General features: G+C 34.6%; 4 protein-coding genes, 1 non-coding gene and 1 pseudogene across 6 annotated transcripts in view; all 6 read left to right on the top strand.

Annotated features, from left to right (window-relative positions):
- Positions 1-19,193: 19,193 nt before the first annotated feature.
- On the top strand, positions 19,194-23,409 carry LOC146914565 (receptor-like protein EIX2). Its single transcript, XM_085717401.1, has 2 exons — positions 19,194-22,594; positions 22,969-23,409. The coding sequence occupies exon 1, from the start codon at positions 19,244-19,246 to the stop codon at positions 22,577-22,579; it is 3,336 nt and encodes a 1,111-aa protein (XP_085573527.1). The 5' UTR covers positions 19,194-19,243; the 3' UTR covers positions 22,580-22,594; positions 22,969-23,409.
- A 1,484-nt stretch (positions 23,410-24,893) lies between these two features.
- On the top strand, positions 24,894-33,493 carry LOC146914564 (putative aarF domain-containing protein kinase At1g71810, chloroplastic). Its single transcript, XM_085717400.1, has 15 exons — positions 24,894-27,246; positions 27,825-27,915; positions 28,280-28,321; positions 28,434-28,542; positions 29,209-29,323; positions 29,411-29,460; positions 29,614-29,692; positions 30,457-30,507; positions 30,581-30,722; positions 30,883-30,927; positions 31,384-31,488; positions 31,582-31,623; positions 31,822-31,992; positions 32,834-32,953; positions 33,103-33,493. The coding sequence occupies exons 1-15, from the start codon at positions 27,197-27,199 to the stop codon at positions 33,205-33,207; spliced, it is 1,317 nt and encodes a 438-aa protein (XP_085573526.1). The 5' UTR covers positions 24,894-27,196; the 3' UTR covers positions 33,208-33,493.
- Positions 33,494-33,859: 366 nt separating this feature from the next.
- On the top strand, positions 33,860-35,924 carry LOC146914563 (receptor-like protein EIX2; annotated as a pseudogene). Its single transcript, XR_015016581.1, has 2 exons — positions 33,860-35,420; positions 35,794-35,924. The product of XR_015016581.1 is annotated as a receptor-like protein EIX2 (transcript).
- A 5,911-nt stretch (positions 35,925-41,835) lies between these two features.
- Positions 41,836-41,937, top strand: LOC146914562 (U6 spliceosomal RNA). The gene has a single exon (XR_015016988.1). It is a non-coding gene; the product is annotated as a U6 spliceosomal RNA (small nuclear RNA).
- Positions 41,938-65,550: 23,613 nt separating this feature from the next.
- LOC146914561 (receptor-like protein EIX2) lies at positions 65,551-69,766 on the top strand. The gene is made up of 2 exons (XM_085717396.1): positions 65,551-68,951; positions 69,326-69,766. The coding sequence occupies exon 1, from the start codon at positions 65,601-65,603 to the stop codon at positions 68,934-68,936; it is 3,336 nt and encodes a 1,111-aa protein (XP_085573522.1). The 5' UTR covers positions 65,551-65,600; the 3' UTR covers positions 68,937-68,951; positions 69,326-69,766.
- Positions 69,767-71,311: 1,545 nt separating this feature from the next.
- The window catches only part of LOC146914560 (putative aarF domain-containing protein kinase At1g71810, chloroplastic), an 8,539-nt gene continuing 7,761 nt past the window's right edge, over positions 71,312-72,089 (top strand). The window contains exon 1 of the mRNA XM_085717399.1: positions 71,312-72,089. This exon is cut by the window's right edge and continues 1,514 nt beyond it. The gene's annotated coding sequence lies outside the window, so the exon portion shown is untranslated.

The following is a 72,089-nucleotide window of genomic DNA, read 5'->3' as shown; positions in this document are numbered from 1 at the left end:
TTCCTATTCCATTGGAGTCTCTTTCACATTTGAAGTACTTGGATCTTTCCAACAACAATCTAGATGGTGTGATTCCTCATCTACTTGGAGATCTTTCCAACTTGCAATTTCTTGATCTCAGGAACAATTTTTTGGAAGGAAGCATTACATCTCAACTTGGAAATCTCTCCAACTTGCAATTTCTTGATCTCAGTTACAATAATTTGGAAGGAAGTATTCCACCTCAACTTGGAAAGCTTACCAACCTAAAAGAGCTTCATCTCGGAGGATATAGTGATAATGCTCTAACAATTGACAATGGAGATCACAGTGGAGGTCAGTGGTTGTCTAATCTAACTTCTTTAACCCATTTTCACATGTTGTCAATATCTAATCTTAATAAATTCAATAGTTGGTTGCAAATGGTTGGTAAGTTACCAAAACTGAGAGACCTAAGTCTAAGTAGTTGTAACCTTTCTGATCATTTTATCCATTCACTGAGTCATTCCAAGTTCAACTTTTCCACTTCTCTTTCCATCCTTGATCTCTCTTTTAACAACTTTGCATCATATTTGATATTCCAGTGGGTGTCAAATATAAGTTTCAATCTTGTTGAGGTTGACCTTAACGGTAATCAAATGAAAGATCTCCCATCAAATAGTTTTTTCGGTGGTCTTCCAAAATTGAGAGAACTAAGACTATCTGATAAGTTCCATTCTTGTTGAGCTTGTCCTTTCTAACAGCCACTTGGAGGCTCCCCCATCACATGGCTATGGCACAGTGATGAACTCGCTTCAGGTACTTGACCTATCAAATAATAAATTGAAGGGTGTTGCATTTAAATCCTTCATGAATTTATGTGCCTTACGTTCTTTAGAGTTGTATGATAACAATTTCAATGAAGAACTTCAATCAATTGTCTAGTAGTTGTGTTAGAAACTCACTTCAAGTGTTAGACCTCAGTTATAATGGAATCACTGGAACACTACTCGACCTTTCTATATTCACATCATTGAAAACATTGGATCTTTCTGGTAATAAGTTGAGTGGAAAGATTCCTGAAGGTAGTAGTTTGCCATTTCAGTTGGAGAGTTTATCCATTGCATCAAACTCTTTAGAAGAGGGAATTCCAAAATCAATTTGGATGAGTTCATGTAAGTTGAAATCATTGGTGAGCTTCAAGTAATCATCCATCACTTCTCTAGATCTGCTAGATACTCACTCCAAGATTTAGTTCTAAGCATGAATCAAATCAATGGCACACTACCTGATCTCTCAATATTCTCATCTTTGGAAATATTCGATATTTCTGAAAATAAGGTAAATGGAAAGTTAGTTGAAGATATTCGATTTCCAACTAAACTAAGGACTCTGAGCATGGATTCGAACTCTTTAAGCGGTGTGATCTCTGACTTTCATTTTTCTGGTATGTCAATGTTAAAGGAATTAGACTTGTCATACAATTCAATAACATTGAGATTTACCGAAAATTGGGTCCCTCCTTTTCAACTGCACAATATAGGATTGAGATCATGCAAACTAATTGTTGTTAACTAATGTGATATGCAATATTGTGCCCATACTCTCCTAAATAACAGAAATAGCGGTTGGTCTTCCTATGCCAATTCCATGACAACATACACAAAAAAAAAAAAAATCATCCATAACATATCTGGCATTCTTAGTATGTCTGTGAAAAACTCTTTTAATTCCTTGTTTGAATAAACTGATTCCAATTTTATCTTTCGGCAAATCTGGATTGGTGAGTCGAACGTCCTCCATGTTAATTCCTTGTTTGAATACACTGACTCCTATTTTATCAATGAAAAGTTTGCTTCTGAGGCTAAATAGTGTACACTACACACAATTCCATTCATTTTCGAAAATAACATCTGTGTAATCTAATGGTATTTGTTTTATATCGAAAATTATTATATGATCTGCTACTCTGTTGTGCACGCGGCCACCGTTTTCAAAATTTAGCTCTAATACATCTGTTTTTCGACTCCCATTGATGATAAATCTGGGCTGAATAATTTCTTCATATGAACCGGCTCAAACAACAAGACAGAGAGATATTGCAGGGATCTTATGACGGAACCAGAAAGTAATTGATGCATCATGACCATAGACTTGGTTAAAATGATTCAATTGAATTGTCTTCATTTGAATTGAATTGAATTGAATTGTCAGAAATTTGTTCAAATGATTCAATTGAATTGTCTTCATTTTTATATGTTTTTGTTTGGATAAATTAATAAATAATTCCAAAAATTGAAAAATAGGGGTCAATTTGCAAAAAAAATTAGGAGCCAATTTACATTTTTGGAAATACTTGAGGGGTCACTTTGTAATTTGTCGAAATTTTTTGGGTCAATTTCCTATTTTTTGAAAACATATCCGGGACAATTTTTTATTTTTGAAAAATGTGAGGACCAAAATGTAAAATTTTTAAAAATTGAAAGAAATAAGAATTTTGAAATATCAAGCCTTTAGGTGTCATTTAAAATTTTCTAAATTTAACTTATACAAACTAGCGGAAAGACAGGCACTATCGTGCCCGTCTGTCCGCTCTTTCTACTGCGCTAACGCATGTGATTATTTTATTATGTTTGTTTGTATAATTTTGAATAAAATTTTTAAATTTTTAAATATTATAGAAATTATTGATATATTGATTTACAAACAAAATATTGTCAAGGCATATAACAAAATTATTTTTGAACTCAACATATTTTAGTTTGTCTGCATATAAAATTAAGGTAAAATAATGATCATTTATTGTTATTTTAATAGTAATTAGTAACATCATAACATAAATGTGTGTCTTATGTAAAAGAAACAACATAAATAAATGTATAAATGACATGTTATGTAAAAGAAACATTGCTATGATTGCAATAAAAGAATATCTTTAAAAACTACATTTTTCGTAAAGTCTACATCTTCTCCTTCTATTTTCCCTTCTTAAATGAGAACTATAATTGAATTTTGAGAATCTTCTCTTGATAAAGCTACATATAATTGATAATGGCTAAAAACATGTCGTCAAAGATAGATTCCGACATTGGGAATGATCTGCCCTTATGACTTATTTAAGGTAATAGTAAAACTTAGTCTAACGGAAAACTGTTTTCTATTAAGCACAAAGGGAAGTCATGAACTCACATTTGTTTTCATTTAATTTTGGGCAAGAATGCTCTTTTTCCAACATTGCTTCCTGTTAGGATTTCCACATCCAACATATTCTTAAATGAACCACGACATAACAATCGTGTTTCATTACACAGGTCATATCTAGGGTCTATGTTTCACAACAACATCAAAGGTGCACCTTTTTTTACCTTTAAAATATGTGGTGGGATACTTCCTTGAGCAGTTGAGTTTAGGAATTCCTGTTGATATAAGTTATAAGTATCCTCTTCAACCTCGTTAAATGACAACAAATTATGTTATTCTCTTGGAAACTAATTGATAATTATGTCATTATATTTTTGAACATCATCATTTGTAGGTGTAATTATGGCTCTTTTGACCATATATGAATTATGATATTACTCCTCGCCTATGAATCACATAAACTCCTCATATTAGATGTGTTTGAACACGTGTTGTATCCACATCCACAAATATAATACCCTAAATTATGTGATTTTCCCAAATTATCAATGTTATTGGTGTGTCAGTATCCGTGTTGTATCTAGTGTTAGTGTTCGTATCCATACTTATTCGCGGTCATCTTTTTTTATGGCCTCTCAGATGGTGGTTTGAATGTAACCAAAAACAAAAGATGGTGGTTTGAAGCTTTCTAGTGTTTCTGTTTATAGTTGTTGGTAACATGAGTGTGATTATCGTTTAACAATTTTGAATTGTTTAAATGATTTTAACACTTTGATTTCACTCTATTTTGTTGGATATTGGATGGGGGCCATGGGAGCAGTTTATCAATTGTTTACATGCAGAACGTTTGGAATCACAAAGAAAAAAGCAATGCCTTTATTCCTTTAAACGACAGTGGAAGGAGCTTAACGACAGGGGGTGTTATTGCTTATTTTCCCTTTATTTAATAATTAAAAAAAACCACGGTTGTAACGCCCGTCTTAATTATTTACTTAATTTAATGAGGATTTATATATTTATTTATATATATATATTTATATGATTTAAGAATTTAAATAGTTTGCATGATTTATAGATAAATTATGTGATTTTCTAGAATGACGTGAAGTGTATTGATGTTGTGAAGTTGTTATGTTGGTGTGACTTATTTTATTATTAAATAAAATAAGATATGAGAAATAAAATAAAAATATTAAAGATTGGGCTGCGTGGTGAGATGAGCAATTAGTAGTGAGAAGAGTAAAAAGGAGAGATAAATAGACAGACATAAGTTAGGAAAAGTGGTACGTACGTTTTTGGAGAAAAAGGGAGAAAAGTCAGAAAGAGAGAAGAACCAAAGGAGGGCTGCGATTCTGCTATTATCAGGTAAGGGTGAGACTAATTTTCAATATTATTAAGAGTATAATTCTATAGGATGAATTTAGCATGATTAGGTTAAGTTTTGGTGAGAATTGAGAATTAGTTTAGGATCAATTTTGATGAATGAATCAAGAACAGATGTTAGATTGATGCAAAATTAGTGTACAGACCTTAGATATGACTTAAGATGATAATTAGATGCGATTTGGATGAAGGAATCATGAATATAGGTGAAAAGTTGTGATTTTTAGGTTTCTGGCCGTACTGACATTCATCGCTCGCATCTGCGAGCAAGAACACTCGCAACGGCGAGCTAGAACCCAGAGCTCGCATCTGCGAGCAATGCAACTCGCAACTGCGAGTGACCTGTAAGCTCGCAACTGCGAGCAGAATAACTCGCCACTGCGAGTAAGGACTTAGGAACCCAGAATGCACGCTTTGCTCGCCATTGCGAGCAGAGTTACTCGCCACTGCGAGTTAGGCTGTTAGTTGCCCAAAATTGTCCCGATGCGATCCCTTCGCACGTGTAGTCTTGAGTTGACCTTAGAATTAAGTAAGAGAGATGTTTAGGATGTTTTTATAGACCCTGCAGTTTTTTCAGGTGACTGAGATTAGAAGTGTGGTTGCATGAATGTTATAATGATGCTTTATGGTATTTATGTTGATGTAATTCATACCTTAGATGATGTTAACGCATTCAAATGTTATTAAATGTTGTATCTTGCTGCTGTTCCCTGCTTTTGACTGTTAGTGTCTTGAAGTTGCATGAGTCGGTCTATGTTGTAGAATTCAAGGAGTGGTCCATGATTATGAGTCGTAGGAGTTGTTTATGTTGTTGTCTAAGTTGTTGGAAGTTGAGTTCATTGCATACTCATTAAAGTTGGGGGCTTTAGGCCCGGCAGCCTTTGTGCTCATTAAAGTTGGGGGCTTTAGGCCCGGCAGCCTTTGTGCTCATTAAAGTTGGGGGCTTTAGGCCCGGCAGCCTTTGTGCTCACACGTTGAAGAGCCATTATGCTCATTTTGTTGTTGATTGGTACCACATGCATTTGCATATCAAGAAGTTCATGATGTTTAAGTTGTCAAGTTGTTGTTGAGTTGATAGAGTTGCATGGTCAAAGAAGAGTTGTGTTGTTAAGTTGTTGTTGAGTTGATAGAGTTGCATGGTCAAAGATGAGTTGTGTCGTCAAGTTAAGTGTTAAGTTGATTATGATTTGTGATGAAAATTAGTAATGGTATTGATGATTGTATTTGTTATGAAATGAAAAATATGCTAATTGATGATATGTTATTAATGTTTAAGTTGTTAAATGCATTTTATTGGATTATATGTTTAATGTATTGATTATAAAATCTCACCCCTTCTGCGTATATGTTGCCTCGACCGTGGGTAATGTGCAGGTAATAAAGATTAGAGGCGTTCGTGAGTAGACTCCTCACTTGGTGTCTAGGTGCTCTGATACATAACGGGATGGGGGCTTGCTTTTACTTCTATTCCTTACGTGTCTTTTTTATGAACTAATTTATGAGAATTTCCAATAAGGCCTGCGTGCCAAGACTTTTAAATGTTGAACTATTTTCCGCTGCAACAGTTTAAGATTTTCATGATGTTGAATTTGAAGGATAATTATTATTATCTGTTTTGAGATGTTAAAGTAGTATGTGACATTCCGTTATGCATTTAATACTCTGATTTTAAATGAAATTTTTATGTTGGGAAAACGGGGTGTTACAATTGGTATCAGAGCAGGTCGGTCCGTCCGGCCAAGTAGTGAGTCGAGTTGTGTCTTTAGGAGTTGGAATACCACTATTATGATATTCTAAATGTTGTGTGTTGTGCAGAGAAGAGATCTGGAGGCTGCGAATCTTATTTGCTATAAGAGGACTAGAATGGCTGGAAGAAATGATGCTGCGATTGCTGCTGCTTTGGAAGCTGTAGCCCAAGCTGTGGGACAACATCCAAATGCTGGTGCTGGTGCGAATGCTGATGTGAGAATGTTGGAGACCTTTCTGAGAAATCATCCTCCTACCTTCAAAGGAAGGTACGACCCTGATGGAGCACAGACGTGGCTCAAGGAGGTTGAGAGAATTTTCAGAGTTATGCAATGTACTGATGATCAGAAGATCCGTTTTGGAACGCATATGCTGGCTGAGGAAGCTGATGACTGGTGGGTGAGCCTCCAACCTACCCTAGAGCAGGATGATGCAGTTATTACTTGGGCTGTGTTTAAGAGAGAGTTCCTAAACAGATATTTTCCTGAGGATGTTCGCGGAAGAAAAGAGATCGAGTTCCTTGAGCTGAAGCAAGGAAACATGTCGGTGACAGAGTATGCAGCAAAGTTTGTGGAGCTGGCTCAGTTCTATCCACACTACACTAGGGACAATGCTGAGTTCTCTAAGTGTATCAAGTTCGAGAATGGTTTGCGTGCTGATATTAAGCGAGCCATTGGTTACCAACAGATCCGTGATTTTTCTACTTTGGTGAGCAGATGCAGAATCTATGAAGATGACAGCAAAGCTCATTATAAGATTATGAGTGAGAAGAGGGGTAAGGGCCAACAAAGTCGCCCAAAGCCTTACAGTGCTCCTGCTGACAAAGGAAAAGGAAGAGCTAATGATGAGAGGAGGTCGAATAAGAAGGATGCTGGTGCTGAGGTTGTTTGTTACACTTGTGGCGAGAAAGGCCATAAGAGTAATGCTTGTACTAAGGATATTAAACGGTGCTTTCGTTGTGGCAGTAAAGGACATACACTTGCAGAGTGTAAGCATGCGGACATTGTGTGTTTTAACTGCAAAGAAGAGGGTCATATTGGGTCTCAGTGTACGAATCCGAAGAAGACTCAGACTAGAGGGAAAGTGTTTGCTTTGACTGGTACTCAGACTAAAAATGAGGATCGTTTGATCAGAGGTACTTGTTATATTAACAATATTCCTTTAGTTGCTATTATTGATACTGGTGCTACACATTGTTTTGTTGCTTTTGATTGTGCTTCTAAGTTGGGTCTTGCTGTGTCTGATATGAGTGGAGAAATGGTCGTCGAAACTCCAGCTAAGGGTTCGGTGACTACTTCTCTTGTTTGTTTACGATGTCCTTTGTCTATGTTTGATCGTGATTTTGAGATTGATTTAGTTTGTCTGCCTCTGAGTGGAATTGATGTAATTCTTGGTATGAACTGGTTAGAGTACAACCATGTTCTCATTAATTGTTTTAGTAAGTCGGTGCGTTTCTCTTCTACTGAAGAGGAAAGTGGAGCAGAATTTTTGTCTACTAAGCAGCTGAAGCAATTAGAACGCGATGGGATCTTGATGTTTTCCTTGATGGCATCCTTATCTTTGGAGAATCAAGCAGTGATTGATAAGTTGCAGGTGGTGTGTGATTTTCCTGAAGTTTTCCCTGATGAAATCCCTGATGTACCACCGGAGAGAGAAGTTGAATTTTCTATTGACCTTGTTCCGGGAACGAAGCCTGTGTCTATGACACCTTATCGTATGTCAGCTTCTGAGTTGGCTGAGTTGAAGAAACAGTTGGAGGAATTGCTAGATAAGAAGTTCATTAGACCGAGTGTTTCACCTTGGGGAGCGCCTGTATTGTTGGTTAAGAAGAAAGATGGAAGTATGAGGTTGTGCATTGATTATCGACAACTGAATAAAGTAACTATAAAGAATAGATATCCACTTCCTAGAATTGATGATTTGATGGACTAGCTGGTGGGTGCACGTGTGTTCAGCAAGATTGATTTAAGGTCGGGTTATCATCAGATTAAATTAAAAGATGAAGACATGCAGAAGACTGCCTTTAGGACGCGATATGGTCATTATGAATATAAGGTGATGCCTTTTGGTGTGAGTAATGCGCCTGGCGTGTTTATGGAGTATATGAATCGCATTTTCCATGCATTTTTGGATCGCTTTGTGGTTGTGTTCATCGATGATATTTTGATTTACTCTAAGACAGAAGAAGAACATGCAGAACATTTGAAAATCGTTTTGCAAGTGCTGAAAGAGAAGAAGTTGTATGCTAAATTGTCTAAGTGTGAATTCTGGTTGAACGAGGTAAGTTTTCTGGGCCATGTTATTTCTGGTAGTGTTATTGCAGTCGACCCATCTAAAGTTGAAGCAGTATCACAATGGGAGACTCCTAAGTCAGTTACAGAGATTAGAAGCTTTTTGGGTTTGGCAGGATACTATCGAAGATTTATAGAAGGTTTTTCTAAGTTGGCACTTCCGTTAACTCAGTTGACGTGTAAAAGTAAAACCTTTGTGTGGGATGTTCATTGTGAGAACAGTTTTAATGAATTGAAGAAGCGTTTGACGACGGCTCCAGTTTTGATTTTGCCAAAACCTGATGAACCTTTTGCGGTGTATTGTGATGCGTCCAAATTGGGTTTAGGCGGTGTGCTTATGCAAGATGGTAAAGTTGTTGCTTATGCATCAAGACAGTTGAGAACTCATGAACGAAACTATCCTACTCATGACCTTGAATTAGCTGCAGTCGTATTTGTCATTAAGATTTGGAGACACTACTTGTATGGTTCGAGATTCGAGGTGTTTAGTGATCACAAGAGCTTGAAGTATTTGTTTGATCAGAAAGAATTGAATATGCGACAGCGACGGTGGCTCGAATTGTTGAAGGATTATGACTTTAGTTTGAATTACCATCCGGGTAAAGCTAATGTTGTTGCGGATGCCTTAAGTAGGAAGAGTTTACATATGTCTGCTATGATGGTGAAGGAATTTGAATTACTTGAACAGTTTAGAGATATGAGCTTAGTTTGTGAAATGTCGTCTCGGAGCGTTAAGTTAGGAATGCTGAAAATTGATAACGATTTCTTGAAAAGTATTAGAGATGCACAGAAAGTTGATGTTAAGTTTGTGGACTTGTTGGTTGCTAGTAATCAAACTGAAGATGGTGACTTTAAAGTCGATGATCAAGGTGTGTTGAGGTTCCGAGGTAGGATTTGTATTCCAGACAATGATGAGATAAAAAGGATGATTCTGGAAAAGAGTCATAGAAGTAGCTTGAGCATTCATCCGGGAGCTACAAAGATGTATCATGATTTAAAGAAGCTGTTTTGGTGGTCAGGATTGAAACGTGATGTGGCACAATTTGTGTACTCTTGTTTGATTTGTCAGAAGTCGAAGGTAGAGCATCAGAAACCTGCTGGCTTGATGACACCGTTAGATGTACCATAATGGAAATGGGATAGTATATCCATGGATTTTGTGACGAGTTTGCCAAATACTCCTAAAGGGAATGACGCAATTTGGGTGATTGTTGACAGATTGACGAAGTCAGCACATTTCCTTCCGATTAATATTAGTTTTCCTGTGGCTCAGTTGGCAGATATTTATATTCGAGACATTGTGAAGCTGCATGGTGTTCCTTCGAGCATTGTGTCAGATAGAGACCCACGATTTACTTCTAGATTTTGGAAGAGTTTGCAAGAGGCTTTAGGCTCTAAGTTGAGATTGAGTTCGGCTTATCATCCTCAGACAGATGGTCAGTCGGAAAGAACAATTCAGTCACTCGAAGACTTGTTGAGAGTTTGTGTACTTGAGCAAGGTGGAACTTGGGATAGTCATCTTCCGTTGATAGAGTTCACTTATAATAACAGCTATCATTCAAGTATTGGGATGGCACCTTTCGAGGCTTTGTATGGTCGGAGGTGTAGGACTCCGTTGTGTTGGTTTGAGACCGGTGAAAGTGTGGTTCTAGGACCAGAAATTGTTCAACAGACTACTGAGAAGGTGAAAATGATTCAAGAGAAGATGAAAGCGTCGCAGAGTCGACAGAAGAGTTACCATGATAAGCGTAAGAAAGACCTTGAGTTTCAAGAGGGAGACCATGTGTTCTTGAGAGTTACCCCAACGACCGGTGTTGGTCGTGCATTGAAGTCAAAGAAGTTGACTCCAAAGTTTATTGGTCCTTATCAGATATCTGAGAGAATTGGCACGGTGGCTTATAGAGTTGGCTTACCACCGCATTTATCGAATTTGCACGATGTGTTTCATGTGTCGCAGCTGTGGAAGTATGTTCCAGACCCGTCCCATGTGATTCAGAGTGATGACGTGCAAGTTAAAGACAACCTTACGGTGGAGACTTTACCTTTGAGGATTGATGATCGCAAAATGAAGACGTTGAGAGGCAAAGAAATACCTCTAGTGAGAGTTGTTTGGAGCGGCACTACTGGTGAAAGCTTGACGTGGGAGCTGGAGAGTAAGATGATGGAGTCTTACCCAGAGTTGTTTGCTTGAGGTAAATTTTCGAGGACGAAAATTCTATAAGTTGGGGAGAGTTATAACGCCCGTCTTAATTATTTACTTAATTTAATGAGGATTTATATATTTATTTATATATATATTTATATGATTTAAGAATTTAAATAGTTTGCATGATTTATAGATAAATTATGTGATTTTCTAGAATGACGTGAAGTGTATTGATGTTGTGAAGTTGTTATGTTGGTGTGACTTATTTTATTATTAAATAAAATAAGATATGAGAAATAAAATAAAAATATTAAAGATTGGGCTGCGTGGTGAGATGAGCAATTAGTAGTGAGAAGAGTAAAAAGGAGAGATAAATAGACAGACATAAGTTAGGAAAAGTAGTACGTACGTTTTTGGAGAAAAAGGGAGAAAAGTCAGAAAGAGAGAAGAACCAAAGGAGGGCTGCGATTCTGCTATTATCAGGTAAGGGTGAGACTAATTTTCAATATTATTAAGAGTATAATTCTATAGGATGAATTTAGCATGATTAGGTTAAGTTTTGGTGAGAATTGAGAATTAGGTTTAGGATCAATTTTGATGAATGAATCAAGAACAGATGTTAGATTGATGCAAAATTAGTGTACAGACCTTAGATATGACTTAAGATGATAATTAGATGCGATTTGGAAGAAGGAATCATGAATATAGGTGAAAAGTTGTGATTTTTAGGTTTCTGGCCGTACTGACATTCATCGCTCGCATCTGCGAGCAAGAACACTCGCAACGGCGAGCTAGAACCCAGAGCTCGCATCTGCGAGCAATGCAACTCGCAACTACGAGTGACCTGTAAGCTCGCAACTGCGAGCAGAATAACTCGCCACTGCGAGTAAGGACTTAGGAACCCAGAATGCACGCTTTGCTCGCCATTGCGAGCAGAGTTACTCGCCACTGCGAGTTAGGCTGTTAGTTGCCCAAAATTGTCCCGATGCGATCCCTTCGCACGTGTAGTCTTGAGTTGACCTTAGAATTAAGTAAGAGAGATGTTTAGGATGTTTTTATAGACCCTGCAGTTTGTTCAGGTGACTGAGATTAGAAGTGTGGTTGCATGAATGTTATAATGATGCTTTATGGTATTTATGTTGATGTAATTCATACCTTAGATGATGTTAACGCATTCAAATGTTATTAAATGTTGTATCTTGCTGCTGTTCCCTGCTTTTGACTGTTAGTGTCTTGAAGTTGCATGAGTCGGTCTATGTTGTAGAATTCAAGGAGTGGTCCATGATTATGAGTCGTAGGAGTTGTTTATGTTGTTGTCTAAGTTGTTGGAAGTTGAGTTCATTGCATACTCATTAAAGTTGGGGGCTTTAGGCCCGGCAACCTTTGTGCTCATTAAAGTTGGGGGCTTTAGGCCCGGCAGCCTTTGTGCTCACACGTTGAAGAGCCATTATGCTCATTTTGTTGTTGATTGGTACCACATGCATTTGCATATCAAGAAGTTCATGATGTTTAAGTTGTCAAGTTGTTGTTGAGTTGATAGAGTTGCATGGTCAAAGAAGAGTTGTGTTGTTAAGTTGTTGTTGAGTTGATAGAGTTGCATGGTCAAAGATGAGTTGTGTCGTCAAGTTAAGTGTTAAGTTGATTATGATTTGTGATGAAAATTAGTAATGGTATTGATGATTGTATTTGTTATGAAATGAAAAATATGCTAATTGATGATATGTTATTAATGTTTAAGTTGTTAAATGCATTTTATTGGATTATATGTTTAATGTATTGATTATAAAATCTCACCCCTTCTGCGTATATGTTGCCTCGACCGTGGGTAATGTGCAGGTAATAAAGATTAGAGGCGTTCGTGAGTAGACTCCTCAATTGGTGTCTAGGTGCTCTGATACGTAACGGGATGGGGGCTTGCTTTTACTTCTATTCCTTACGTGTCTCTTTTATGAACTAATTTATGAGAATTTCCAATAAGGCCTGCGTGCCAAGACTTTTAAATGTTGAACTATTTTCCGCTGCAACAGTTTAAGATTTTCATGATGTTGAATTTGAAGGATAATTATTATTATCTGTTTTGAGATGTTAAAGTAGTGTGTGACATTCCGTTGTGAATTAAATACTCTGATTTTAAATGAAATTTTTATGTTGGGAAAACGGGGTGTTACAACGGTTCTCTTTATATATAAAAAAAACCACTCTATCGTAGTTTGTATAAGCAATTATAAATCAGCAAATTCAAATAATTCTTAAAATTAATCGTAAACAATTTGAATCATAATCGCTTATAAACCAACAAAGTCAAATATATAACCCATAAAATTAATCGACTTTGATTAGTTGTAACATGAAAGAAAAGAAAAAAACTAAACAGGTTAATTCTGAATTCTGATGCAGAGGGTTGAGAGAGGTTGAAAAAAACTAAACAATGCGGGAACGAACGATTAACTGTGATAACCCTACTTATTAATATTTAATATAGTGCTAACAAATCTTTTTCTAAAATATTTTGAGTCCTACTATTTTTTTAGAGGATTTAAAGTTCAATCTTTAACATTGATTTTTGCTCACGTTTGTTAATAATCTTTTTTTTAGAGGGTTTAAAGTCCAATCTTTAACATTATATTTTGCTCACGTTTGTTACTAATCTTTTTATCGGAAGATTTAAAGTCCAATCTTTAACATTATTTTTTGCTCACGTTTGTTACTAATCTTTTTTTTAGAGTATTTAAAGTCCAATCTTTAACCATATTTATAGTTAACAACAATCAAGTTTTACACACCTATACCTCTCTTCTCTCCTTCTCAAACCCTATCCGTCACCCCTTTTTTCTTCTTCTTTTTGTCAGAGGGGTGATTTAGAGTCAATTTTGATCCAAAAATCACCCCTACGAGTTGTTTTTTCCTTTTATCCTAATTAAATAAGTGATTTCACATATTTTCTGTTTTCTTTCATTTGTTTTTGTGATTTCGTCGTCTCTGAACGACTCTGTTTGTTTTGATTTCCCGTCTCTGGCGGTGTGTTTTTGATTTCCCGTCTTAGTGCGGTGTTTATTTGATTCAGGTTGAAAGATTAGCTTTGAGCAAGTGCAGATCCGATCAATGACAATGACTTTGGCGTCGTCAACGTTGCAGATCCGGAGACATGAGTATTCCGGAGACTTTGAATATAGTCATATTAGTCATATTTGTAGGCATAGATACTTTGCCGTTTTATGCAATTAACATGGATACTGTGAGTTTGTCCACAGATTCATCCTTTTTGTTTTTAGCGAATTTGGATTTGTATTGTATCAATGTACTCTATGAATTTGAATGAATGAATATCGTTTACTTTTGTAAAAAAAAACATTATTATTTTTTGCTCATGTTTGTTACTAATCTTTATTTTAGAGGATTTAAAGTCCAATCTTTAACATTATATTTTTGTCACGTTTGTTACTAATCATTCTTTTAGAGGATTTAAAGCCCAATCTTTAACAATATTTTTTTCTCATGTTTGTTACTAATCTTTTTTTAGAGGATTTAAAGTCTAATCTTTAACATTATTTTTTACTCGCGTTTGTTACTAATATTTTTTTAGAGGATTTAAAGTCTAATCTTTAACATTATTTTTTCTTCACGTTTGTGACTAATCTTTTTTTAGAGGATATAAAGTCCAATCTTTACCATTATTTTTTGCTTACATTTGTTACAATTGATCAAAGGCTAAGGAAGAGTAACTTATATTAATCAATTAATAAAATAAAATGGAAATATTGTTTTTTGTGGAAGTAATAAAATAATACGGAAATATTGTTTTTTGTTGATGGGATATGAAAATACTTGGCAATCTTTGTCGGTTGTATTGAGGGAAACAACACAGATGTACAACATAAAATCGGCTGATAAAAAAGTAAGATGAGTTTTTGTTTTGTGCTAGTTTTTTGGGAGTTTGATCTGTGGTTAACGGAGGTAAAAGAGGGTTAACATGGACGATTAGTGACATGTATTAGTAATCCATGTGTTATTTTATAATTGGCTAACAGTAAGAACAATTCATAAGGAATTGTGCGTAAGTTTTCTCCTTAAATTAAATTTATTCTTATCTATTTGTTACATGTGTTATTTGTATTTAAAATTAAAATTAAAAATTAAGGGTATTTTTGGAAAGAAAATTCCAACCCAAAAGTGTGCTGAAAGGGGTAGTATAGTGCATTGTGGTTGGCTGCTCTTTATTCTTGATGAATTCTTGATGTTATTTTTCTAGAGATATAGCATTGCTCTTTTCTTTATATATAGTATAGATACTTTATAAATTTCCATCGTTTTTTTAATTCTCTAAATTTTCATTAAAACAATGAAATTAAATTTACTTAAAAGCATTTAAATTCCCTCTAAACATTACTACTTTAGTCCAAAACATTCTCTTATCTAGGGTGGACCTAATGCAGGTGCATCAAGACCCACTGCACGTAGCCTCACATGAAGGGGACCTCTGAGGAAAAAAAATATTGACGCCTAAATTCTAATTAATACTGCCCCAAGACCAATCAATCTTATGCAGTAGGAAAAAGATAATTGTTGTTTCAAGTTTTGGGATTGCTAAAAAACTCACCTGATGGCAATTAACTGCCGATACTTTAGGTGTAACTTTGGATTGTTCTCTTACCAAGTGTGTGGCTGCTCTTAATGAACTAGAAGACATTTTGGATGACGCCTATCGAAAAGCTTTGGAAAAGCTTATGAATCCGGATTGGAGGGAAGTGTTTATTTCCATGTCTAATGAGAGGAAGCGTGGATGGGTACGTAGGCCTAACAATATAACTTGTATAGGTGGTGATAGTGATGAGACGTACTTAGTATTTTGTTTAGGTTATTTATGATTGTTTACTTCTTTCTATTTGCTGAGCAATCGCTTGTGTGTTTATTTACATGATGTTGCTAAATAATTGATATTCATAAAACCTTTTATTTTCCTTTTATCGAGTATCTTGTTTTTAGTTTTATTATTTTACTTTGTATGACAAGTTATAACCAGAACTGATATTGAACAAAGTGATGATTCTATTTCTGATGCAAGGGATGATGAATTTGTGGAACTAGTTTTATTATGTCTTTAGTAATATGATCTGATGCAATTGATGATGAATTTGTGGAACTAGTTTTAATATGTATTTACTAATATGATTTATGACTATCAAGACAAATACTTTGACAAATCAATGGTTTTGACATCTTCATTGTCTGCTCGTGAGTTCATTGATGAAGTTTTAAATTAAATGGGTCTTGAATTAGTTGTTTTGATTTATTTCGAATGAAGAAAGAGTGCTATCTTAATTTTTATAATGAATTGGTGGGGAAAAACTACATAAGTGACTCAAGGGATGTGCTTGTTAAAGAGAAAGTTGCCACATTTTTATTCATAATTGGTCATAATGTTCGTCATAGATTTGCTTCAAACCGCTTTCAACATTCCACAAAAACAATCTCATGCAATTTCAAGGAAGTATCAAGGGCAGTGTGTCGATTAGGAAAAGAACTGATAAAGCAACGGTCTATGGATAAAATTGTATCGCTTATGCTATAATATTTTGTTGTGTTCCACAATTTTTAATATTATATCGCTTGAACAAATTTTAACTTTGTATCTAAATAGTTTGTCAAAAAAAAACTTTGTATCTAAATATTATTTAGTTAGTAACTAAATTTTACATTTAACTATAAATACTTGAAATTTAATTTGATTGGTAACTAAGGATAAAACTGTAAGGAAAAAGCAATTATATAAAGGGTAATATAATGTTATGGACAGATCAAAGACCTAAGTCCAATTACTTAGGCCCAATAACAAATCAAGCCCAAATGCTGCATTTGGCAAATTACTCGCAACACACCCCTTCTCCCTGAGGGGGGTGCTCGGAGCAACTGAGACAAGTTCAAACAAACAACGTCTATTTTCCCATGTTCCCGCGAATATCTCACCAGCAGTTACACTTCCCCCGATTTCTTAACCGTCGGACACACGTGTGTCATTACAACGACTCTGCATTCACCCACCTCTATAAATAGGAGGCTCCTCGCAGCCTCCAAGGTAGAATCTTTTTCACTCTCGAACCCCCATTTTGAACCTCTAATGACTTGAGCGTCGGTACTTCCAACGCTCAACTGACGTACTTCTACCACCGTCAACCACACATTAAAGAAGCACCGACAACCACCTTCTGATCAGGTACGATCATATAATTTATATAGATAATAAAACAAGTTTTTATAAAAATTCCTTAAAAAAAAAGTTTTTAAAAAATTTGACTACCAAATAGGTTTTCTGATTTTCTGTTTTGTAAAATTGTTTTTGAAAATTATAATACCAAATGAATTTTCTTATGTTTTCATTTCTAAAACAGTTTTGAAAAAGTCACATTACCAAACAAGTTTTTTTCTTTTTCTCTTCTTTGAAACACTTTTTCTAAAATTGATTTTTTAATGCATATTTTGAAAACTAAAAACTTAAACTGTTCCAAACAGGCTCTTAAGCTTTCGGTTTTACTTTCAGGATGGTTAGTTTATGGGAAGACTGATATGCACTACTCCCTCCGTCTCAATATACTTGTTTATTTACGATTGTGTGCGGTTAATAAAACAATGATTAGTTGAATGAATTTCAATAGCAAAATTAATATCATTTACTAAAACACTCATATTGATTGTAGTTAAGTAGAGTGAAATTCAATAAGTAACGGTGGTATATTTGTGAAATAAACAATAAATGTTACATTTAACATCTAAGTGGTAATTATTTTGAGACAACAAAATGCTAAAATGAAAATTAAAATGAGACGGAGGGAGTAACAACAGAGCAATTTCTGTGATACACGAGAATGATAAAAAAAAAAGGACATGATCATTTAACAAAATCATTAATTTAGGTTAATAATTTGTTCTTAACGATTATTTATTACGTGACGTGTTGATTGCCCTGAAGACCGGATGATTTCCAAGTCGTTGTTTTGGTGTGATCCTAATTTTTCTAAGTGTCCTTGTTTTCATCATGACATAATTTTGAAAAGGACAATGCTATATTTGGTGAATGTTTCACAAATACAAAATTGCTTTAGTCAAAAACAATAAATGTTGCATTGAATTCGAAGTGGTAATTATTTTGAGAAACAATTGCTAAAAACAAAATTAAAATGAAATGGAGGAAGTAACAACCGACCAATTTCCGTGATACACGAGAATGATAAAAAAAATAAGGACAAAGATAAATTTTCAAAATCATTAATTTCTGAGTAATCATTTGTTCTTAACGATTATTTATTACTTGACATGCTGATTGGCCTGGAGACCAAGAATTTCCAAGTCGTTGTTTTTTTGTTTTTGGTCTTAGATGAAGTGGCTGTCCACTGAAATTAAACTCACACATAATTGTGAGGTCCAAGTCGTTGTTTTATTGTGAAGTGGTAATTATTTTGAGAAAAAAATGCTAAAATGAAAATTAAAATAAAAAGGAGAAAGTAACAAACGACCAATTTCCTCTCTCAAAAAAAAAAAAAACAAAAAACAACCGACCAATTTCCATGATACTCCATGAGAATGATAAAAAAAATAAGGACAATGATCATTTTTCAAAATCATTAATTTCCGAGTAATCATTTGTTCTTAACAAATTATTTATTACTTGACTTGTTAATTGCCAACTCGTTGTTTTGTTGTTCTAACTGTCCTTGTTTTTCATCATTACATAATTTTGTTTTGTTGTTCTAACTGTCCTTGTTTTTCATCATTACATAATTTTGAAAAGAACAATACTATGGGTGCGTTTGTTTCGGATTTAAAAAAAATAGATTTTGAGTTAAAAGAATCTAGAGATTTTTTGTTAGAGATTTTTAAAAAAATCTAAAGCTATTTCTGTTTGTCTACTATCATAAAAATCATTTTGGAACACCTACACTTGAGTTCCTTGCATTAAGAAAAAAATAGATTTTGGAAAAGCTACTTGAAATAGATTTTCATTTTGAGGCTAAAAATGATTTTTTTAGCAAAATGGATTTTTTAAAAATCTCAAACAAACACAACAAAAACTAAAAAAGTGATTTTTTACTCAAAAAAATAGATTTTTTTAAAAAAAAATCCAAAACAAACAGGCCCTATATCTCGCGAAAAAATCCTATGAATATTTCACGAATACAAAATTGTTTTCGTAACAAAAAGAAGAAAAAGTGCGTTATCTAAAAATTGGTGAAGCTCGGTGAATACAAGTTTCGTTGAAACAGCATTATCTAAAAATCAATATAAAAATAAATTGCTACTATTTTGTAAAAAGAATAATTGTTTAAAACTTTTTTATCAAAAAATAATATATATAACAAATAACTAAAAAAGATTGATTATTTTAGAATACTGAATCAATGAAATTTCCATGTCACATTTAGTTTTTTAACGAAAGACTCTAAAGTCTTCTTCGTTATCATTACTCTTTTCGTTTTTTCATAAGGGTACTTGGCTACAATATATTATAAATTCAGCTATTGGCAAAGCAATTAAGTACACACAACAATCAATCAAATTACATACATATCTTCATACATAACTTGTCATGACCACAATGTCAATTATGAATCTATTTTGTTTAAAATCGATTCAAACAATATTTCTCATGTGTTTGGTGTTGCAAGCAGACCAGCTTGTTTGCTCAAAAGAGGTCGTTAGGTGCATTCAAAGTGAGAGGCAGGCACTCCTTCAATTTAAGGCTGCCCTTGGTGATCCATTTGACATGTTGTCATCTTGGACAACAGAAGATTGCTGCCAATGGTATGGAATTGGTTGCAGCAACGTCACTGGCCATGTACTTATGCTCGACCTTCATGGTAAATATGATGGTTACTATAATGATGATGATGCCAATACATTTTATATCAGTGGTGATATCCACAAGTCACTGATAGAGTTGCAGCAATTAAAGTATTTGAAGCTCAGTGGAAATAATTTTGAAGGCAATTATATCCCAGGTTTCTTGGGATCTCTAAGAAACCTAAGATACCTTGATCTTTCCAATTGCAATTTTGAAGGACAAATTCCTATTCCATTGGAATCTCTTTCTCATTTGAAATACTTGAATCTTTCCAATAATTTTCTAGATGGTGTGATTCCTCATCGACTTGGAGATCTCTCCAACTTGCAATTTCTTGATCTCAGCAACAATGCTTTGGAAGGAAGCATTCCATTTCAACTTGGAAAGCTTACGAATCTACAAAAGCTTTATCTTGGGGCAGGATATGGTGATAGTGCTCTGACTATTGACAACAGGGATCACAAAGGAGGTCAGTGGTTGTCTAATCTAACTTCTTTAACCCATCTTCACATGTTGTCAATATCTAATCTTAATAAATCTAATAGTTGGTTGCAAATGGTTGGTAAGTTACCAAAACTGAGAGAACTAAGTTTAGCACATTGTGGCCTTTCTGATCATTTTATCCATTCCTTGAGTCAATCCAAGTTCAACTTTTCCACTTCTCTTTCTATCCTTGATCTCTCTGAGAACAACTTTGCGTCATCTTTGATATTTGAGTGGGTGTCGAACATAAGTTCCAATCTTGTTGAGCTTGACCTTTCTTACAACCACTTGGAGGCTCCTCCATCAAGTGACTATGGCATATTGATGAAGTCTCTTGAGAGTCTTCACCTATCAGGTAATAGATTGAAGGGTGGGCAGATTAAATCCTTCATGAATATATGCACCTTACGTTCTTTAAACCTGCATTTCAACAATATCACTGAAGACCTTCAAACAATTCTTCATAATTTGTCTAGTGGCTGTGTTAGAAACTCACTTCAAGTGTTAGACCTCAGTGTTAATGGAATCACTGGAACACTACCCGACCTTTCTATATTCACATCATTGAAAACATTGGACCTTTCTGATAATAAGCTGAGTGGAAAGATTCCTGAAGGTAGTAGCTTGCCATTTCAGTTGGAACAGTTATCCATTGCATCAAACTCTTTAGAAGGGGGGATTCCGAAATCATTTTGGATAAATGCATGTAAGTTGAAATCATTGCACCTGTCCAATAACAGTTTCAGTGGTGAGCTTCAAGTATTAATTAATCACCTATCTAGATGTGCTAGATACTCACTCCAAGAATTATACCTAAGCATGAATCAAATCAATGGCACACTACCTGATCTCTCAATATTCTCATCTTTGGAAATATTTGATATTTCTGAAAATAGACTAAACGGGAAGATATTTGAAGATATTCGATTTCCAACTACACTAAGGAAACTTAAAATGAATTTGAACTCTTTAAGTGGTGTGATCTCTGACTTCCATTTTTCTGGTATGTCAATGTTAAAGGAATTGGACTTGTCTGACAATTCACTAGCATTGAGATTTACCCAAAATTGGGTGCCACCTTTTCAACTGTACAATATAGAATTGAGATCATGCAAACTTGGTCCTACATTTCCTAAATGGATTCAGACACAAAAATACATGCAGGATCTTGATATTTCAAATGCTGGAATTTCAGATAATGTTCCTGAGTGGTTTTGGGCTAAACTATCATCACAAGAGTGCAACAAAATCAACGTTTCAAACAATAATCTCAAAGGATCAATTCCAAATCTTCAAGTCAAAAATCGTTGTTCTTATTTATATTTTTCATCAAATAAATTGGAAGGGCCCGTTCCACCATTTCTCCAAGGTTCCATGGTTATTGATCTGTCCAAAAATAAATTCTCTGATTCTATTCCATTTTTATGTGAAAATGGTATAAATGCAGTGTTAGGTCAATTTGACCTTTCTAATAATCATTTATCTGGACGAGTTCCAGATTGTTGGAGTAATTTCAAGTCCTTAGTTTATCTAGATTTGAGCCACAACAATTTTTCAGGGAAGATTCCTACTTCAATGGGATCACTTGCAAGACTGCAAGCATTACTGTTGAGGAACAATAGCTTAACAGAGGAGATCCCTTTCGCCTTAATGAACTGCACACAGTTAGTAATGCTTGATTTGAGAGAAAATAGATTAAATGGACTCATCCCTTATTGGATTGGAAGTGAATTAAAAGATCTGCAAATTTTAAGCTTACAAAGGAATCATTTCTTTGGAAGTTTACCATTTGAACTTTGCCATCTACAAAATATTCAACTTTTTGATCTCTCACTGAACAATCTCTCTGGGCAGATTCCAAAATGCTTTAAAAATTTCACTTCAATGACTCAAAAAGATTCACCAGATGGTTTTATCAGTCATTTTTATTTTATTCACCAAAGATCTGCGATTGTTCAAGAAGGCTATGAATTGAGTGCATTCTTGACATGGAAAGGTGTAGAACAACTGTTCAACAACAATGAATTGTTTCTTCTAAAAAGCATAGATCTCTCAAGCAATCACTTTTCAGGAGAGATTCCACCTGAAATAGCAAATTTGATTCAACTGGTCTCATTGAATATATCAAGAAACAACTTGACAGGGAAAATTCCTTCAAATATTGGAAAGCTAACATCACTTGACTTTCTTGATTTGTCACGAAATAACTTGCTTGGTTCAATTCCTTCGAGTCTTTCCCAAATAGATCGGCTTGGTGTGTTAGATTTGTCACATAATCAATTATCTGGAGAAATTCCAACGAGTACACAACTACAAAGTTTCAATGCCTCATTTTACGAAGATAATCTTGATCTTTGTGGTCCACCACTTGTAAAATTGTGTGCTCAGGGTGAGCCACCACGTGAACCGAAAGTTGAAATTCAAGATGATGAAGATTTGCTTCTCAATCGTGGATTTTACATCAGTCTGACATTCGGATTTATTATAGGCTTCTGGGGAGTGTTTGGCTCAATCCTAATCAAGCGCTCTTGGAGACATGCTTACTTCAAGTTCATGAACAATGTAGCGGATAATATTTATGTGAAATGCAGATGGTAGCTCAGAGACAAACTGGTAATAATACTTTAACTTTAGCTGTCTCATGTATACTTACATTTAACTTCAAACAGTATCGGAGATTTCACAAAATCTCTGATACTTCAAATAGTCATCATAATATAACATCGCAGTATCTACAAATATATCGTTTTTTACATACGATTTTTATTAGAAGATTCTTAATTTTATGTCTCTACAATTTGTACATAATGTGCTGTTAGTAATTTGGAGGAATTTAACTGATATTTTTTTTCCATTAAAATAAGCGTATGATTTTACACATTACTTATATCTATCTATCTTTCTGATAGTGTAAGCCATGTACGTTCTAAAGTTATCTATCTAAAAATGTGTTGGCTAATCTTGTGTTTTAACACTTAAACTGACAGGGTTGCAGAATATTATGCATCTTCACTAAAGATTACTCGATGGTGCATTGGTGGTGGATCAGATTAAGGTGCTCAGGCTTGAAATTTATTTGCATTGTAACTCTAGGAATATGATGTCTCCTCGCCCCAAATATGTCTCAAAAACACAGTCCATATGTGCAAAAGACATCCCGTTGTACAATTACTGGAATGTGTAATCTGGACAAATTGAGTGTTTTGAGAGATCTTGAAGGTGAGGAGAAACTATTCTCTAGGAAATAGAATGGTGGGCTGTCTCTTTGTAATATATTATATGGTTATGTTATTTATCTGTTATGTATTAGTCTCTAGTTGAATTGAATTGTAACTTGCAATACCTCTTATATTCTCTGTAATTTATTTATGCAATAAACATTGGTGAAGTATTCTGTAAGTAAAAAGTACATGTGCCATTTTCCCATGCATTCTACTCACAAGTTAACTGTCGAAGTCGAACCAAGTGAGCTGGTCTTTGAAGTAATTGCTTCTGGGAGCTGAAATTTACATATATATAGTCATGCATCAACAGTGATAAATGTGAAATTGTTTATGACTAGGAACTTGTCTGTGTTTTTGAAAAATGGTTCAGTGGCTTAGACTTATCATAGGACTAGCCTTGGTTTAAAACTAGACTAACCTTTTCTGTTTCCAATCATAGGCCATTGACAGGAAAGTACTTATAATCAGTGATAATCAAATTAATATCATAAGCCATTTATCATTTCAAAGTTTCATATAATTATTGTTGGAATGTGGACTTGAATAGTCAAGGTATAAACTTTCCACATAATAGACAAACCAAAACGTCAGCATGAAATAGGCATAAATTCTGAGCACAAGAAGTTCCGAATTTTGGTGGTAAAGGAGGGTGTAATGTTTCTCAATGAGAAAGTCACCATATTTTGATGTATTTTAAAACAGAGAAAATGGAAGATAAGACAGGTCAGAGAGAGTGATATAGGGTGCGTTTGTTTAAGATTTTTTTAGAAAAAAAATCTATTTTTTGTGTAAAAAAAATCACTTTTGTCATTTTTAAGTGTTTGTTTAGGATTTTTGGAAAAATCATTTTATAAAAAAAATCTATTTTGACTCTAAAATGAAAAGCTATTAGGGGAGCGTTTGTTTTAGCTTTAAAAAAAATATAGATTTTCTGTTACAAGAATCTAGAGATTTTTTTTTTATAGATTTTCATTTCATTTGTTGTCACTCTAAAATTTCACCATCTTTCACCCACAAACAATCATGAATGTTCAATCAATCTCCACAGAAGATTGAAGAGTGAATCAAAACATTTTTCATCCATGCTCGATTGCATATAAGTAAGTGAATTTCTTCTTCTTTTTCAATGATGATAGAGTTTCATTTTTTTTTTTTTGCTGTTCGCACTGATAAAGGAAGTTGGAACGAAATCGAAAACCCAAAAGCAGCAAGATATCGATTGGAAGAAAATCGAAAAAAAAGGAAAAAGAACAAAACATGAAGAAAGGTAGAAGAAGTGGGAGTCGAAGGAGGTGACATGAGAATATAGGATGCGCGCTTGATAATTTTTACTATCAGGTTGCTAACCCACCAAAAACTAAGGATAAAAATAACAAATGATGGGTAGGATAGGATTAGAGATGGGTTTAAGTTATCCTTTCATGTTGGTGCACCAAACAGCATATTGAATCAGGATATGATAGTTTTATCATATCCTGTCTTCCTATCATGTGCACCAAACGGACCCTTAGAGTTTAGATGAGTTGTGTTTCGAGACTAACTAAGGTTATAACATGTATCAAGATTAAAATAACGCTTACGAATCATACGAATCATTTAGGCTATGTTTGGATTGATGGAATGTGATGGAGTGGAATGGAATGGAGTGGGATGGAGTCATATCCCATTGTTTGGATTTGTAAAATTTTAATGGAGTGGAATGGAACATGATGGAATCCATTCCATCCCATTCCACCACTTCTTCTTTTCATTCCATCCAATTGGGGAGGTAAGCCATGGAATGGACTTTCTTAGTTAAATAATTACCATTTCATCTCTATTTTTTATTCCATCACTTTCCATATCTTCTTCTTCTCCTTTTTTTCTGCCATTTATTTTTATGTGTACCAACTGCTCTATTATTCTCTTTCAAAAAAATAAAAATAAAATTGCTCTCTTCTTCATGTTTCTCTTTCTCTCTCTTTCTCTGTTTATCTTTCTTCTACGGGACGTTTGATGATACAAAGACAACACAACACAACATAGAACAAAAATTCAACGCATGGGACGAATAATTTTGAACATCGTGAGGTTTTTTTTTTAAACATAGAAACATCGTGAGTTTATTGTACCATATGTGGGAGGATATAGCCTGGATAATCTTTAAGTTTCTTGTCATTAATTTTGTTGATCTAGTCAATAATATGACATTGGTGAACCTAGCAGTTTTAACTATATTAGTTTTAACCAATATTTTGTTATTATTGGTTGATTTTTCGAGTTTTCTGGTGGAATTTGATTTCAGCGTCTTTTTTAGTGAATTTCAGCTTATTTTAACTTGATAAAAAAGCTTATGACACGTTCATAAGTTGTTTTCAGCTTATTTTCATAAGCTCTTCATAATAGCTTGAGATGTTTCAGCCTTTCAGGTATTATTGGAGTTTTTGTTCTTTAGTTGATTCGTGAGTTTTGTGGTGGAGTTTGATTTCAGTGTCTTTTTCGTTGTTTGAATTGACTTACTTGAACTTATCTACTGACATAAACACTTGTGACACTTTATGAGAACTTATGGTATTAGCTAATGATGTTCATAAGCTTTCCAGGATAGCTTATGAAAAAAGCTTATATATAATACAAAAACCTTTTGATTTTATTTTATCTTATGTTGTAGAAATAGCTTATTTGTAAGCACTTTTATGATAAGCACTTATGCAATAGGCTACAAGATAAGGTTTTTATATGTATAGTGACTGACTTCGATGCACGTTTTCATGATCTGTTGATATGTGAGTTTGAGGTAGAGTTATCAGTTATAGAATCTCTTCTTGTTTTCTGCTACTCTAGTTTTTGGTTGAATTTAATAGCTTTTTCATTTAATTTAGTGCGTGTTTGAATTGAGTTATTTGAACTTTTCTACTACCATAAGCACTTGTGAGTTGTGACACTGTTTGTGAGAACAGAGGAAAACAACTAGAAACAACTTATGACATGTTCCATAAACTGTTTTCCGCTTATTTTCATAATCTCTTCAAGATAGCTTTTGAAAACAACTTACAGATTTTACAAAAACATTTTGACTTTGTATTATATAAAATAACCTATTCATAAGCATTTTTATGATTAGAGTTTATGCTATAAGCTGTAAATTAAGCTGTTTATCTAAACAACTATTTGGATTCACTTATTTGAGTTTATATAGTGGCATAAGTTTTGTGAGACGATTTGTGAGAACTTATGAAAACAGCTTCTGACATTGTTCACAAGCTATTTTCAGTTTATTTTCATAATTTCTCCAAGATGGCTTATGAAAACAACTTATAGCTTATACGAAAGTAAATTAACTTTATTTGATATAGAAATAGATTATATCGAAGTGTTTTTCTATAAGCTGGAAATAAGCTGTTTATCCAAACATTGGGAGAATTTAAGAAACAAACTTATGACATGTTCATAAGCTCTTTAGGATAGCTTATGAAAACAACTTACAAATATACGGAAATAAGAATTTTGTAGGCATTTGATGGAAATGATTTGTTGCTGTTAGCATGCAACAAATAAGCTGTTTAAGGCATTTTTTATTTTGATCTGGAATCAGTGAATATATTCTTGTGTCCTGATCAGAAGTTTATGCAATGAATTAGTTGTGCTTCTGTAAGGATTGAAGTCCATTTTTTGTGCAATAACAATTGTATTTTTATTTGATTAGGAGTCATAGTACAACATTTTATTGGCATCCCATCCTTATATATTATTGTTTTTTTTTTTCATTAAAATTTACCATTGATGCAAATTAGTCTGTTAATTGATTCAGAAATGACCGAATCAGTTTTTACTCAGAAAATCTCTCCCCCTCTCTCTCCTCTCTTTTTCTTCACCAGTTTCTTGCTTCTACACTACTGAACACTCAAAAAAAAATTATTTCTTTTTGAGATTATAAGATTCAACAAATTAGTTTTATATATAATCATTCAGCATTAAAAATCTTAGAAACTGAAATTGAATACAGGCTTGAATGCAGGAGATGGACTACAATAATGAAGCAAGCAATGGTATCAAGTTCAGGTAAGTGCATGCTATTAAGGTTTTGAATTTGAAGTTCTGTCCTTGAAAGGTTGAACCTATTTTCAAAGTTGTACCACGTATGGTCTGAAAGTGTGTGCAAATGGGTTGATTTACTTGTAGTTACTCTGTCCGTCCCTGCTCTCTGATCCTTTAGAAATGTTATAACATCATACTACCTCCGTGCCTCGTTATAGGACCTCATTGATTAAATCACAATACTTACTAAATTTGGTAGTATTAAATTTGTTAACAAATTTTCTTGTTTTCCCAAATTTATCCTTTAGGAGAGAGAATTGATTTATATTTCGGTCAGTCTTGATTGCTAGTTACAGAAAAGGATGTCCACTAGTTATAGATATTTTGGATATAGAAATAATAAATACATTTGAAAATGTGAAAGAGGTCCTATAAAAAGAGGCTAGAAAAATTCTCAAGATTCTTATATTTAGGGACGAAGGTAGTAATTCATAAAAACCCATAACTAGAGATTCGGATTTGATGTATCATGCTGTCATTTAGTAAGAAACAAGAAATGCTAATTTGTTGGGAATGCATTATTATTTGTTATCTGTGGACAGGAACTTATATGGTTCTATACAAGATGTGGTGGTTCCTTTGATGTACACAGAGTACACAACTCGCAAGGTCCTTGTCATGGAATGGATTGAGGTATTATACCATTTACCGTTTGATTACTGTATTTTTGCAATTATGGTTCAATGTTCGCATAGATTCAATACCCTAGATAAATTCACTGTTTATCCCAGTGGCAATACATGAGATGGACGGCCCTGTAATTATTAGAAAATATCACAAATATCCTCTTCTGCAATGGTGTGAGCTAGAACATATGTTACTTACCTAGAGAAACAACTGTGTAATATATCCCCAGAAAATAATCTTCCAAATTGATACGGTGTGTCTTTTTGGGTCTATATCCTACGTAGGACCATTGTATCTTGCATTTTCTTTTTGTTGCCTGTTGAAAGAAATTATGCCCTCTGCTGACACAAGTTTACTATTGCTATTGTAGGGGAGAAAGTTGTCAGAAGTAAAGGATCTTTACCTGATTGAGGTCTTCTTTGAAATTAATTGCAAACAAGTTATTCTAATTTTGAACAGTACAATTCTTAGTTTTTGCATAATGGTGCCTGCTCTTATTTTGTTTATTTCCTGATAATGACTAGGTAGGAGTTTACTGCTCATTCAATCAACTTCTTGAGTGTGGGTTCTATCATGCAGACCCACACCCTGGAAATCTTCTTAGGACATCTGATGGCAAATTAGCTTATTTAGGTAATTGAAGAATTAAAATTTGTTATTCCAACTGATGTTTGCTAATTCGTATTTTATCGTATTTTATCTTATTATCCTTGGCATTTATTCTTTTGGCTTTGTATTTGATGTTTTCATAAATTTGACTTGTTTTGAGGATTTATTGATTGAGATTAAGTTTTTTTTTTTTTTTAGGTGAAAGATTGAGATTAAGTTAAACTCTAGCTATAGTTGATCATTTCTTGATATGTGGTACTTGATAGCATTAAAACAGATGATTATTCACAATTTTTGATGTCTTCACAATTACATTTCGCATGACTTAAATAAGTAATATTATGCATTGCTCTAGTTTGGACACAAATGAACAGTGCATTGGTTGTGTCCCGGTGTTTTGAAGTTTTCTTTTTATCTGGTAATGGTTTGGGTAAGGGGCTAAGATTTTGTTGCGAATTACACAATTTATGCATTTGTTTGGTGCAAATAGTTGGAGTGGAATGCTCACATTATGAAATAGGATTTTGTGTATGACATCTCTAGACAGCCTAATTTATGTTTGGTTTGTTCTATATTAGTTTATTTACTTTTATGTGTCTGTCTAAACTCTAGAAGATATAGCTAAGGAGGTAAAGAAATCAATAAGATATACATACTTTTTTAAAACAATTCCCGGTACGTTTTGGCCAGATTTTGGCATGACAGGTGAATTCAAACAAGAATTGCGTGATGGATTCATTGAAGCTTGTCTACATCTTGTAAATCGTGATTTTAGTGCATTGGCTACGGACTTTGTCACTCTTGGGTATTTATGTTTGTTTTTGTTCCATTTTAAGTTATCAAATTTAACATTTTCCATGCTATAAGATTTGCTTGCTTGTAATTTTCTCAGGCTTCTTCCACCAACTGCAGAGAAAGAAGCTGTTACACAGGCTTTGACAGGTTTATTACTTTATTGTGTTTAGGTGAATTCTAAAATACTGTTTTTGGAATACATGTTCCAATTTTATAGTTAGAACTATATGCTGCAGTTAACATTCCTTTCCTTTCTTGAGGTTAATTTGTTAATTCTCTTGCTTGCATTGAACTTTGTAGGTGTCTTCCAAAATGCTGTTTCCAAAGGAGTTCGTAATATCAGCTTTGGAGACCTTCTGGGAGACTTAGGAACAACCATGTAAGTTCTTAGCTAATAAATAAAATATATAATTTTAGAACCTACAAAATATTTGAAAGTTCTATCTGTTTGGTAATGAAAAAAGCAGTATGTGAAATACTGTATGGTCTTTAGTTTATCATACATAGCAGTCAAGCCTCTTTACTTATTAGGGAAAGTAATTCTGGAAAAAGTCACGCGCAAAACACCAAAGATATATTCCTTATTTATTATATTCATATATTGACAACAGATGTGCATCCTTTTTGATGGAATTAAGGAAATCAATGAAAGAGAATTGTTGATTTATTGATAGAAAAGTGATGAGCAAAGCTCTACAATGGATGAAAACTGAAAAAGAAATGATAACCAGAGTATGAGGAAATTATAATAAATGTTGTCCCAATAATTGGCACTCACTAATGGACTGAAATAAATACAAATGAAATCAAATCCTATAAAAATCAAGTAGGACTGAACAAGATAAAATAAAATCAAGGAGAGTAAAATCATATCTCTCCTGATTTTCCTACATAGTCATATGATGTTATCAAATGGTAGATGGTTGATTGATTATTGCGGCCGGCCAAAAATCCACCTTACATACCTTTCTAAATTTATTATTTCTTAAAATGTCTGCACTAACCTTAATGGACCAAACATCAAGGATTGTCGGAGTAGCATATTCTTTCTTCTGTTTTTTGTTTTCCTCATGTTAGTCGTCTCATTGTTTGTATTTTGTTTTGACATGCTATGTATAATCTTTTTTTCTTATTTTTTTTTAGGTATAAATTCAAATTTCGGATACCTTCATACTTCTCACTAGTTATCCGAAGGTAGAGCTTTCCGTACAAGGCTTAATTTAATCTTGTATTTTATAAAATCCTAAACAAAATATTCTGTCGGTAGCCTTGCTGTACTGGAAGGAATTGCAATCGGCTTTAACCCGGATTACAAAGTCTTGGGTAGTACTTACCCATGGATTGCCAGAAAAGTGCTTACTGACAGCTCCCCTCAGCTTAGATCTTCTTTGGAGAATCTTCTTTATAAGGTAAACATAGGAAACCCTGCATTGAAATCCTTACCAGTGCATGCAATCTCGATTCTTGTACCCGTATATCTTTTCTTTCTGATTTTCTTCATTGTCAAATCTAATTATGTTGTGACATTTTTTAAATATTTTCACTTAATTTTGACGACTCTTTTGTTAGGACGGTGTTTTCGATATAGACCGACTTGAGTCTTTGCTGACAGAGGTAAAATTTTATAATTTTCATTCTCTACTTTTTACTATTTTCCCTCTTTTCAAAATAGACCGACTCGAGTATTTTCTTCTTTTTACTTATTTTTTTCCCCGCTTCTTTCTGCTTGTCTTTTTAGTTTTACTATTTAAAAAAGTAATCAATAATTTATCAACGTACTATGAGTTCTCGTCCTCAGGCTGGATTTTCATCTATTTACTGGTAAATCTAAACAAAATACTTGGTTGATGTCATTGGTATTTTCTAGTAATCTGCTAAAGATTTTCTAATTGTTAAACAGACCTTTTGTTTGAAATGAGCAATTTTAGAGGATATTCAGTCCAAAGCATCATTGAAATGCTTTAAGCTACGTTAAAATGAGCATTAATCTTTTTGATTTTTTTCTCAGTAAATCCAGTTTTTAGCATAGTTTCTTAAAAATCGTGTCCTAATAATACGGTTTCATGACAGTCTCTCCGTGCCAAAACAGATAAGACCTTAGTAAAGATACCATCTGAAGGTGCAGATTCGAAAATGGTGATGAAGGAAATCCTTTCTTTTACACTAACTGAGAAGGTACATATTCTTCGCCATTAACAAATTAGATGCTTTTTTGCAACTGCATTTAACTTCTCCTTTCTAACATGCCTTTCATGATAATTGTTGCAGGGTGGATTTGTGAGGAAAATAATTGTTCAAGAATTCGCCAAGGTATTTGTTTTCATGATAAAGTCTTTGTCATGCTTCTGGATCCTCAAGCATTCTAGGACTCTGTAGACTATTAGTTTAATATATTTTTGTTATAAGATATTAGTTTAATCTTTTCACCTTCATTAGGTCCTTCTTTCTTAATTTCTAATCTAGTTTCCCCCCTCTGATTGTTAAAATTTGCTTTCAATCCAAATGTAGGGTTTAGATGCACTTGGGCTAGCTTCTCTGGAAACAGCTGCTGCAAGAGTTCCTTTCAGTACTTTCTTCTTTTCACCTTTGATGACCGAAGAAGATATAGTTAACTTAAGGACCTTCCAACGCCTTATGCTATTACTTTCAGGGGCCAGAAGAAAAGAAGACTTCAATATAGTAAGATCTGTAGTTTGCACAAAAATAAAACTACATCTATGCATTGTTATTATTTTGTATCATTATTGATTGATTTTTCTTTTTTAGGGCCACCAGAATTCTTGACTTGATGGCTAACCTATGAAACAGGAACTTCACTATGTTTCTTATACTATATTTCAGTGCTCATGAAAGCCCACTGAGCTTCATTTCATATATGATACTGAAGATAAAAGCTAACTTTGTACCCAAAACAAAAGAAGAAACCAAAAACTGTTCCAAATTAAAATTTTCAACACGTTCCACTAAAATTTGAAAGTAAACTTCTAAAGCTTTTAGGGTCTAAAACAAGCCCCATTGCATTGTGTTTTTGAAGATTATGTTCAAAAGTGTATTTAGTTAGTATTTCTCATGTTTGAAAATATACATCGCTTCCTTATTTTTGAACAAAGTACAATCCAATATGAAATGTCCTACCCAGTTTTCTCTACCACTCATAAGTGATGCCTACTACATGTTTTCTTTTTGGTTTCTTCATTGCAGTATGTGAAAAGTTTATACCCTGACTATTAAAGTCAACATTCCAATAGTAAATATATGATGCATGAAAGAGGAATGATATTTATACAACCAATATTAAACAACTTCTTTGACAACCTTTTTTACTCTCTTTTGATTGGACAATGACAACAGAGAGAGAAAAAGGGAGAGAAAGAATAAAAGTACAATGAGAGTATGAGAGAGAGAGTTGTCTCAAAAGTTGTCAAAAAATGGTTGTTCAAATATCATTTCTCAACATGAGGATTTATGATTTTAATTTGTTCATGACTAATTGAAAGTACTTTATGTGAATGTCATATAGGGAGAGACAAAGGGTAGTCCTGACCAGAATCAAATACTGTACTCGGAGGAGCTGTCGCTAGTCTTAAATCAAGTTAACTCCATTCAAGACATTCTTCCTGTTCTTTCTGTCATTCCTGAGGTAAATTTAAGCATTTGTGTATTATTTAAGATATGTGGCCGCTGAACCATGTTTGCTAACACAGACAAGACGAGTTCTAATTCATAAGCAATTTCACATTTTGACATTATTTATTACTGCTGATGCATGACTATATATGTAAATTTCAGCTCCCACCAGAATCCCAGCAGCAATTACTTCAATTGCCAGCTAACTTGGTTCAACAGTTAATATCCCGCGCTGCTGCGAGAACTATCAAAAGGGTGTTTTTGTGATACGGAAGTACTGGAGCAGCTGAAAATATTTTTTTGCTTCTCACTAAGGTGAATGCAAAACATTGAGGAATTGTGACTTGAATTTGCATAGTATATGTCACAATGTTTGATTTGGCAAAAAATTCTGTCTTCAATTCCATCTTTTCTTAAGTTAATATAAGTTTAAGTCTTTGATGATTAGGATTCTCTAGAACAGTAAATATATTTAGTATTTCTTGTTTCTACCAAAAAGTAATAAAGAATGGAAATCATCCCCTGTAAAGTTATGTAATTTATGGTTACTATATTTTACTTTTGTATGCGATGCTATTATGAAGATTTGAAAAAATGCCACAATGATAGGGTTTTGTGCAGCCCCTAGATTTTTGCGTATCTTCTGTTGTGGCGGGCAGGGCTTTGCTCGCTGCTTGTCTATGGAGATTCCTGGCCACCTCCTGTCCTTCTTTTCCCTCGTGTATCGCTTCCATTACAGGACGCCTAATCAAACTCCGTAGAAAAAGTTCTTCACACAAGCATTGAGTAAAAAAATTACTCTTTATGCACCTAGTATTTGCTCATAGGCACCTCGAACAACCGGAAATGCCCCACATGTCGTCACGTGATTCACGTGTGTTTTTGTAACAAATGAAGAAGGCTGGGACCAATATGAAAACATTCACTAGCATTGAGATTTACCGAAAATTGGGTCCCACCTTTTCAACTGGAAACTATAGGATTGGGATCCTGCAAACTTGGTCTTACATTTCCTAAATGGATTCAGACACAAAAACACATTCAGAATCTTGATATTTCTAATGCTGGAATTTCAGATAATGTTCCAGAGTGGTTTTGGGATAATCTATCATTACAAATGTGCAATACAATAAACATTTCAAACAATAATCTTAAAGGATCAATTCCAAATTTAAAAGTAAAAAATCACTGTTCTTTTTTATCTCTTTCATCAAATGATTTTGAATGGCCCATTCCTCCATTTATACAAGGTTCCAATGTTATTGACCTGTCCAAAAACAAATTCTCTGATTCTCCTCCATTCTTATGTGCAAATGGTATAGATGAAGTGTTAGGCCAGTTTGACCTTTCGAATAATCAATTATCTGGACGAATTCCAGACTGTTGGAGCAATTTCAAATCATTAGCTTATGTAGATTTGAGCCACAACAATTTTTCAGGGAAGATTCCTACTTCAATGGGATCACTTGTTCCACTGCAAGCATTACTATTGAGGAACAACAGCTTAACAAAGGAAATCCCTTTCTCCTTAATGAACTGCACACAGTTAGTAATGCTAGATTTGAGAGAAAATAGATTACAATAGGACACATCCCTTGTTGGATTGGAAGTGAATTAAAAGAGTTGCAGGTTTTAAGCTTACAAAGGAATCATTTCTTTGGAATTTTACCATTGGAACTCTGCCATCTACAAAGCATTCAAATCTTTGATGTCTCATTGAACAATCTATCTGGACATATTCCAAAATGCATACAGAATTTAACTTCAATGACTCAAAAAGCTTCATCACAAGGTTTTTCCAATCATGAATATACTATCAACAGCCAAGGTTTTGGATATGAATTGAATGCATTCTTAACATGGAAAGGTGTAGAACAACTATTCAACAACAATGAATTGTTTCTTCTAAAAGCATAGATCTCTCAAGCAATCATTTTTTTGGAGAGATTCCACCTGAAATAGCTAATTTGATTCAATTGGTCTCATTGAACTTATCAAGAAACAACTTCAAAGGGAAAAATCCTTCAAGAATTGGAAAGCTAACATCACTTGACTTTCTTGATTTGTCGCGAAATAAGTTGCTTGGTTCAATTCCGTCCAGTCTTTCCCGAATAGATTGACTTTCTGTGTTAGATTTATCACATAATCAATTATCTGGAGAGATTCCAACAAGTACACAACTACAAAGTTTCAATGCCTCATCTTATGAAGATAATCTTGATCTTTGTGGGCCGCCACTTGCAAAACTGTGTGTCCAACGGAAGCCACAACGTGAAGCAAAAGTAAAAATTCAAGATGAAGATTTGCTTCTCCATCGTGGATTTTACATCAGTCTGACATTCGGATTTATCATAGGCTTTTGGGGAGTGTTTGGCTCAATCCTAATCAAACGTTCTTGGAGACATGCTTATTTCAAGTTCATGAACAACTTAGTGGATACAATTTACGTGAAATGCAGATGGGGGCTCAAAGGCTAACTGGTAATTATACTTTAACTTTAGACCTGTCATATATACTTACATTTAACATCAAATAGTCATCATAATAGATCATTATGGTATCTTAAAATAATTTTTTTGCATATAATTTCCACTAAAATACTATTCATTTGTATTTTAGAATATATTTTTATACATATATTGTACAGTTTCTTAAATAATGTTCTTAGTAATTTTGAAGAGTTTAAAGGAATTTTCTATTAAAATATTGTTCTTAAATAATGTTCATGATAGTGTAAGCCATATATGTTCAAGAGTTATCTATCATGATCTTGTGTTTTAAGTTTCAACTTTTTTAAAATTTTATATTTTAGACTTTATATCTAAAGTGGTTAACACTTAAACTATTATATAGGGCGGCAAAATCTTGTGCATCTTCAATAAAGGGTACTTGATACTGTGGATCATGTTAAGGTGTGCAATCAAAGTCCTTCTGCAGAAAGATGAATAATTTCTCCTCTTTTATAAATGGTTTGTGAATTATTTGTATTGTAACTCTGAGAAGAAGCTTTCTCCTTGCCCCCAATACGTCTCAAAGCAATTGATTTGTCTCAATTACAAAATCAGGATATGCAAAAGACACCCCGTTTTACATGTCGGGACTGTGTAATCCAGACCAATTGAGTGTTTTGCGAGATGTTGAAGGATGAGGAGAAACTATCCTCTAGGAAATAAAATGATGGGCTGTCTCTTTGTAATATATTATATGGTTATGTTATTTATCTTTTATGTATTAGTATCGTGTTGAATTGAGTTGTAACTTGAAATACCCTTTGTATTCTCTGTAATTTATTCATGCAATAAACATTGGTGAAGTATTCTACAAGTAAAAACATTGGTGGGGGCTGGTGGGATACTGGTGACAAAATGTGAATTTGTTTATGACTAAGAACTCGTATGTGTTTGTGAAAATGGTTCGGTGGCTTCGAGTCTTGAATGGGAGGATTTGTGTCTCCCTGTATGACAGAAAGTACATCAACCATTTCAAGTTTCATATCTTTATTATCAGAATAGTTATCCTTAATGGGAGGATTTGTGCAGTGTAATTAGTTTCCTTTTCCCAAGCTTCTGAGTCCAGTTAGCATAAAATAATGAACCAAACTGAGAATAACCAAATTGTTGACATAGGTTGCCGAATGGAATTGATGTGACTGAGGGTCGGAAAAGACTGAGTAATGACAATGAAGTGGAATGGTCGGAAAAGACATTGACTTCATATATACTCACATTGTGACCTCAAAGAATCAGTGCCTATGTCATTCATTGTTTTCAATCTGGTTTAGCAGTGCACCGAAGTTCATAATCATTTTATTTAGGTTCTTATAAATTTTAAACAGTTAGGTTCAGTTCATCAAACTCTTCCATAAGTTCAAATTGGTTTAGCAGTGCACCGAACTGAACCACGACCAGGCCTATATTTTATAAGCTATTTCTTTGTTTTCATACCAGTGGGGTTTTACTTAGTTCTCAAAGAATGATGGACATATATTTTGAAATATGAGAAATGGTAATTAAATACTCTTTTGAACATATTCTTCAATTCGATCTTAGGAATGTTAAAATGAATTTTTAGAAAGCATCTAAATTTTATCGTAAAATGACTAAAAGTTAAGACAAAAATGAATAATTATATGTGACGGGGCTTTTGCGTAGCACTGCTAAGCAACAGTGAAGTTTGGTTTTTTACATCAACGAAAACATGGTTTAACTGAAGTTTGTACATACTCTTCAATTCGATCTTAGGTCTGTACTGAACTTTTACCCTATTTTTCGTCGAAGGTTTAGAAGTTTACATTATGACTGTAGTTGAACCCTGTGTTCAGAAATCTAATTTGAAGTAATTTTTGGTTTTTTACGAGCTTCTGTATAATATCTGAAGCTGAGTAAAAAACATAATGATACATTTCTAATCATGTAAGCTATGATTTCTAGTTGCCCTAAAAAAGAAAAATCCATAATGATTCAAAATTATAACAATGCATCGATGTAGTTAGTTCTTGTTGTCTAAACTACAAATCTTAGTTCTTTTATACAAATTTATAGATGTAGTTATTTTTTATTTATTTTGTAAACTATATATCAATCTTACTATAGCGATGTCTTCTTTTCTTCTGGTCCCTAAAAGTAATAGCATAAGGCGTTGGAAGGTCCTATATCTTCTTCGGTCATTAAAGACAGAAAAAAGAAAGTACTGAAAGGAACTCTTGCAGCATTTATATTGAAATTAAAACTTGAACACATCAAGGGGGAAAACATGAACACACGGAGGTTAAATATTATTATGAATAAGAGGATGCCGTGTATCAAGTGTTAACGGCCAACACTCGGTGGATTTAATTAGTCCCACATCAGATAGATAGGATTCTTGAGAAGAGTTTATAAAGAGGAGGCACTCCTCACCGTACTAGTCGGTTTTGTAAGGATGAGTTAGGCCTCGATATTCGTGACATGGTAATCATGGTAATAGAGCCTGACATGGTAATCATGGTAATAGAGCCTAATAGAGCCTATTGGGTCTATCTATTGGGTCTAGAGCCTATTGGGTCTATCTATTGGGTCTATCGTTGGGATTCCTGCATCGCTGCCTGCATCGCTGCATCGTCGAGGAGTCACTATTGGGTCTAGAGCCTATTGGGTCTATCTATTGGGTCTATCGTTGGGATTCCTGCATCGCTGCCTGCATCGCTGCATCGTCGAGGAGTCATTACATGAGTGCATCGTCGAGGAGTCATTACATGGAGTCGTTGGGATTCCTGCATCGCTGCATCGTCAAGGAGTCATTACATGAGTGCATCGTCGATTGGGTCTATCTATTGGGTCTATTCTATCTATTGGGTCTATCGTTGGGATTCCTGCATCGCTGCATCGTCGAGGAGTCATTACATGAGTGCATCGTCGAGGAGTCATTACATGGAGTCGTTGGGATTCCTGCATCGCTGCATCGTCAAGGAGTCATTACATGAGTGCATCGTCGAGGAGTCATTCGAGGAGTCATTACATGGAGTGATAGAATCGCCATCATCCTGTTATAATTTCATATCATCGACCTCGACCACACCATCAGAACGACGTCCTCCAAATCGGTCAGAGCCCAAATCGGTCTCGACCACACCATCAGAACGACGTCCTCCAAATCGGTCCTCCAAATCGGTCAGAGCCCAAATCGGTCTCGACCACACCATCAGAACGACGTCCTCCAAATCGGTCAGAGCCCAAATCGGTCAGAGCCCAAAAAAAGTAAATTTCATATCATCGACCACACCATCAGAACGACGTCCTCCAAATCAGTCAGAGCCCAAAAAAGGTCAGAGCCCAAATCGGTCAGAGCCCAAAAAAAGTAAATTTCATATCGTAAATTTCATATCATCGACCACACCATCAGAACGACGTCCTCCAAATCAGTCAGAGCCCAAAAAAAGTATTTTGTCTAACTGAATTTCACCACATGACAGGTGGAATTAAAAATTTATTCATGTTCCTTTCACCTGAAAAGATAGTTAGTTTATGACAATTGACAATACTGATATTGTCTTACAGCAGAGTAATTACAGAAAAATACGAGAATGATAGAAATAATATCAATGAAACATTATCAGTAGTACCACCGTGATAGGGACATTATCTTTGTCAGCATAAACTCAAGTGGTCAGAGTGTTTTATTTCTGAGAGCTATGATGCAATGAACAATTAAGGTTCAAATCAGAATAAGATTTATATACAATAGAAACAAGTTGTCTATATACATATAAGGAGATTTAGTGATTACAGTCTAAAAGAAAATGTTGTGCTTATATATTTCAAAACAGTTTTTCTTTTTCCATCTGCAAAAACTAACCAGTTAACCCTTCAGAAAGTTTTTGGTACAGAGGCTTTCAGAATACCTGTCCTTACAGAGTCAAAGATAATCTCCGCGCCAGAAGATTCTTCCTCTGTATTCTCCTCTTCTTAATCACTCACATCATAGCAAAAGTCAATTACAGCCGTGAGCCACCTTACCGATAATCATGCAGAGCAGTTGTAACTAATAATTAGTTTTTGATTGGATTATAAGCTCATTTCTTACGCCATATAGGGCTTGTCTAGATTTACTTATTTTTGAGCTTATGAAAAATAACTTAATATAAATAAATAAGCTTTTCGGTTAATTCATAAGTTCTCACAAACAAAATTTGTATCTTCTTAAGCTGTTTTTTCATCAATTACTTTGACACACTTACGAATAATACATAAAAACTTATTTCTTTGCATAAACTCAAAAATAAGTCAATCCAAACAGGCTCATAGTGTGTTTTTTAATTAAATAGTGTGCAGCTGGATTTTGGAGGGTTAATAAGGGATTATAATGGCAATTTCATTAAGAGTTTAATTAAATAGTTCTACTTGTACTTGCTCAGCAAATGAATGCAACTCTAAATTTGAATCAGTACTCTTGTACTGATTATCTCATATTCTATACTAATGAAAGAAGTGCAGTTACAAATATGTAAAATCAAATAACCTTTTCAGTTTGAGAACTATGGAAAGTGCAAAGCAATAGAAAGTTCCACTAAACAACATAAAACATGTACCAAATGGCAGGTTTATGAGAGAACTATGGTAGTAAAATCTTTTCATTTGGAGATTATAGCTGAGGGAGAGAGTTTGCAACCTTACATTTCTCGAACTCTGTTAGTAATATAATACATTTTTATCTTCAAAGTTCACAGTCATCTAAAACAGAAGAATGCATGAGAGTAAAACTTAACACAACATGTAAAAATCTGTCGTTAATGTAGAATTGTTTTCGCACTGATCTGTTTGAAAACAATGGGAATAAGAATTGGAGTTTGCAACTTTCATTGCAGATTTCATCTTCCACAACAGTTGCAATTCCAAAAATTGAACATGATGTAAAAATCATATTCCTTAGAACTACGATACAATGAACAAATAAGGATGTGGTAAGAATAAGATGTTATATTGAATAGAAACAAGTTGTCTACATAGATACAAGTTGTACAACAAACAATATCTCATAACTGAGGAGATTTTCTGATTATAGTTATGAATTTATTAAGATACCTCTTCCTAACTAAATGTAGCTAACTAATCTGCCTGACAAAATTATTATACTTTACATAAAATATTCAAAATATTAGTAAAGCGGAACGGATATATATGAAAATAAACCACAAAAAAAAAAAAAAAAAAAAAAACATCGTTCCCATACTTCGCTAAATAAGAGAAATAGTGGCAGGGCAAAAAATGCAATAATATATCCAAAGAATCTTCAATATGCAATCATAGGATGTCTGCGTAAACCTCTATTGTAATTCTATACTTATCTTTCAGATAATGTAGAGTGGTGAATCGGATGTCTTCCATGTTTATTTCTTGTTTGAAAAAATGTTTGTACAATAGAGGATAACATACACCGATTCGTATTTTGTCAATTAATGTTTGTTTGGGAGACCTGATAGTGTACACCCAACACAATTCAATTCGTGTGTTCGAAAATGACCTGTGTTAATTTGAATGTTATCTGTTTTATATAAAAATTATTGTATGATATGCTAGTTTATTGTGTACATGGTCACTGTCTTTGAAATTTAGCTCGAATACATCTGTTTTTCTGTTTCCTTTGATGATAAACATGGGCTCAATAATTTCTTCAAATGTGACAGATTGAACAATAAATCATAGAGATGTTCCTGTCCTCCGCATGCAATTACTGATAATTAAGAAAATTAAAACCTCATTCGGTAACATGTTTCTAAACCAGAAATTCAAGGAAGGGCAGTCTCTAGCAGGTTCTTATGTTCAATGTAAGCAATAACCACACTCCAAGAAAATATAAGAAATCATTGATTGGCTTCCACACCGAAATCATTGATTCGCTCTCGATCTTCATCATTCAGAAATCATCGACTCCTCATCCTCTTCTGTCGTAGGATATCAATGTTCGAATCTCCAATCTATCATCAGTTGATGATCAATACCATCATCCTTTCGTTACAGAATATCTCGTTCAGTTTCCATTTCTTATATAAAATATCGGATTTCTTCAATTTTAAGAAAATCTGGAATAGATTAGAAATTATCTATGATTTTCCTCATTCATTTGGAATCTCAATTTCAACTTAGTTTCTATTAAATAATTTTGACTGAATTCCGTATTTGTGGACAATTGATGAATTTGTGTTGTTCCTAGCTTATGAAAATTCAAGAATAACTGATTTTAATACTATGATCAAGCTTATACTTATCTCAATTTTGGTTTGTACTGATACATATAATTGTTAGTGTAGTTTAGGGAATACATTGTTAACCACTAGAGACAAGTATGAATGACAAACATCTTGACTGATAATTTTCACTCTAAAGTCTTCTTGTTTTGTTTTTTATGAAAGACACTAAAGTTTTCTGGGACATCCCATAAAGTTGAAACGATACAGAGAAGATTAGCATGGCCCTTTGCGCAAAGATGACAAGCGCAAACAGTGACGGATCTTGAGTAAATTCGTTGGGGGTGCCAAACTTCTATGGAATAAATTTCTATGGAATATATATTAAACAATTTTAGAAACTAACAATAAATAATAATTAGCCTAGTGGCATAAAATCTTTGAAAGTATCATGAGATTGTGGGTTCAAATGCCATCAAAAATGTTTTTTTAATAATACAATTTGTTAAAGTAAAAGATAAAAATACAATTTGTAAAAGTAAAAGATAAAATTTGTAAAAAGAACACTAGGTAATGTTGAACCCACAACCTTTACCAATTCATGGCACCCCCTTACCACGGCAACAACCGAATTGTCATTTATGTAATACACCTAATATGGTATATAAGAGAAATCTGGTTGGATGCCGTGGCACCTGCCTGCTCCTTAGAAGATCCGCCACTGAGCGCAAAACAATTCTACGTTATCTTTACTCTCTTCGTTTTCTTCCAAATGGTTCTTGGCTACGGTTTATTATAAATTCAATAATAATTACTAACATCTTGTCAAAAGATAATTAATATTTGTCTTGAACATAATAAAAAAGAAAAAGGATTGTTTGATTAAGAAAAAAGACTAAGAAATTTCCAAGTCACTTTTATTTTGTTTTTTATGAAAGACTCTCAAAGTCTTCTGCGTTATCTTCACACTCTTTCGTTATTGGCCTTTCTAATAAGTGTTTGTAAGTTTAATACATTTAGAAATTATAGTGACAACATATCACAAATTCAGAGATAAAAAATAGTTGCTTGCTTTAAAGTTTTAATTTTAGAAAGATACTTTAATAATTTCCTCAAAAAAAGAACGATACTTTAATAAAGTTTGTAATTCTGCTTTTTTGAAATTGTCATTGTCTTCATGGTGGATCACGACCTTATCACGCAAATCATGTTTACTTGACAGCATTCCAAAGTCTTTACTGTATTTGTCGTGCTGCTTCTTTTGTTTTATTCTTCATGTTAATATTTTTTGGAAGGGCAGTATTTACAGAATTTACAAAGATATTTTTTTTGTTATAAATATAGATTTTATATATAAGTGGGAGACAAACGGACAACAAAATGCGTCGTTAAACATGTTTACGTAAAGACATTTGTTAATTTTTTTTTAAGGAATATTTTCTTATTTTGTATATAGATTTTTTTATCAAGTTTTTATTATATTTAGACTGCTCTTTTAAGTTGTCATTGTTTTATATGTTTTTCAAGAATAATTTATGGGAAATGTTTTATATTCTTCTCCGAAACTTCTTGTGCTTGAGAGACTAAGCGTATGGTTACGACCAGTGTAGTCAGTATCGAGTGATGACTCGTAGGATTGCATGATTCTACGTCTCACAGCACCTCGATCGTGCTTCGACTTTACTCCGGTTTGTTTTTTCCTCTTTCTTTTCTCTATTTCCTTTGTTTTTTGCCGGTTTTCCTCTGTTTTTCTCTATTTTGTTGCTTGGTTCCTCTGTTTTTCCTCTATTGTCTCAATTTTTATGCATGGTTCCTCTGTTTTTCCTCTATTTTTCTCTATATTTCTCTCAACTCTATCAACAACCTACTGATCCTACTTACAAATCGTGTTACATTCTTTGTGTTTATGTTCGTTCACCGACCGACCGATCCTACATAGGATCTCGATCCTGACTACATTGGTTACGACTACAAATTCAACTCATTTAATCACACATAAAGTTACTCCTTATCTATTGTTTTCAATATTAATAACAATAAGATGATGTTTTTCTATTACGATATTTTTCAATTTGTAAATATGTTTAGATCATTTAAATTTATAGTTGTGACTACACAACAATCATTGCTCTTCGATCTTATCATGCAAAATGTGATTACGTGATAAGTTTGTTTGTAAATGTGCCACTTTTGTAATTGTAGTGAAGATCAGAGACATTTTGTAGTGCGGTTTTTTTTTTTTCCTTTTCTTTTTTTAAAGTTTTTTGATAAAGGTCCCTTTTTTTGGTAGTGGTCATTGTTTTCACTACACGTGTGTTCTCGTCCTTATCATGCAAATTTATGGGCAAAAATTTCGTTAACAAGTTGTCGAAAATTGCTCTTTAGTTTTTCATTTTTTTCTCTCAACCACACCAAAAAGACTAAGGCTCTGTTTGGTAAAAATAAGCTATAAGCTAGCTGATAGCTGAAAAGCTAGCTGATAGCTGAAAAGCTAGCTTATAGCTGATGACTGATAGCTGAAAGCTTATAGCTGAAAAGCTAGCTGTTTGAAATTAAAGTGTTTGGTAAAATTAACTTTTAAAATGAGCGATAAATATAAAATGACATAAAAGTACATGTATCTTTATTTTTTTTTTTTGAAGAAAATCTTTATTTTTTTTATAAATTACATTTATAAATATTTTCAACTTATATAGTATTTATCTTCCTTCAAAAAAAAAAAAAACTTATATATTTATCTTAAATATTTAATTTATTTCAAAGTATTTTTTATCTTCAAAATGAAAACTGTGATTTATGAATTAAATTGATATATTTTTTTAACAAATCTTGTCTGACTTCATTTTTATATTTTTATATTTTTTTAATGATTTTTTTTCTTTTTATTTTAATCAGTAAATAAGTCAAAAGAAAAAAAATGATAATATGAATATATAAGTTCAGTAGAATGTGTGCCTTTTGGAACAATATTTTAAAGAACTAGAATTAATCCTAAAAAAAAAAGAACTAGAGTTAAAATAAATGATAAGAACTAAAAAAAATGAGAGCTAGTGAGAGACAGAGAGGCGGTCGCTATAGGTCACCATTAGGGCTACCGCGCCAGAGCTTTTCGCCGGCAGAGAGGTTCGCTGGGGGGAGTGGGGTCCAGCCAGGGTGGCAGATATTGGGGGGGGGGGATAGGGGAAATTGGTCTGTGGTGCGGTCGAGGAAGAGGAAAGCGACGGAACCGGAGCTTAGAGGACAAGACATGTCAAGGGATTCAGATTGGCATGGAGGTTCGGTTAGGGCTTATGGGCAGCAGGGACGACAGGCTTCAGCTAGGGGTTCGAACGTGGCAGATTCTAGGGATCGGTATTTTGATGATTGGCGTGATGATCATAGGGTTTCCAATTATCATGGGGGTCGTGTGTCTTCAGCAGAATGGCATGGTTCGCACGCTTTCGGGATGGAAGGGGATCAGGGAATCAAGGCTTCTTTCTATGTTACAAACTTTCCCGACAATTTGCCATTGTTTCGCTTGAGACAAGCTTTTGAGGTATGTGGTGTTCTTACTGATGTTTTTGTTGCGAGGCATTGAAATGCAAGAGGACAAGAATTTGGTTTTGTTAGGTTTGCAAATGTTAAGAATAAGGATAAATTATCTAAGGCTTTGAATAATGTATGGATTGATCAAGACCGAGTTTGGCCGCGTGAAGCCAGGTTTGATCGTTTCACGCATAATGATATATCTGTTTCTCCATCCATTGTTCCTGTGAGGGAGTTGGAGGTGAAGAGGAGGCCGGCTGAGTTAAAAGCAAGTGAGGGAGACAAAAAAGTGAGATGGGGGAATGTGAAGTTGAGGGAGAAGGGTGAGGGAGGTATAACTTTAACGGTAGGGAGAGTTGAGGTCCCGGTGGTGGGTGTTGGAAGGAAGGTGTAACATCCCGCTCGTCAGCTAATGGAAATATTACCCGTGATCATGCCAGAGGAATTAATTCATGGGAAGTAAGTTTATGGTTAATAATTTATGACATGTCAGCATAATACGGGAAAAATATCAGAGTTGTTTTAAACACGTCCAAGTCAAGGGCAAAATGGTAAATTCATGTGGAAAGGATATTTATATTGTTTTGGGAGGAAAATATCTCATAACCCTTATCCTTTTCTCTTTCTTTCTATGTTGGCAAGAGTTTCTCTCTCTCTCCTTCTCTTCTCCCACGCCCTTCTCTCTTTCTTTCTTCAATTCTTCTCTAATTCTCCTTCTATACCAAGCATATTTTCTTGTTCCTTCATGATCCTCTAACTTGGGGAAGCTTGGTCTTCTTTGATTTTTCCTTTCCGCCTTTCAAGAAGAGATCTAAAATATAGGGTTTGATCTTGATCAAGAAGTTGAGGCTTTAGATTGTTGGTTTGGGAACTTATGTTGATTATGCTTCATGGGGTTGGTGAAACAAGCAAGAAACAACTATGAGCTAAGAAGCAAGAATTAGGGTTTGTTGGTGAGTAAGTTCAAGTATGGTTTCTTCATGATCAATCAAGTATCATGATGTCTTAGATTGCAAGAAAAGCATCAAGATAGAAAGTTTTGGACAAAGGAAGCAAGTGGAGCAAGGATAGGGTTTTGGCATGATTGGGCTTGGCACATGGTGATGCTTCAAGAACTTGGTTTAGGTGAGTTCCATAGATAGACTTCCCACCCTTTGGGATTGTGATTATGCCATGTATGTATATTATGAGTAATATGAAATTCTAGGGTTCAAGTGTTAGACTAGTTGCCCCCTTTATATGCCATGCATGCTATACGTGTTAATTCTTGCCATATGAATGTTTTATAAGTTTCCAATGATCAAATATGTTCTATAACACATAGAGACACTTGGTTTGAGGTTTTTGGGTCAAAAATACCATTTTTAAGTGTTCTGGACTGTCCTAACTCGCCACGGCGAGCTATTACTCGCCACGGCGAGCTAGAACTCCGAAAGGGGGGTCCTGCTCGCCCCCAACTCGCCACGGCGAGCTACCACTCGCCTCCCCAGCAAATCTACTCGCCTAGGCGAGTAAGACAGTGAGGAATCTCATTGTTTTGCTCGCTTCATGCAGGCATGGGGATTCGCGACGCGGTTTTCTCCGTGGTGACTTTTTACGAATGAAAACCCCTCAAACCAAGGTCCTAAATGAAGATCAAGGAAAGCAAGATTCTTATGTTAAAGAGGCAAGTATTATGCATGTTAGTAAGGCATGGTACACGAGAGACTCAAGTCATGAATCGGGTAGCAAATTATTCGTAAGCAAGGGAAAACTAGAGCCTCGACATAGTCGTCGAGAACTAGCTAGTTTGCAAGAATCCTTAGAATGATAAGACGTGAAGTTAAGCCCTTCATATATATATTTTAAGAGTAGTATCTTCTTGAAGAAGCAAGTGCCCTACGAGTATGGCAAGACGTGAATCGATTTCATATCCATTCACAAAGTAAGTTAAGCAAGCCTTTAGTTTACCTCTAGTGGGATCGTTCAAGGATCCGAGGTAAAAGAGATAGTATGATTAGGTCTAACCTTCATACATGCATAAGATCAAGATTATAATAAGAGTTTCATGTCTCTTGAATTCCTTCCAAGGTTGGGTTCAAGGGGTTCCCCAAGGGGAATGGTTAAGCCGAAAGGGAGCCGCATTTCACTAAGTTAAAGTGTCGTGTCTTTTATATACCTTCCAAGGTTGGATATAAAAGGTTCTCCTAGGGGAATGGGGTAAGCCGCAAGGGACCCGCACGTTCACTAAGGGAGTCCGGTGCGCTATTGCAAAGCATTTTCACCGGTAGTAAGGGATGAACTTCCGGGGTTACTCCACTCGGAACTAATCCGTAAAATGAACTCAGATAAGATGTTTGTTACACGCTATCATAATCAATGAAGCTGACTATGCATATTTATTATTCATGTATATGTTATGTCATAGAGCCTTGACGTAGATCGTCAAGAACAAGTAGAGACTTGGCGTAGTTCGTCAAGAAGTAATAATATAGCAAGAATCACTTAGGTGATAAGAGATGATATGTTGTAGATACAACATATTAAGCAAGTAGAAGCAAGTAAAGAAAGATATGCCGGTGAGGATCTTAGGTTTCCCCTAATCGTCCGGTTTAGAATCGTGTCATGATTATGGCAAGCTTAAGCCTAGATGCATAGAGTGTATTCTTAGCATTGCGGTTTTAGTTTTCCCTTAACCGCCATGGCACGTATAGAAGAGAAGCCTATAACAAGTTAAGAATATAAAGACGGCCCTAGCAAGCACCGCCGTCTAAGAAAGCAAGTCCCCACACACGTATAATCAACCGGCAGGTTGTATTGTAGACATGTGGTGACCGTAGGTTTCCCCCGTGGTTGCCTATAGCCTAGGGTTAGGTGGAACTCACTGAGACATTATGTCTCATCCCAATCCTTATTTGTTTCAGATAAACAGGTTGGATGGCAAGCTAGTAGCCGAATGGACGTTTCAACAAGTGATCGTTCGTACCCGCAGCAGGATGTTATGGATTTCGAGGATGTATTTTATTATACTTTAGAAAAGATGTGTAGTATATTTTGTACGAACGCATGTTGTTGTAAATAATATTCATTCGTAATTTTATTGTTGCATATTTTAATGTATCCAGTACTAAACTTAACGCACGTACTAGACTTTCTAGATACGTCTGGTATGGGTGTTACATTTGGTATCAGAGCAGGTCGATTCAGACCGTGCCTTGGGTCATTAAATTACAACAAAGGAAGTGGGACCATTGGGTTCCGGGTAAATGTTCTATTTGTTGATGTTAGTTGAGCCTGATCAACTCAATTTAGCATTTAACGATTAGAACGGATGCCTGAGAGCTGAATAGGACCCAGGAGGAACGAAGTATGTGATGAAGAAGTTCGATCGTGCCAAAAGGTGGCCGGTGAACTAATCAAGTAGAAGTGTGAATCCTCCGGGAATGTAAGATATGTTAAGAAGGAACGTTCCGACCATGTCGGGTAAGATGTTAGCAATACTTCATGTACCCGTAATTGAAGAAGTTGGATATATGTATCTAAGCATGACCAAAGATTTCGGAAGGAGTGGTTGTTGGAACGGGTTTATGATATTTTGGAATGTCAGTATAAGGTTACAAGATAGTTAGAAGTCGACGTATGTTGACGGAGTCAGCAGGCTCTCAGGAATAGTATTATATGTGAACGAAGTTAAGGATTTAAGAGAAAGATTTGTGCTATCAGGATTAAGGCATTGATTTCCAATGTGTCAAGAATTGTATCGGAAAAGGTTGATGTTGACGTGCATATGTTATAGAATATTTCACGATGATAGGAATGAATGATGTACATTGTATACTTGAGAACAAAAACTTCATGTAAAGAATGTTTTTGGAAAATAGAGTTGGAGAAGCTCACCAATAGCAAGCATGGGACAAAACTTTCCGTTTTTATGAAATCTTCCATTTCGTTCCTATGGTTTGCAATGACTATTGGGGAGATGTCTTCACCATAATCTTTTATGTGACGAAAAAAAAAAATCTTTTATGACATCAAGTAACGAATGCATATCATATCATAAGATTTTCAAGGAAAAAGGCATGGGCAACCATCAATGAAATCGATACGGTTTAAGGTAGCTTTGGAAGTTTATGTCTTAAGAGTTAAGAACAAGCCAAGATCAAGAGTATAGAAGTTCCGACGTTTAAAAGGAAAGTCATAGATGTTTTATGCATGAGACATGAAGTTAGAAGTTAAAGCGGTGCAAAGTTATAAGAAATCCCGAGGTATACGGATTATGTGGAATTATGACGTATCTCTCAAACCTATGTTTTGCTTAAATGACTTGCTAAGGCTCATTATGAAGTTGAACTATAAAGTTTAAAGAATTTTAAAAGATTTACACGTATGGGTGATTGAGGTTGATATTTTGAAAATTTACGAGATTTTCTAGGAACCGGTTTGCTTCGACACTCATAGAGCGAGCTAGACTTATAAGAGTTTAGGTTTGATGGCACGTATGTGTTATCAACTCGTTCTATGATTTTAGAGCAATGACCGGGGCCTAAGCACAGTATTTATATAGTAGAAAATCACCAACGTCAATAACCCGTGCGTTAGTTTACGAAGTTTTTCTTTAAAAGAAAAATTAACGAGCAAGCAATGGTGTGATTAAGCAAAATATAGTATGCGAGAATGCGAAGCTACTAGGATTAGATGTTCAAGAAGATATGTTCAAGTGCTAGACGAGTTGTTATAGGGATTTGAGTTTGTTTGGAAACAAGTTCAAGTATGTTATGTATACCTCAGCAGGTAAATGCAACCAGTAAGAACGTAAAGTTTACCCCCAAGTCAAGTATTATGAGCATAAGATAAGTTATCACAAGTTTTGAAATTACAAGACAAGTGTAAGGTTGAGATGTTGGTTGCACCATGAAAGATTTTGAGGATAGTTCAAGAAGTAAACATTCAAGTGATAAGCATGAATTGAGGTCTCAAACGCTCTAACAGATTAGATTAATGGTTTAAGCCAACCGGTGGGAATCAGAGTAGCGCCGTAAAAGTTAAACGGTAATCGCGGAACATGGAAATTTAGTAAGTATGAATCAACATGAAGATTTTCGGTTGGTAACACAAGTTTAACAAGAAGCATAGTAAGGCAAGCGAAGAGTTCTCGATGTGATAAGAGTATGTATGAATGATGAATTTGGAAAACATGTAAGAAATCATAAGGTTTTCTCATGAGATTCAAGGTAAAGATCGAAGTAACAAGAATGATAATCAGTATTCGGATCAGGTAGTAATGTTCAAGTAATAATTGAAAAGATTATTTGGAGATTCAAGGGTAGTGTTCCTAAGAAGAGAAACAAGTTCATGTCAAGAGGTTCAAGGATTACCTACGAGTATGTGAGCGGTATTGCGAGTATGTATATCGGTTAAAAAGAAGAATCCACCTTCGAAGTTTAAGCATGATAAGTGTAGGGAGATGCGACTCTCAAGTTTTGTTCAAAGAGGATCATACTTTCGTATGCACTACTTGTTGAATGAAACGATACTTGTTAAGACATGTCGAGTTATGAATTTATAACTTCTAAAAGTTAATCTTGGTATTAAGGAACTTGGGAACGATGCTTATTTTCAAACTCATGGAATTTTACATTTTCGAAACTGATAAGATACGTCGTAAGTAAACTCTCTTAAGACGTACAAGCTTCAGGACCAACTTGTCGTGGACAAGTTTGGGCGAGTTGTTAAATCTTTTTTCAAAATATAGAAACTCGTCCGGTGGTTCTGTGGTACCATTACAAATTCAGTTTTGGAAATGATCAAATCTTTTTGGTCATGTATTTATTCGTTCCAAGAACCCGAATACCAGAGCTTAAGAAAATTTCTTCAAGAAAGATGCTAGAACATGTATCGTTATCATTTAACAAGAGACGGCACTTGAAAGTATGCACACGTTGTGGAAACGACAATGTTCGCATGAAGCCCATATCCTACAGGATGCATGGAAATGTGTTAACAATGTTTGATGTATGAGCAAGTAGATTTGCTAGAAAGTTTCAAGAGCGTGTGAACCACGATGTTAGTGATTAATTGTCAGATGAAAGGTATTGTTAATTACACATCTTGATGTCAAACAATATGAGTTACCCCTTAGCACGGGTGTGATAAGATGCAATGAGATTGCAACGAAATCAGAAGATTTCCTAAGGCTCTGAAAAGAGATAAGAGATTCATGGAACCATTTATATGAGTAATGCATGTGAGAGGCATGCGTCTTAAGGTACAGTAAGTAAATTGATGCATGAAGTATATGTTTACCCGATAAGATTATGTATGCATGAAAGGATGTTTAAACGTTGCAAGTAAGCACTGCAGGGCAAACCTGGTTTCCAGTAGGATTCTAGTTAAAAAGGGCAAATCCTGAGTGTTCATGTTTATGTTAAGATACCTTTTATGAATGGTTTATGTTAAGCGGGTAAAGTACGAGTCCAAGACGACAAGTCTGTGTGTAGCAAGGAATATTATAAATCATAATGTAACCGGTTAGCTCTAAATTTTAAGTGATATTAAGATCAAGAAGGCTATGTTCAGTTGCATGTGGGTTAAGAAACAAGATGAGGACCTGATACGAGGAACCCTTTGAATATGTATGACTAGAAAATGAGTGGTTCAGACCATAGATGATAAGTTTTTATCATGAGGATTGGTAGTTGATCTCTAAATTTCGAGGACGAAATTTCTTTAAGGGGGTAGAGTGTAACATCCCGCTCGTCAGCTAATGGAAATATTACCCGTGATCATGCCAGAGGAATTAATTCATGGGAAGTAAGTTTATGGTTAATAATTTATGACATGTCAGCATAATACGGGAAAAATATCAGAGTTGTTTTAAACACGTCCAAGGCAAGGGCAAAATGGTAAATTCATGTGGAAAGGATATTTATATTGTTTTGGGAGGAAAATATCTCATAACCCTTATCCTTTTCTCTTTCTTTCTATGTTGGCAAGAGTTTCTCTCTCTCTCCTTCTCTTCTCCCACGCCCTTCTCTCTTTCTTTCTTCAATTCTTCTCTAATTCTCCTTCTATACCAAGCATATTTTCTTGTTCCTTCATGATCCTCTAACTTGGGGAAGCTTGGTCTTCTTTGATTTTTCCTTTCCGCCTTTCAAGAAGAGATCTAAAATATAGGGTTTGATCTTGATCAAGAAGTTGAGGCTTTAGATTGTTGGTTTGGGAACTTATGTTGATTATGCTTCATGGGGTTGGTGAAACAAGCAAGAAACAACTATGAGCTAAGAAGCAAGAATTAGGGTTTGTTGGTGAGTAAGTTCAAGTATGGTTTCTTCATGATCAATCAAGTATCATGATGTCTTAGATTGCAAGAAAAGCATCAAGATAGAAAGTTTTGGACAAAGGAAGCAAGTGGAGCAAGGATAGGGTTTTGGCATGATTGGGCTTGGCACATGGTGATGCTTCAAGAACTTGGTTTAGGTGAGTTCCATAGATAGACTTCCCACCCTTTGGGATTGTGATTATGCCATGTATGTATATTATGAGTAATATGAAATTCTAGGGTTCAAGTGTTAGACTAGTTGCCCCCTTTATATGCCATGCATGCTATACGTGTTAATTCTTGCCATATGAATGTTTTATAAGTTTCCAATGATCAAATATGTTCTATAACACATAGAGACACTTGGTTTGAGGTTTTTGGGTCAAAAATACCATTTTTAAGTGTTCTGGACTGTCCTAACTCGCCACGGCGAGCTATTACTCGCCACGGCGAGCTAGAACTCCGAAAGGGGGGTCCTGCTCGCCCCCAACTCGCCACGGCGAGCTACCACTCGCCTCCCCAGCAAATCTACTCGCCTAGGCGAGTAAGACAGTGAGGAATCTCATTGTTTTGCTCGCTTCAGGCAGGCATGGGGATTCGCGACGCGGTTTTCTCCGTGGTGACTTTTTACGAATGAAAACCCCTCAAACCAAGGTCCTAAATGAAGATCAAGGAAAGCAAGATTCTTATGTTAAAGAGGCAAGTATTATGCATGTTAGTAAGGCATGGTACACGAGAGACTCAAGTCATGAATCGGGTAGCAAATTATTCGTAAGCAAGGGAAAACTAGAGCCTCGACATAGTCGTCGAGAACTAGCTAGTTTGCAAGAATCCTTAGAATGATAAGACGTGAAGTTAAGCCCTTCATATATATATTTTAAGAGTAGTATCTTCTTGAAGAAGCAAGTGCCCTACGAGTATGGCAAGACGTGAATCGATTTCATATCCATTCACAAAGTAAGTTAAGCAAGCCTTTAGTTTACCTCTAGTGGGATCGTTCAAGGATCCGAGGTAAAAGAGATAGTATGATTAGGTCTAACCTTCATACATGCATAAGATCAAGATTATAATAAGAGTTTCATGTCTCTTGAATTCCTTCCAAGGTTGGGTTCAAGGGGTTCCCCAAGGGGAATGGTTAAGCCGAAAGGGAGCCGCATTTCACTAAGTTAAAGTGTCGTGTCTTTTATATACCTTCCAAGGTTGGATATAAAAGGTTCTCCTAGGGGAATGGGGTAAGCCGCAAGGGACCCGCACGTTCACTAAGGGAGTCCGGTGCGCTATTGCAAAGCATTTTCACCGGTAGTAAGGGATGAACTTCCGGGGTTACTCCACTCGGAACTAATCCGTAAAATGAACTCAGATAAGATGTTTGTTACACGCTATCATAATCAATGAAGCTGACTATGCATATTTATTATTCATGTATATGTTATGTCATAGAGCCTTGACGTAGATCGTCAAGAACAAGTAGAGACTTGGCGTAGTTCGTCAAGAAGTAATAATATAGCAAGAATCACTTAGGTGATAAGAGATGATATGTTGTAGATACAACATATTAAGCAAGTAGAAGCAAGTAAAGAAAGATATGCCGGTGAGGATCTTAGGTTTCCCCTAATCGTCCGGTTTGGAATCGTGTCATGATTATGGCAAGCTTAAGCCTAGATGCATAGAGTGTATTCTTAGCATTGCGGTTTTAGTTTTCCTTGATGGCATCCTTATCTTTGGAGAATCAAGCAGTGATTGATAAGTTGCAGGTGGTGTGTGATTTTCCTGAAGTTTTCCCTGATGAAATCCCTGATGTACCACCGGAGAGAGAAGTTGAATTTTCTATTGACCTTGTTCCGGGAACGAAGCCTGTGTCTATGACACCTTATCGTATGTCAGCTTCTGAGTTGGCTGAGTTGAAGAAACAGTTGGAGGAATTGCTAGATAAGAAGTTCATTAGACCGAGTGTTTCACCTTGGGGAGCGCCTGTATTGTTGGTTAAGAAGAAAGATGGAAGTATGAGGTTGTGCATTGATTATCGACAACTGAATAAAGTAACTATAAAGAATAGATATCCACTTCCTAGAATTGATGATTTGATGGACTAGCTGGTGGGTGCACGTGTGTTCAGCAAGATTGATTTAAGGTCGGGTTATCATCAGATTAAATTAAAAGATGAAGACATGCAGAAGACTGCCTTTAGGACGCGATATGGTCATTATGAATATAAGGTGATGCCTTTTGGTGTGAGTAATGCGCCTGGCGTGTTTATGGAGTATATGAATCGCATTTTCCATGCATTTTTGGATCGCTTTGTGGTTGTGTTCATCGATGATATTTTGATTTACTCTAAGACAGAAGAAGAACATGCAGAACATTTGAAAATCGTTTTGCAAGTGCTGAAAGAGAAGAAGTTGTATGCTAAATTGTCTAAGTGTGAATTCTGGTTGAACGAGGTAAGTTTTCTGGGCCATGTTATTTCTGGTAGTGTTATTGCAGTCGACCCATCTAAAGTTGAAGCAGTATCACAATGGGAGACTCCTAAGTCAGTTACAGAGATTAGAAGCTTTTTGGGTTTGGCAGGATACTATCGAAGATTTATAGAAGGTTTTTCTAAGTTGGCACTTCCGTTAACTCAGTTGACGTGTAAAAGTAAAACCTTTGTGTGGGATGTTCATTGTGAGAACAGTTTTAATGAATTGAAGAAGCGTTTGACGACGGCTCCAGTTTTGATTTTGCCAAAACCTGATGAACCTTTTGCGGTGTATTGTGATGCGTCCAAATTGGGTTTAGGCGGTGTGCTTATGCAAGATGGTAAAGTTGTTGCTTATGCATCAAGACAGTTGAGAACTCATGAACGAAACTATCCTACTCATGACCTTGAATTAGCTGCAGTCGTATTTGTCATTAAGATTTGGAGACACTACTTGTATGGTTCGAGATTCGAGGTGTTTAGTGATCACAAGAGCTTGAAGTATTTGTTTGATCAGAAAGAATTGAATATGCGACAGCGACGGTGGCTCGAATTGTTGAAGGATTATGACTTTAGTTTGAATTACCATCCGGGTAAAGCTAATGTTGTTGCGGATGCCTTAAGTAGGAAGAGTTTACATATGTCTGCTATGATGGTGAAGGAATTTGAATTACTTGAACAGTTTAGAGATATGAGCTTAGTTTGTGAAATGTCGTCTCGGAGCGTTAAGTTAGGAATGCTGAAAATTGATAACGATTTCTTGAAAAGTATTAGAGATGCACAGAAAGTTGATGTTAAGTTTGTGGACTTGTTGGTTGCTAGTAATCAAACTGAAGATGGTGACTTTAAAGTCGATGATCAAGGTGTGTTGAGGTTCCGAGGTAGGATTTGTATTCCAGACAATGATGAGATAAAAAGGATGATTCTGGAAAAGAGTCATAGAAGTAGCTTGAGCATTCATCCGGGAGCTACAAAGATGTATCATGATTTAAAGAAGCTGTTTTGGTGGTCAGGATTGAAACGTGATGTGGCACAATTTGTGTACTCTTGTTTGATTTGTCAGAAGTCGAAGGTAGAGCATCAGAAACCTGCTGGCTTGATGACACCGTTAGATGTACCATAATGGAAATGGGATAGTATATCCATGGATTTTGTGACGAGTTTGCCAAATACTCCTAAAGGGAATGACGCAATTTGGGTGATTGTTGACAGATTGACGAAGTCAGCACATTTCCTTCCGATTAATATTAGTTTTCCTGTGGCTCAGTTGGCAGATATTTATATTCGAGACATTGTGAAGCTGCATGGTGTTCCTTCGAGCATTGTGTCAGATAGAGACCCACGATTTACTTCTAGATTTTGGAAGAGTTTGCAAGAGGCTTTAGGCTCTAAGTTGAGATTGAGTTCGGCTTATCATCCTCAGACAGATGGTCAGTCGGAAAGAACAATTCAGTCACTCGAAGACTTGTTGAGAGTTTGTGTACTTGAGCAAGGTGGAACTTGGGATAGTCATCTTCCGTTGATAGAGTTCACTTATAATAACAGCTATCATTCAAGTATTGGGATGGCACCTTTCGAGGCTTTGTATGGTCGGAGGTGTAGGACTCCGTTGTGTTGGTTTGAGACCGGTGAAAGTGTGGTTCTAGGACCAGAAATTGTTCAACAGACTACTGAGAAGGTGAAAATGATTCAAGAGAAGATGAAAGCGTCGCAGAGTCGACAGAAGAGTTACCATGATAAGCGTAAGAAAGACCTTGAGTTTCAAGAGGGAGACCATGTGTTCTTGAGAGTTACCCCAACGACCGGTGTTGGTCGTGCATTGAAGTCAAAGAAGTTGACTCCAAAGTTTATTGGTCCTTATCAGATATCTGAGAGAATTGGCACGGTGGCTTATAGAGTTGGCTTACCACCGCATTTATCGAATTTGCACGATGTGTTTCATGTGTCGCAGCTGTGGAAGTATGTTCCAGACCCGTCCCATGTGATTCAGAGTGATGACGTGCAAGTTAAAGACAACCTTACGGTGGAGACTTTACCTTTGAGGATTGATGATCGCAAAATGAAGACGTTGAGAGGCAAAGAAATACCTCTAGTGAGAGTTGTTTGGAGCGGCACTACTGGTGAAAGCTTGACGTGGGAGCTGGAGAGTAAGATGATGGAGTCTTACCCAGAGTTGTTTGCTTGAGGTAAATTTTCGAGGACGAAAATTCTATAAGTTGGGGAGAGTTATAACGCCCGTCTTAATTATTTACTTAATTTAATGAGGATTTATATATTTATTTATATATATATTTATATGATTTAAGAATTTAAATAGTTTGCATGATTTATAGATAAATTATGTGATTTTCTAGAATGACGTGAAGTGTATTGATGTTGTGAAGTTGTTATGTTGGTGTGACTTATTTTATTATTAAATAAAATAAGATATGAGAAATAAAATAAAAATATTAAAGATTGGGCTGCGTGGTGAGATGAGCAATTAGTAGTGAGAAGAGTAAAAAGGAGAGATAAATAGACAGACATAAGTTAGGAAAAGTAGTACGTACGTTTTTGGAGAAAAAGGGAGAAAAGTCAGAAAGAGAGAAGAACCAAAGGAGGGCTGCGATTCTGCTATTATCAGGTAAGGGTGAGACTAATTTTCAATATTATTAAGAGTATAATTCTATAGGATGAATTTAGCATGATTAGGTTAAGTTTTGGTGAGAATTGAGAATTAGGTTTAGGATCAATTTTGATGAATGAATCAAGAACAGATGTTAGATTGATGCAAAATTAGTGTACAGACCTTAGATATGACTTAAGATGATAATTAGATGCGATTTGGAAGAAGGAATCATGAATATAGGTGAAAAGTTGTGATTTTTAGGTTTCTGGCCGTACTGACATTCATCGCTCGCATCTGCGAGCAAGAACACTCGCAACGGCGAGCTAGAACCCAGAGCTCGCATCTGCGAGCAATGCAACTCGCAACTACGAGTGACCTGTAAGCTCGCAACTGCGAGCAGAATAACTCGCCACTGCGAGTAAGGACTTAGGAACCCAGAATGCACGCTTTGCTCGCCATTGCGAGCAGAGTTACTCGCCACTGCGAGTTAGGCTGTTAGTTGCCCAAAATTGTCCCGATGCGATCCCTTCGCACGTGTAGTCTTGAGTTGACCTTAGAATTAAGTAAGAGAGATGTTTAGGATGTTTTTATAGACCCTGCAGTTTGTTCAGGTGACTGAGATTAGAAGTGTGGTTGCATGAATGTTATAATGATGCTTTATGGTATTTATGTTGATGTAATTCATACCTTAGATGATGTTAACGCATTCAAATGTTATTAAATGTTGTATCTTGCTGCTGTTCCCTGCTTTTGACTGTTAGTGTCTTGAAGTTGCATGAGTCGGTCTATGTTGTAGAATTCAAGGAGTGGTCCATGATTATGAGTCGTAGGAGTTGTTTATGTTGTTGTCTAAGTTGTTGGAAGTTGAGTTCATTGCATACTCATTAAAGTTGGGGGCTTTAGGCCCGGCAACCTTTGTGCTCATTAAAGTTGGGGGCTTTAGGCCCGGCAGCCTTTGTGCTCACACGTTGAAGAGCCATTATGCTCATTTTGTTGTTGATTGGTACCACATGCATTTGCATATCAAGAAGTTCATGATGTTTAAGTTGTCAAGTTGTTGTTGAGTTGATAGAGTTGCATGGTCAAAGAAGAGTTGTGTTGTTAAGTTGTTGTTGAGTTGATAGAGTTGCATGGTCAAAGATGAGTTGTGTCGTCAAGTTAAGTGTTAAGTTGATTATGATTTGTGATGAAAATTAGTAATGGTATTGATGATTGTATTTGTTATGAAATGAAAAATATGCTAATTGATGATATGTTATTAATGTTTAAGTTGTTAAATGCATTTTATTGGATTATATGTTTAATGTATTGATTATAAAATCTCACCCCTTCTGCGTATATGTTGCCTCGACCGTGGGTAATGTGCAGGTAATAAAGATTAGAGGCGTTCGTGAGTAGACTCCTCAATTGGTGTCTAGGTGCTCTGATACGTAACGGGATGGGGGCTTGCTTTTACTTCTATTCCTTACGTGTCTCTTTTATGAACTAATTTATGAGAATTTCCAATAAGGCCTGCGTGCCAAGACTTTTAAATGTTGAACTATTTTCCGCTGCAACAGTTTAAGATTTTCATGATGTTGAATTTGAAGGATAATTATTATTATCTGTTTTGAGATGTTAAAGTAGTGTGTGACATTCCGTTGTGAATTAAATACTCTGATTTTAAATGAAATTTTTATGTTGGGAAAACGGGGTGTTACAACGGTTCTCTTTATATATAAAAAAAACCACTCTATCGTAGTTTGTATAAGCAATTATAAATCAGCAAATTCAAATAATTCTTAAAATTAATCGTAAACAATTTGAATCATAATCGCTTATAAACCAACAAAGTCAAATATATAACCCATAAAATTAATCGACTTTGATTAGTTGTAACATGAAAGAAAAGAAAAAAACTAAACAGGTTAATTCTGAATTCTGATGCAGAGGGTTGAGAGAGGTTGAAAAAAACTAAACAATGCGGGAACGAACGATTAACTGTGATAACCCTACTTATTAATATTTAATATAGTGCTAACAAATCTTTTTCTAAAATATTTTGAGTCCTACTATTTTTTTAGAGGATTTAAAGTTCAATCTTTAACATTGATTTTTGCTCACGTTTGTTAATAATCTTTTTTTTAGAGGGTTTAAAGTCCAATCTTTAACATTATATTTTGCTCACGTTTGTTACTAATCTTTTTATCGGAAGATTTAAAGTCCAATCTTTAACATTATTTTTTGCTCACGTTTGTTACTAATCTTTTTTTTAGAGTATTTAAAGTCCAATCTTTAACCATATTTATAGTTAACAACAATCAAGTTTTACACACCTATACCTCTCTTCTCTCCTTCTCAAACCCTATCCGTCACCCCTTTTTTCTTCTTCTTTTTGTCAGAGGGGTGATTTAGAGTCAATTTTGATCCAAAAATCACCCCTACGAGTTGTTTTTTCCTTTTATCCTAATTAAATAAGTGATTTCACATATTTTCTGTTTTCTTTCATTTGTTTTTGTGATTTCGTCGTCTCTGAACGACTCTGTTTGTTTTGATTTCCCGTCTCTGGCGGTGTGTTTTTGATTTCCCGTCTTAGTGCGGTGTTTATTTGATTCAGGTTGAAAGATTAGCTTTGAGCAAGTGCAGATCCGATCAATGACAATGACTTTGGCGTCGTCAACGTTGCAGATCCGGAGACATGAGTATTCCGGAGACTTTGAATATAGTCATATTAGTCATATTTGTAGGCATAGATACTTTGCCGTTTTATGCTATTAACATGGATACTGTGAGTTTGTCCACAGATTCATCCTTTTTGTTTTTAGCGAATTTGGATTTGTATTGTATCAATGTACTCTATGAATTTGAATGAATGAATATCGTTTACTTTTGTAAAAAAAAACATTATTATTTTTTGCTCATGTTTGTTACTAATCTTTATTTTAGAGGATTTAAAGTCCAATCTTTAACATTATATTTTTGTCACGTTTGTTACTAATCATTCTTTTAGAGGATTTAAAGCCCAATCTTTAACAATATTTTTTTCTCATGTTTGTTACTAATCTTTTTTTAGAGGATTTAAAGTCTAATCTTTAACATTATTTTTTACTCGCGTTTGTTACTAATATTTTTTTAGAGGATTTAAAGTCTAATCTTTAACATTATTTTTTCTTCACGTTTGTGACTAATCTTTTTTTAGAGGATATAAAGTCCAATCTTTACCATTATTTTTTGCTTACATTTGTTACAATTGATCAAAGGCTAAGGAAGAGTAACTTATATTAATCAATTAATAAAATAAAATGGAAATATTGTTTTTTGTGGAAGTAATAAAATAATACGGAAATATTGTTTTTTGTTGATGGGATATGAAAATACTTGGCAATCTTTGTCGGTTGTATTGAGGGAAACAACACAGATGTACAACATAAAATCGGCTGATAAAAAAGTAAGATGAGTTTTTGTTTTGTGCTAGTTTTTTGGGAGTTTGATCTGTGGTTAACGGAGGTAAAAGAGGGTTAACATGGACGATTAGTGACATGTATTAGTAATCCATGTGTTATTTTATAATTGGCTAACAGTAAGAACAATTCATAAGGAATTGTGCGTAAGTTTTCTCCTTAAATTAAATTTATTCTTATCTATTTGTTACATGTGTTATTTGTATTTAAAATTAAAATTAAAAATTAAGGGTATTTTTGGAAAGAAAATTCCAACCCAAAAGTGTGCTGAAAGGGGTAGTATAGTGCATTGTGGTTGGCTGCTCTTTATTCTTGATGAATTCTTGATGTTATTTTTCTAGAGATATAGCATTGCTCTTTTCTTTATATATAGTATAGATACTTTATAAATTTCCATCGTTTTTTTAATTCTCTAAATTTTCATTAAAACAATGAAATTAAATTTACTTAAAAGCATTTAAATTCCCTCTAAACATTACTACTTTAGTCCAAAACATTCTCTTATCTAGGGTGGACCTAATGCAGGTGCATCAAGACCCACTGCACGTAGCCTCACATGAAGGGGACCTCTGAGGAAAAAAAATATTGACGCCTAAATTCTAATTAATACTGCCCCAAGACCAATCAATCTTATGCAGTAGGAAAAAGATAATTGTTGTTTCAAGTTTTGGGATTGCTAAAAAACTCACCTGATGGCAATTAACTGCCGATACTTTAGGTGTAACTTTGGATTGTTCTCTTACCAAGTGTGTGGCTGCTCTTAATGAACTAGAAGACATTTTGGATGACGCCTATCGAAAAGCTTTGGAAAAGCTTATGAATCCGGATTGGAGGGAAGTGTTTATTTCCATGTCTAATGAGAGGAAGCGTGGATGGGTACGTAGGCCTAACAATATAACTTGTATAGGTGGTGATAGTGATGAGACGTACTTAGTATTTTGTTTAGGTTATTTATGATTGTTTACTTCTTTCTATTTGCTGAGCAATCGCTTGTGTGTTTATTTACATGATGTTGCTAAATAATTGATATTCATAAAACCTTTTATTTTCCTTTTATCGAGTATCTTGTTTTTAGTTTTATTATTTTACTTTGTATGACAAGTTATAACCAGAACTGATATTGAACAAAGTGATGATTCTATTTCTGATGCAAGGGATGATGAATTTGTGGAACTAGTTTTATTATGTCTTTAGTAATATGATCTGATGCAATTGATGATGAATTTGTGGAACTAGTTTTAATATGTATTTACTAATATGATTTATGACTATCAAGACAAATACTTTGACAAATCAATGGTTTTGACATCTTCATTGTCTGCTCGTGAGTTCATTGATGAAGTTTTAAATTAAATGGGTCTTGAATTAGTTGTTTTGATTTATTTCGAATGAAGAAAGAGTGCTATCTTAATTTTTATAATGAATTGGTGGGGAAAAACTACATAAGTGACTCAAGGGATGTGCTTGTTAAAGAGAAAGTTGCCACATTTTTATTCATAATTGGTCATAATGTTCGTCATAGATTTGCTTCAAACCGCTTTCAACATTCCACAAAAACAATCTCATGCAATTTCAAGGAAGTATCAAGGGCAGTGTGTCGATTAGGAAAAGAACTGATAAAGCAACGGTCTATGGATAAAATTGTATCGCTTATGCTATAATATTTTGTTGTGTTCCACAATTTTTAATATTATATCGCTTGAACAAATTTTAACTTTGTATCTAAATAGTTTGTCAAAAAAAAACTTTGTATCTAAATATTATTTAGTTAGTAACTAAATTTTACATTTAACTATAAATACTTGAAATTTAATTTGATTGGTAACTAAGGATAAAACTGTAAGGAAAAAGCAATTATATAAAGGGTAATATAATGTTATGGACAGATCAAAGACCTAAGTCCAATTACTTAGGCCCAATAACAAATCAAGCCCAAATGCTGCATTTGGCAAATTACTCGCAACACACCCCTTCTCCCTGAGGGGGGTGCTCGGAGCAACTGAGACAAGTTCAAACAAACAACGTCTATTTTCCCATGTTCCCGCGAATATCTCACCAGCAGTTACACTTCCCCCGATTTCTTAACCGTCGGACACACGTGTGTCATTACAACGACTCTGCATTCACCCACCTCTATAAATAGGAGGCTCCTCGCAGCCTCCAAGGTAGAATCTTTTTCACTCTCGAACCCCCATTTTGAACCTCTAATGACTTGAGCGTCGGTACTTCCAACGCTCAACTGACGTACTTCTACCACCGTCAACCACACATTAAAGAAGCACCGACAACCACCTTCTGATCAGGTACGATCATATAATTTATATAGATAATAAAACAAGTTTTTATAAAAATTCCTTAAAAAAAAAGTTTTTAAAAAATTTGACTACCAAATAGGTTTTCTGATTTTCTGTTTTGTAAAATTGTTTTTGAAAATTATAATACCAAATGAATTTTCTTATGTTTTCATTTCTAAAACAGTTTTGAAAAAGTCACATTACCAAACAAGTTTTTTTCTTTTTCTCTTCTTTGAAACACTTTTTCTAAAATTGATTTTTTAATGCATATTTTGAAAACTAAAAACTTAAACTGTTCCAAACAGGCTCTTAAGCTTTCGGTTTTACTTTCAGGATGGTTAGTTTATGGGAAGACTGATATGCACTACTCCCTCCGTCTCAATATACTTGTTTATTTACGATTGTGTGCGGTTAATAAAACAATGATTAGTTGAATGAATTTCAATAGCAAAATTAATATCATTTACTAAAACACTCATATTGATTGTAGTTAAGTAGAGTGAAATTCAATAAGTAACGGTGGTATATTTGTGAAATAAACAATAAATGTTACATTTAACATCTAAGTGGTAATTATTTTGAGACAACAAAATGCTAAAATGAAAATTAAAATGAGACGGAGGGAGTAACAACAGAGCAATTTCTGTGATACACGAGAATGATAAAAAAAAAAGGACATGATCATTTAACAAAATCATTAATTTAGGTTAATAATTTGTTCTTAACGATTATTTATTACGTGACGTGTTGATTGCCCTGAAGACCGGATGATTTCCAAGTCGTTGTTTTGGTGTGATCCTAATTTTTCTAAGTGTCCTTGTTTTCATCATGACATAATTTTGAAAAGGACAATGCTATATTTGGTGAATGTTTCACAAATACAAAATTGCTTTAGTCAAAAACAATAAATGTTGCATTGAATTCGAAGTGGTAATTATTTTGAGAAACAATTGCTAAAAACAAAATTAAAATGAAATGGAGGAAGTAACAACCGACCAATTTCCGTGATACACGAGAATGATAAAAAAAATAAGGACAAAGATAAATTTTCAAAATCATTAATTTCTGAGTAATCATTTGTTCTTAACGATTATTTATTACTTGACATGCTGATTGGCCTGGAGACCAAGAATTTCCAAGTCGTTGTTTTTTTGTTTTTGGTCTTAGATGAAGTGGCTGTCCACTGAAATTAAACTCACACATAATTGTGAGGTCCAAGTCGTTGTTTTATTGTGAAGTGGTAATTATTTTGAGAAAAAAATGCTAAAATGAAAATTAAAATAAAAAGGAGAAAGTAACAAACGACCAATTTCCTCTCTCAAAAAAAAAAAAAACAAAAAACAACCGACCAATTTCCATGATACTCCATGAGAATGATAAAAAAAATAAGGACAATGATCATTTTTCAAAATCATTAATTTCCGAGTAATCATTTGTTCTTAACAAATTATTTATTACTTGACTTGTTAATTGCCAACTCGTTGTTTTGTTGTTCTAACTGTCCTTGTTTTTCATCATTACATAATTTTGTTTTGTTGTTCTAACTGTCCTTGTTTTTCATCATTACATAATTTTGAAAAGAACAATACTATGGGTGCGTTTGTTTCGGATTTAAAAAAAATAGATTTTGAGTTAAAAGAATCTAGAGATTTTTTGTTAGAGATTTTTAAAAAAATCTAAAGCTATTTCTGTTTGTCTACTATCATAAAAATCATTTTGGAACACCTACACTTGAGTTCCTTGCATTAAGAAAAAAATAGATTTTGGAAAAGCTACTTGAAATAGATTTTCATTTTGAGGCTAAAAATGATTTTTTTAGCAAAATGGATTTTTTAAAAATCTCAAACAAACACAACAAAAACTAAAAAAGTGATTTTTTACTCAAAAAAATAGATTTTTTTAAAAAAAAATCCAAAACAAACAGGCCCTATATCTCGCGAAAAAATCCTATGAATATTTCACGAATACAAAATTGTTTTCGTAACAAAAAGAAGAAAAAGTGCGTTATCTAAAAATTGGTGAAGCTCGGTGAATACAAGTTTCGTTGAAACAGCATTATCTAAAAATCAATATAAAAATAAATTGCTACTATTTTGTAAAAAGAATAATTGTTTAAAACTTTTTTATCAAAAAATAATATATATAACAAATAACTAAAAAAGATTGATTATTTTAGAATACTGAATCAATGAAATTTCCATGTCACATTTAGTTTTTTAACGAAAGACTCTAAAGTCTTCTTCGTTATCATTACTCTTTTCGTTTTTTCATAAGGGTACTTGGCTACAATATATTATAAATTCAGCTATTGGCAAAGCAATTAAGTACACACAACAATCAATCAAATTACATACATATCTTCATACATAACTTGTCATGACCACAATGTCAATTATGAATCTATTTTGTTTAAAATCGATTCAAACAATATTTCTCATGTGTTTGGTGTTGCAAGCAGACCAGCTTGTTTGCTCAAAAGAGGTCGTTAGGTGCATTCAAAGTGAGAGGCAGGCACTCCTTCAATTTAAGGCTGCCCTTGGTGATCCATTTGACATGTTGTCATCTTGGACAACAGAAGATTGCTGCCAATGGTATGGAATTGGTTGCAGCAACGTCACTGGCCATGTACTTATGCTCGACCTTCATGGTAAATATGATGGTTACTATAATGATGATGATGCCAATACATTTTATATCAGTGGTGATATCCACAAGTCACTGATAGAGTTGCAGCAATTAAAGTATTTGAAGCTCAGTGGAAATAATTTTGAAGGCAATTATATCCCAGGTTTCTTGGGATCTCTAAGAAACCTAAGATACCTTGATCTTTCCAATTGCAATTTTGAAGGACAAATTCCTATTCCATTGGAATCTCTTTCTCATTTGAAATACTTGAATCTTTCCAATAATTTTCTAGATGGTGTGATTCCTCATCGACTTGGAGATCTCTCCAACTTGCAATTTCTTGATCTCAGCAACAATGCTTTGGAAGGAAGCATTCCATTTCAACTTGGAAAGCTTACGAATCTACAAAAGCTTTATCTTGGGGCAGGATATGGTGATAGTGCTCTGACTATTGACAACAGGGATCACAAAGGAGGTCAGTGGTTGTCTAATCTAACTTCTTTAACCCATCTTCACATGTTGTCAATATCTAATCTTAATAAATCTAATAGTTGGTTGCAAATGGTTGGTAAGTTACCAAAACTGAGAGAACTAAGTTTAGCACATTGTGGCCTTTCTGATCATTTTATCCATTCCTTGAGTCAATCCAAGTTCAACTTTTCCACTTCTCTTTCTATCCTTGATCTCTCTGAGAACAACTTTGCGTCATCTTTGATATTTGAGTGGGTGTCGAACATAAGTTCCAATCTTGTTGAGCTTGACCTTTCTTACAACCACTTGGAGGCTCCTCCATCAAGTGACTATGGCATATTGATGAAGTCTCTTGAGAGTCTTCACCTATCAGGTAATAGATTGAAGGGTGGGCAGATTAAATCCTTCATGAATATATGCACCTTACGTTCTTTAAACCTGCATTTCAACAATATCACTGAAGACCTTCAAACAATTCTTCATAATTTGTCTAGTGGCTGTGTTAGAAACTCACTTCAAGTGTTAGACCTCAGTGTTAATGGAATCACTGGAACACTACCCGACCTTTCTATATTCACATCATTGAAAACATTGGACCTTTCTGATAATAAGCTGAGTGGAAAGATTCCTGAAGGTAGTAGCTTGCCATTTCAGTTGGAACAGTTATCCATTGCATCAAACTCTTTAGAAGGGGGGATTCCGAAATCATTTTGGATAAATGCATGTAAGTTGAAATCATTGCACCTGTCCAATAACAGTTTCAGTGGTGAGCTTCAAGTATTAATTAATCACCTATCTAGATGTGCTAGATACTCACTCCAAGAATTATACCTAAGCATGAATCAAATCAATGGCACACTACCTGATCTCTCAATATTCTCATCTTTGGAAATATTTGATATTTCTGAAAATAGACTAAACGGGAAGATATTTGAAGATATTCGATTTCCAACTACACTAAGGAAACTTAAAATGAATTTGAACTCTTTAAGTGGTGTGATCTCTGACTTCCATTTTTCTGGTATGTCAATGTTAAAGGAATTGGACTTGTCTGACAATTCACTAGCATTGAGATTTACCCAAAATTGGGTGCCACCTTTTCAACTGTACAATATAGAATTGAGATCATGCAAACTTGGTCCTACATTTCCTAAATGGATTCAGACACAAAAATACATGCAGGATCTTGATATTTCAAATGCTGGAATTTCAGATAATGTTCCTGAGTGGTTTTGGGCTAAACTATCATCACAAGAGTGCAACAAAATCAACGTTTCAAACAATAATCTCAAAGGATCAATTCCAAATCTTCAAGTCAAAAATCGTTGTTCTTATTTATATTTTTCATCAAATAAATTGGAAGGGCCCGTTCCACCATTTCTCCAAGGTTCCATGGTTATTGATCTGTCCAAAAATAAATTCTCTGATTCTATTCCATTTTTATGTGAAAATGGTATAAATGCAGTGTTAGGTCAATTTGACCTTTCTAATAATCATTTATCTGGACGAGTTCCAGATTGTTGGAGTAATTTCAAGTCCTTAGTTTATCTAGATTTGAGCCACAACAATTTTTCAGGGAAGATTCCTACTTCAATGGGATCACTTGCAAGACTGCAAGCATTACTGTTGAGGAACAATAGCTTAACAGAGGAGATCCCTTTCGCCTTAATGAACTGCACACAGTTAGTAATGCTTGATTTGAGAGAAAATAGATTAAATGGACTCATCCCTTATTGGATTGGAAGTGAATTAAAAGATCTGCAAATTTTAAGCTTACAAAGGAATCATTTCTTTGGAAGTTTACCATTTGAACTTTGCCATCTACAAAATATTCAACTTTTTGATCTCTCACTGAACAATCTCTCTGGGCAGATTCCAAAATGCTTTAAAAATTTCACTTCAATGACTCAAAAAGATTCACCAGATGGTTTTATCAGTCATTTTTATTTTATTCACCAAAGATCTGCGATTGTTCAAGAAGGCTATGAATTGAGTGCATTCTTGACATGGAAAGGTGTAGAACAACTGTTCAACAACAATGAATTGTTTCTTCTAAAAAGCATAGATCTCTCAAGCAATCACTTTTCAGGAGAGATTCCACCTGAAATAGCAAATTTGATTCAACTGGTCTCATTGAATATATCAAGAAACAACTTGACAGGGAAAATTCCTTCAAATATTGGAAAGCTAACATCACTTGACTTTCTTGATTTGTCACGAAATAACTTGCTTGGTTCAATTCCTTCGAGTCTTTCCCAAATAGATCGGCTTGGTGTGTTAGATTTGTCACATAATCAATTATCTGGAGAAATTCCAACGAGTACACAACTACAAAGTTTCAATGCCTCATTTTACGAAGATAATCTTGATCTTTGTGGTCCACCACTTGTAAAATTGTGTGCTCAGGGTGAGCCACCACGTGAACCGAAAGTTGAAATTCAAGATGATGAAGATTTGCTTCTCAATCGTGGATTTTACATCAGTCTGACATTCGGATTTATTATAGGCTTCTGGGGAGTGTTTGGCTCAATCCTAATCAAGCGCTCTTGGAGACATGCTTACTTCAAGTTCATGAACAATGTAGCGGATAATATTTATGTGAAATGCAGATGGTAGCTCAGAGACAAACTGGTAATAATACTTTAACTTTAGCTGTCTCATGTATACTTACATTTAACTTCAAACAGTATCGGAGATTTCACAAAATCTCTGATACTTCAAATAGTCATCATAATATAACATCGCAGTATCTACAAATATATCGTTTTTTACATACGATTTTTATTAGAAGATTCTTAATTTTATGTCTCTACAATTTGTACATAATGTGCTGTTAGTAATTTGGAGGAATTTAACTGATATTTTTTTTCCATTAAAATAAGCGTATGATTTTACACATTACTTATATCTATCTATCTTTCTGATAGTGTAAGCCATGTACGTTCTAAAGTTATCTATCTAAAAATGTGTTGGCTAATCTTGTGTTTTAACACTTAAACTGACAGGGTTGCAGAATATTATGCATCTTCACTAAAGATTACTCGATGGTGCATTGGTGGTGGATCAGATTAAGGTGCTCAGGCTTGAAATTTATTTGCATTGTAACTCTAGGAATATGATGTCTCCTCGCCCCAAATATGTCTCAAAAACACAGTCCATATGTGCAAAAGACATCCCGTTGTACAATTACTGGAATGTGTAATCTGGACAAATTGAGTGTTTTGAGAGATCTTGAAGGTGAGGAGAAACTATTCTCTAGGAAATAGAATGGTGGGCTGTCTCTTTGTAATATATTATATGGTTATGTTATTTATCTGTTATGTATTAGTCTCTAGTTGAATTGAATTGTAACTTGCAATACCTCTTATATTCTCTGTAATTTATTTATGCAATAAACATTGGTGAAGTATTCTGTAAGTAAAAAGTACATGTGCCATTTTCCCATGCATTCTACTCACAAGTTAACTGTCGAAGTCGAACCAAGTGAGCTGGTCTTTGAAGTAATTGCTTCTGGGAGCTGAAATTTACATATATATAGTCATGCATCAACAGTGATAAATGTGAAATTGTTTATGACTAGGAACTTGTCTGTGTTTTTGAAAAATGGTTCAGTGGCTTAGACTTATCATAGGACTAGCCTTGGTTTAAAACTAGACTAACCTTTTCTGTTTCCAATCATAGGCCATTGACAGGAAAGTACTTATAATCAGTGATAATCAAATTAATATCATAAGCCATTTATCATTTCAAAGTTTCATATAATTATTGTTGGAATGTGGACTTGAATAGTCAAGGTATAAACTTTCCACATAATAGACAAACCAAAACGTCAGCATGAAATAGGCATAAATTCTGAGCACAAGAAGTTCCGAATTTTGGTGGTAAAGGAGGGTGTAATGTTTCTCAATGAGAAAGTCACCATATTTTGATGTATTTTAAAACAGAGAAAATGGAAGATAAGACAGGTCAGAGAGAGTGATATAGGGTGCGTTTGTTTAAGATTTTTTTAGAAAAAAAATCTATTTTTTGTGTAAAAAAAATCACTTTTGTCATTTTTAAGTGTTTGTTTAGGATTTTTGGAAAAATCATTTTATAAAAAAAATCTATTTTGACTCTAAAATGAAAAGCTATTAGGGGAGCGTTTGTTTTAGCTTTAAAAAAAATATAGATTTTCTGTTACAAGAATCTAGAGATTTTTTTTTTATAGATTTTCATTTCATTTGTTGTCACTCTAAAATTTCACCATCTTTCACCCACAAACAATCATGAATGTTCAATCAATCTCCACAGAAGATTGAAGAGTGAATCAAAACATTTTTCATCCATGCTCGATTGCATATAAGTAAGTGAATTTCTTCTTCTTTTTCAATGATGATAGAGTTTCATTTTTTTTTTTTTGCTGTTCGCACTGATAAAGGAAGTTGGAACGAAATCGAAAACCCAAAAGCAGCAAGATATCGATTGGAAGAAAATCGAAAAAAAAGGAAAAAGAACAAAACATGAAGAAAGGTAGAAGAAGTGGGAGTCGAAGGAGGTGACATGAGAATATAGGATGCGCGCTTGATAATTTTTACTATCAGGTTGCTAACCCACCAAAAACTAAGGATAAAAATAACAAATGATGGGTAGGATAGGATTAGAGATGGGTTTAAGTTATCCTTTCATGTTGGTGCACCAAACAGCATATTGAATCAGGATATGATAGTTTTATCATATCCTGTCTTCCTATCATGTGCACCAAACGGACCCTTAGAGTTTAGATGAGTTGTGTTTCGAGACTAACTAAGGTTATAACATGTATCAAGATTAAAATAACGCTTACGAATCATACGAATCATTTAGGCTATGTTTGGATTGATGGAATGTGATGGAGTGGAATGGAATGGAGTGGGATGGAGTCATATCCCATTGTTTGGATTTGTAAAATTTTAATGGAGTGGAATGGAACATGATGGAATCCATTCCATCCCATTCCACCACTTCTTCTTTTCATTCCATCCAATTGGGGAGGTAAGCCATGGAATGGACTTTCTTAGTTAAATAATTACCATTTCATCTCTATTTTTTATTCCATCACTTTCCATATCTTCTTCTTCTCCTTTTTTTCTGCCATTTATTTTTATGTGTACCAACTGCTCTATTATTCTCTTTCAAAAAAATAAAAATAAAATTGCTCTCTTCTTCATGTTTCTCTTTCTCTCTCTTTCTCTGTTTATCTTTCTTCTACGGGACGTTTGATGATACAAAGACAACACAACACAACATAGAACAAAAATTCAACGCATGGGACGAATAATTTTGAACATCGTGAGGTTTTTTTTTTAAACATAGAAACATCGTGAGTTTATTGTACCATATGTGGGAGGATATAGCCTGGATAATCTTTAAGTTTCTTGTCATTAATTTTGTTGATCTAGTCAATAATATGACATTGGTGAACCTAGCAGTTTTAACTATATTAGTTTTAACCAATATTTTGTTATTATTGGTTGATTTTTCGAGTTTTCTGGTGGAATTTGATTTCAGCGTCTTTTTTAGTGAATTTCAGCTTATTTTAACTTGATAAAAAAGCTTATGACACGTTCATAAGTTGTTTTCAGCTTATTTTCATAAGCTCTTCATAATAGCTTGAGATGTTTCAGCCTTTCAGGTATTATTGGAGTTTTTGTTCTTTAGTTGATTCGTGAGTTTTGTGGTGGAGTTTGATTTCAGTGTCTTTTTCGTTGTTTGAATTGACTTACTTGAACTTATCTACTGACATAAACACTT

Source organism: Medicago sativa, chromosome 6 (assembly GCF_051527215.1).
Source record: "Medicago sativa cultivar Bolivia chromosome 6, Bolivia_mono, whole genome shotgun sequence".
Lineage (NCBI taxonomy): Eukaryota > Viridiplantae > Streptophyta > Magnoliopsida > Fabales > Fabaceae > Medicago > Medicago sativa.
This window is presented reverse-complemented; position numbering and strand designations above follow the sequence as displayed.

What these genes read in the sequence shown, in the direction of transcription:
- LOC146914565 (XM_085717401.1), top strand. Translation starts at nt 19,244, where the DNA reads ATGACCACAATGTCAATTATGAATCTATTTTGTTTAAAATCGATTCAA.
- LOC146914564 (XM_085717400.1), top strand. Translation starts at nt 27,197, where the DNA reads ATGCAGGAGATGGACTACAATAATGAAGCAAGCAATGGTATCAAGTTC. An exon ending in TTCTCACTAGTTATCCGAAG is followed by an intron (nt 30,508 to 30,580) that starts GTAGAGCTTTCC and finishes TTCTGTCGGTAG; the next exon opens with CCTTGCTGTACTGGAAGGAA. An exon ending in GAAAAGAAGACTTCAATATA is followed by an intron (nt 31,993 to 32,833) that starts GTAAGATCTGTA and finishes AATGTCATATAG; the next exon opens with GGAGAGACAAAGGGTAGTCC.
- LOC146914561 (XM_085717396.1), top strand. Translation starts at nt 65,601, where the DNA reads ATGACCACAATGTCAATTATGAATCTATTTTGTTTAAAATCGATTCAA.